Source organism: Notolepis coatsorum (genome assembly GCF_963971535.1).
Source record: "Notolepis coatsorum genome assembly, chromosome: 15".
Lineage (NCBI taxonomy): Eukaryota > Metazoa > Chordata > Actinopteri > Aulopiformes > Paralepididae > Notolepis > Notolepis coatsorum.
This window is the reverse complement of record NC_140179.1, coordinates 45,473,048-45,545,136: the sequence shown is the minus strand read 5'-3', so window position 1 is coordinate 45,545,136 and position 72,089 is coordinate 45,473,048. Positions and strand designations below refer to the sequence as shown.

The following is a 72,089-nucleotide window of genomic DNA, read 5'->3' as shown; positions in this document are numbered from 1 at the left end:
CTCCTTTAGGATAAAGAAGTCCAGAAAAATTAAAAGCCCTCCCCCGCTGGGCGGCTGGGTGGCACAGTGGACTAAGCGATCATCACCAATGTGAGAGACACTGGTATCGAATCCGGCTGTCAGCGTTGCCTCCGGCTTGGCCGGCCGTCATACTGGCTCAATTGGCAGAGTCAGCGGGAGGGAAGCCGGTGGGTGGTAATCTGGTCGTTGTAAACAGCGACTCCTACAGGTCGCTCAGGGCGCCTGCACAGCGAGGAAGGGAGATGGTGAGGGTAGTGTGAGCCTCCCACACGTTACACCTCACCAATGAGAGTCTGCGCTGGCAGGTGAAAAGAAGTGGCTGGCTGACTCCGCATGTATCGGAGGGGACATGTGATAGTATCGATCAACCCTCCATAGACCGACCAGTGGGGGGCACATGCGAGCAATGACCAGGAAGGGGAGGGGGGGAATTGGCACAACTAAATTGGGATGGGAGAAAACACAGAAAAACAGGAGGAGAAAAAGTGAAAAAAAAGAAAGCGCTCCCCCGCTGAGAGTGACTGAAGTCGTGTGGAAAAACACATCGACGATCCCAGTATGTTCCGAAAGCCGGTCCAAACGCTGCCTGGCATGTGATGGCTTCTCAACACTCACAGCCTTTTTGCACCGACGCCAGCGATCGATGTCGGCCTTTTCACAAAAACGGAGGCGACAAAAGTGTCGACCGGAGCATACATCAGTGTGCCCCGTCCTTTCATCCCCGGAACCCCTGGGGCTGTCCCTGCAGCGCCCTCCGGCTGCCCATGGAGAGACACTTAAAATGGACCGACAATAGAGTCCATTTAGGTCCTTTTCAGAGAGCAAAGCTCTTGTTTGCAAGCCAAACAGCAGGCAGCACTTTGCACTTTACAAAACCCAAGTGGTGCGGGCGTGCTCAGTGAGCGTTGTCGCCTTTACCCGGCGTGACCGAGACGTCAGACCAAGGCGTGTTGCGTCTGTGGTCTCCTGCAGTGGAATTCGGTTTGTCGAACAGTAGAGTTGTCTTGAGTTGTTTGAGAGGATCAAAGGGCTGCAAATCAACATGGCTGGCACGCTGCTGAGTGCTGCCTAAACAGAAGTAACATCCAATTCGAAAACAAGAGTGTTTTCACGGCGCGTCATCAAAATGGAGGTCGCCCATTTGGGCAATACTGAATGTATCCAACACAGGCGAACTAGCAACTGTTCCTGGTCATTGTTGCTCAAAATGGTCAATTATTGCTGTGTCTTTGGCTGTACTAATCGGTCGGACCGGGAAAAGCATTTGGAGTACTTCAGATTGCCAAAAGCTATTACAAATCAGGGAGAAGAGTGCAAAAAAGGAGGCGAACACCCCCTCTCCTCTCCTGTCTGAACGAACTACCAAAGTAACGATCAGCATTTTGATCCAAACATTTGTACTAGTAGACTATTAGAAAATAAATTCAAATGTAAAGATCAGTCAATCTAGTAACGTTATTGAATCGCCTACCTTGGCTTTCACTATACACATGACATGACATGTCATCGATGAGCTGATACTATGCCTCGCTCACCCATCCACACACCAGGCAATAGGGAGGTGTAGTCTGACATCACTGGTTGTTCCACCCGTATAGAGATTCATCATTGGAAAAATGGATTATCGGCTATTGTAACAATTCTGCCGCATTCGAATTTCAAAATGAGTTATACCACTAAGTATTGTTTAAGCATTTTTGGTTGAAATAAAGGTAGTTATAAGGTTTTTAATTTGTCGTAAAAAAAAAGAACTACATTTACCATTAGGCAGCCTGTTGTTCACTAGGCAGCCTGTTCAGTGCTGTCGCCTGATCCACGTCACAGCCAGCAAGCTAGCTAGCTAGCTAATGTTAACGTTACCTCGCTAAACGTACTAGACCTTAGCAATGTCTACTGTCGTTAACCATTTTAAATCGGGGCATGTAGAGGCGTTTCGGGACAGAGTAAAATGTGCAGGTCCTCTTCTCAGACCTGTGCACTGCATGCATCATGCAAGCTAGCTAACTACACGTCACGTCCGGCTGATGCCACGATAGCTAACTAACGTTACAAGCTCAAAAACCTTATAACTACTACTGTCGTGTCCATAAGTTCCCTGAGCAGAATACTTTGTCTGTGAGGACAAAAGTAAATAAGAACGATATTTATAAGGCTGTATATTCTCTAAAAAGTATACAAAGAGGAGATAACCATTTTAAATCGGGGCATGTAGGGCCCGCCGTAAAAACAATAACGTTATAAACTATACACAATATGTACAACAAAATAATGATTTACATTAGTATTTACAGTGATTTAATATGCAGTGAATACAAATAATGATAACGTGGTTGTTGCTTTTAGAAATGGTGTTTGGCTTCATCTGATAAATGGATATGATCACCAGAGAGATACTAGCCACAGATTCAGGCGGGTCAGTTATTTTCCCATTGTACGAATTGTTAAGCTTATCGAATGTAAGGGAAATCTGATCCTAGGTCTGTGACTACAGGCAGGTGTCTATGCTGTGGTGACGTCAGTCAGCAGCGCCAAATAGCAGTGTAGTTTCCCAGCGAACGAAAACATAAACGTTGTTATTTTGCTACCTTTACGATTAATTGCAAATATTTTCATGTTGAGCTATAGATTGTGGATAAATACGCACAGAAAGGTACACCATGGCAACGTTAATGCTTTATTTATCTCAAACGAGCCGATTTAGAAATGGTCAATGGGGAAATACATTAAGTGGAACAGAAAAAAACGAAAATGATGTAACCACTATTGTACACCTAGGCAATAGTAGGAATAAGCATCTAAACATTTGTAAGATTTAAGGTCTTCATCTGTGTATGGGCTTGGTGAAAAAACGAGGTAGTTCACTATGTCGGGATAGGCAATAGAAGGCAGAATTGTCGGGTCATAAGTAACTCCAAGAGGAAGGAGCCAGCTCGCACGGATCTTCACCACCTATTAGTCTGAGTTTATGAGAATATCGCACCCTTTCCTGCCGACTAAGTCCTTCTCTGTATGTTCTAGCAGCTTCCACACGCTTTCCTGAACTTTTCTGTAGTTTAGACATCCTAAAATCCTAAAAAGTTAACTTAAATCAAACATTCAGCATGCAATCCAGTCTGATGTTTAAATCCCATTATCGCCATAATGTAACGACTGTAAGAACCTTGGTGTTGTCCTCGACGACCAGTTGAACTTCTCTGCTCACATCGCAGCGACAACCAGAACCTGCAGACGTCAGAAGGATCCGCCCCTTCCTGACAAAAGAAGCCACCCAACTCCTTGTCCAATCAACAGTCATCTCCCGCCTCAACTACTGCAACGCACTGCTCGCTGGCCTCCCGGCCACTGCCACCAAGCCTCTTCAACTCATTCAGAATGCAGCGGCCCGCCTGACCTCGACCTAGCATACCGTGCGGCAAAGGGAACCGCTCCCGCCTACCTCCGGTCAATGATCTCTAACTACACACCCTCAAGACCCCTACGCTCTGCATCTTCTGGCCGCCTCAGACCTACTCCTATCCAAGCCCCGAGAGGGTCATCAAAGAGATGCCGCCTATTCTCAGTCCTTGCCCCACAATGGTGGAATTAATTCACCCCAGTTAGGACAGCCGAAACACGTCCAATCTTCCGCCGTCGACTTAAGACGCACTTCTTCAACCATTATCTGAAATAATAATAAAACATTAAAAAAAAAAACTCTAACCCTAGCTAACCTTACTGTCATGCACTTGTCCTAATAAACTAACCTACACTGTAACACGCAACACTTTGATGAACATTGTTACTCAGCTGATTGTTGTACCCTTCCTGATGACTTGTCGTACAGAACTTGTAAGTCGCTTTGGATAAAAGCGTCAGCTAAATGACTAAATGTAAATGTAAATGAACTGTCCGCGCATCCGGGTTACTGACCAAATCGTGACGTCGGTGCAAACACTCTATAAGGAAACAAAACTTGTAAGTCGCTTTGGATACAAGTGTCAGCTAAATGACTAAATGTAAATGTAAAACTAAATACTATACGTAGAGATAGATAAACAACTCGGCAAAAGGAGCCTCAAGGGGCCAATTAATATAAAAAAAATTTATTAACAGAGCTTTCCTTGTGATAATATGCAATAAAGCTTTTACTGAATAAGGTACAAGAGTCTCCACTATGGGGCGCAGTTAATAGAATGCCATGTTATGCATACAGGTGAAGAGCAGAAGAAGAGTACACGATGCTGTATGATGATAGACCATGCTTGTACCCAGGGCCGCCTCAGGGGGTGTGCGAGCAGTGCGGTCGCACAGGGCCTCGCGGGAAGGGGGGCCTCGCACACAAAAAATTAAAAAAATGTTTAAATTTTTTTTTTTTTTTTTTTTTTTTTTTTGCGAGGCCCCCCTTCCCGCGAGGCCCTTTTTCATCACAGACCTAAAATCTAGTTTTGCTTATATGCTTATATATTTCACATTAGACACATTTGTAGAATGTGTCTGACTTGTTCCTGGGTCTGCAGACATACTCACTATTGGAGCTCTGGGGCTCTGCAGCAGACATACTATTGGTTTCAACGAAGGGAGTGGTTACATCATGTGTACCGTACGCCGGCGTGCGTCAGCTGCGTTTGACTATTTCGCGCGTGCAGCTTTGGAGGTTATGCTTAGTTATGCCAGCCAAGACGAAGAGGTCGGTCATTATCAGTCGGTCGGTCACCAAGGAACGTTGACGAAAGGCCTCTCGCTGGCGGGACAAAAAGAAGCTATGGTGGAGCCTTGTCATGGTGCAGTCGGGATATAGCCATGATGATGTCGGCTAGTAGCTAGCTTAGCTAAAGGCTAACTAGCGTTAGCTAACCTAGAGACAGCGCATGCAGCCAAGATGAAGAGGATGGTCATTTGGCAGATGAACTTCGTCAACTCCACACGGTTGTCTCCATCCTCTTGGACGTTTGGTGAGTTTTTAACCTATTCTATTAACTATATTCTATTCCCGCCGTGGATCTCTCTCTCTCTCTCTCTCTCTCTGGAGCCAAACTGGCCGACTAGCTGTTGTAGTACTAAGTACTAGTAGCTAACGGTGTGTGGCCTGGTGTCAGCACCTGTATTGCTTTTCTCACGTTGTACAGTTGTTCAGTGGTAGCCGCATAGCTTGCTTCTGCGTTAGCTAATGGTTAGCGATAGCCGGGTTGAGCTAACTGTTAGCCAGTTAGCTGTTTAGCTACGACGTTAGCTGCCGGCTGCGCTCGGCTGGGAACGTTAGCTTGATGCTATCAGTTAGCCTAGAGTTAGCTGTTAGCTTGTGCTACGACCATTGACATTAGCCGTGAGAATAGCAGGGGGTTCTGGCACTCTGACTACGACATCATCTTTGACAGAAGATGTAGTCGGGCCTGCACCATGACAAGGCTCCGGCCATAGCTTATTTTTGTCCCGCCAGCGAGAGGCCTTTCGTCAACGTGGAGACCTGTGTTGCGGCCTTTCGCCCTGCGTTCCTTGGTGCAGGTAAGATGAATGAAAATGTCATGACATTACCCCACTCTTCCTTCCTTCCCCTCCCGAATGTTTTGTTAATAACGATGTTTTTTTCCAGGCAAAACATGTTACTTCACAACATTTGGAGATACGACATGTGCTGTGTGTGAATGAATTGTCTTAGTCGTTTGTGTAGCTTGGGTAGCGTTGGGCCGTTGGCCAAAGCTGTGTGTGGCCTGGTGTCAGTAGCCTACCTGGCTAGCCTATTTAGCTGATGTCGGCCATTGGCTCCTTGCTGCTTTGTTTTCTCTGGTATAGACCCTCTTCTCTTTGGATTTAAGTGTTGATCTTTGTCCTTTTGGATCTATGTATATTCATGTTGCCTTTGTGAAGTTATCTTTTCCTTCTGTTTTGTTCTTTCATTAAAAGTTGAATATCCTTTAGGGGGTCATCTTTGCTTATCTCTCTCATACATGCTCTCTCTCTCACACACACACACGACAAACACACATGCTCTCTCTCTCTCTCTCTTTCTAACACACACAGTCTGCCTATGGCGGCCTTTCTCGATGGCTAGGCTGTGCTCGCTGAGTCTGTACCTAGTCAAGGATCTTCAGTCACAGTGCTCAGGTATTCTGCCACTGTGTACTCTCTGTTTAGGGCCAAATAGCATTTCAATTTCTTTCCAATGTGTGTCTCTCTCTCTCTCTCTCTCTCTCTCTCTCTCTCTGTACACTGTATATTGACTGTAGAACGGGAGCTCTCTCTCGCTCTCTCTCTTGCTATATGTTGACTGTATCATGCCCAGCCTCGGGCAGCGCTATTATTTAAGAATATGTTGACTGTATGAAAAAATAAAAATAAAAATTATATATATTTTTTTTACCTTTGGGGGGGGGGGGGGGGGGGGGGGCCTCGCGTTTAAATCTCGCACAGGGCCTCGCATTTCTCCCAGGCAGCCCTGCTTGTACCCTGCTATGCTTGACTAAATATGCTAAAGGCTAAAGAGTAATCCTGTATCCGGAGTCTTATTACTACACCTCTACACCATTACAAAATACTACGTACGTACATCATAACACAGACAGTGCTACAATTTCACATGTAAAATTCAAGGCTAAGGAAACACACAACCAGAGCTCCTCAGGCTGTAGGCCTACTCAATATATCATTAAGGGTTCTATCTTTTATCACTAGTAAGGAGTCTGTCTTTTATCAGTAAGGGTTCTGTCTTTTATCATTAAGGATTCTGACTTGAAGGACTTTCATTTCTCAGCAGAGCACCATTCTATCCGCGTATTTCTATATTGAGTAAAGGTTGTGGGTATTTCTTCCACCATTGGTGTTGGGTACTCTTTACCACTTCACCTGAGGCAATCGCCCCATCTACTGGCCACATAAGGGATTACAATTACAATTATCTTTCTAATAGAATTGATGAATGAATGATTGAAGAATGACTGCATTTCTATACTGCTCTTCTGGTATTAGAACACAAAGAAATGTGTGCAAGTGTAGTATACAGAGCAGTGTAATGTTAATGGTACTCAACCTTGGTGCAGATAAATGGTACAACCCGTTTCTAGGGAGTTCGCTGTAGTGTGTTAAACACATCTTGGAGCAGATAGTGTATTGTCATGCATTTATGTTTGTAATAATAAATACCAGTTCTTCTGTAAAGTACTAAACTCTCCATTGACAATATTATATATATACAGTATATATATTCTCGTCCACGTCAGACTCAAAAAGGCCAACAGGAACATAATCCTAGTCAGAACAATGGGGCAGACGGGATCATCCCTATGTTCCCCGGGTTCTATGTTCCCCGCTTTGATTGATTAATAGATTGAAAATTGTATAAATTTTTATTATTTTATTTAAGCATTACATCATGCGCAGGAGTGGTTTGTGAACAATAAACCATGCCTAGGGGTGGTCGTTAGGCCCGAGGCGCAGCCGAGGGTCGTTAGACCCCCTAGGCATGGTTTATTGTTCACAAATCATGACTGCAAGTGGTGTAATGCTTTTATACAACTGCCATATTCATCCAACCTTATTGCTATACAATAAACACACATTAATCGAAGATTTATTGAAAAAACCATCCGCCAGAAAAAGTAGTTCCCACAACTACAAAAAAGACAAGTTGCCTCCATGTGGAAGCAGCTTGAAGTGCATCCAACCAACTAACACATCCAACTGTGTATTATTGGAATGCTTGAGAGAAGTTGCCTCATGTGGAAGCAGCTTGAAGTGCATCCAACCAACTAACACATCCAACTGTGTATTATTGGAATGATTGATTGAACATTTTATTACCAGATGCAGAATGGGTACAATACAGTACGGCTCAATACACACAATTGTTAACACTTTCAGCGCCACGCCTGGTTTTCCGTTTTACCGATTGAATGCCACCATCGGCGCCAATGTTAACGTTAATATCGCCTAATCTATGTATTAAATTATGGCTATGTGTCTAATCTGCCCATCGCATTATCAAAGACTATTTTCCAGTCAGTGCTGTGAAGGCAGATTGTTTTTTTATCGCGTCATTGCCGTTTCAGAGCAGTTAGAAAAGCCACCGTTTTGATATAAAAAACAGCTCATTCTGGAGCATTCTATGAAAATCGTCTTTTAGTGGAATATTCCACAACGTTGATATTCGTCGGCCTTTTTATGAATCGTTTTCAAATAAACGCTAGATGATCAATATTATACGTGCACGCACGCACATTACGGCCGCGCACTGATAATCGCTCCGTTGATTTCCTCACGGACTTTTACAGTGAAACCGAAAGAAGACATTTCACAAAACAGCTTATAACTTCATCAAACTTACTCTGATTATCCTACCACTGATAACATAGAGTCCTTACCTGACATCAGATGGTATCCAACTGGTATATTCCAATTCCTGATCACCATTCGAAAAAATCGATACGTGTATGGATCCAACGCGATACAGTAGAACTCCATGATCCACGGGGATCTGAGGCTCCAGAATGAACTCTAGTAACCCCGGCTGGATCAGTGAACTGGAAAATGTGGAGTACCGGATTTTTTTCCCCATTCATTTTCATTGAGTCCATTCCAAAATCACTTATGTCATCTGGGAGACGACAGGGGGCGCTTTTTTCCACAGTGATCGCCGGCGCCCCTCGGCTATACTCGGGTAGGCTCGGGTGATGCAATAATTTTTCAGATCGCAAAAAAAAAAATAAAAATCAGAGAAATCTCGTGAGTGGCATGCAACCACCTATAAAAAAAAACGAGAAATCTCGTGAGTGGCACTGAAAGTGTTAAGGGGATGCAGACCTACTTTCTATAGAACTTCATTCTTAGATGCTTCTATAGAAAGTAGGTAAAACAAATTAAAACGTTTTCTTTGCCCTATAGGAAAAAAAAGTTTTCTTCGCCCTATTTTTTTATTTATTTTTTTAAACCTACTGTAGAGGGCCTAAACTTAACCAGTTGGAAACCAAGCGTAAAGTAATAAAATTAGCAATCAATCAATCAATCAATCAACTCAATAGGCCATGCTCACTTAGAACAGCGCAGCACCCAGCTCTCTCTCAGTCTGACTATCCCCCGCGTAACGTTGCAGACAGGAAGGAGTGTGTGTGTGTGTGTGCGTGTGTGTGTGTGTGTGTGTGTGTGTGTGTGTGTGTGTGCATGTGCGTGTGTGTGTGCATGTGTGTGTGTGTGTGCTTGGGGTGGGTGGAGACTGAGCCAGCGTCGGACAGTGTGAGAGTGAGGGCTGCAGAAAAAGAAATTGAAAAAAATATTGCAAATTAATCAATCAATCAATCCGCGATTTTTCTTTTGTTACACAATGATTCAAGACCCATCAATTACATCATCCAACATTGTTTAAAGGACTAAGCCATTCGCTGTGACAGAATCGCTTGATATTTAGTCGTTTAGTCGTTATCAACATATCCATTTGTTAAATTATTGTCCGGCATCTTGTGATCCGGCGGAGTGATGTGATGTGATTCGGTTGTGGGCGGGTCCTGGGCCAGCAGCGTGGAATTGTGAAGAATAAACACGTGTAAAATGACTGTTTCAGCCAATCAGAATCGAGAAATTTGCATGCTGTTGTATAATAATTATTAATGTCCGCCTTGTTTCGAACGGTTAAGCTTAGGCCCTCGTTCGAACTGGTTAAGGTTAGAGTTTGGAATCAGGGCTGGTGGTCTAAAATTTTCAATCTATCAATCAATCAAAGCGGGGAACATAGAACCCGGGGAACATAGGACCCGGGGAACATAGACATGCTCCCGGGCAGACTACAATATATTTGCTAGCGATCTAAAAAATCAATCCAAAGCCAAAGATGTGTAAAAAGAAAGACTCACACTCACAGCCATTTTAGTTTGAAACAACATTTAGTCAGAGGAGTGCCATGGTTTCTCCATAGAGCTATATTATACTTTGTCAGGGGAGTGCCATTGTTTCTCCATAGAGCCATATTATACTTTTAGTCATGAGTGTGTCATGGTTTCTCCATAGAGCTACATTATACCTATAGTCAGGAGAGTGCCATGGTTTCTCCATAGAGCCCTGTTGTACTTTTGTACCGCAGCAGCTCATGCAGGTCAGGGGGTAACTTAATCACGTATTTCCGATTGGCTCAATGTGTTGTTTATGTTTATAAACAAGAAACTTGTCTATTCCTGAGGTGTTTCTCTGGTTCCATAGGTTATGGTATTGGCCTACTTTGGCTTGCATTTTTAATTAATTGGAAAATGCCTGCTATCAGAAATGCAAGCCGAGGCCACAATGAGACATAAGGTCTCAATCAGGCATTCCAGTCATTTAACTATACTAGTAATTAAACTAAGAAACATTTTCTCTCAGCAGATTTTCGTGATCACGGTTAAATGAGCGTATCAATGTTCCCTGCGTAAGGATTCGGGTCCTTGGCCTGCCCTCGAGCTACAACCTGTACAACGTTTCATCCAAACTGGCCCTGTGGTTTGAGAGATTAGCTGTGGACAGATTAAGGATGCAAGGATACAAGTCAAGTCAACCTCTTGCAGAGACAAGTCGCATTTCTTTCCTCTCTCCCTAGTCCTTCAAGGCCGTTCCTACCGCCGCCTCTACTGCTCCATGGAGCCCGACGCTGCTATGCTCTGATTCGTGCCGTAATCAGTGGATTGCATATTTTCTTCAAGAAGCAGAATAAGGCTAACCCTCTCTGCCTCTTGGGACATCATAATCGGGATACCAACTTGAAGACGTGGTCATTTTTGGATTATCGAAGCTTTTGGACTGCAATAAGAAGATTTTGGATCTGTTTACCGCGCACAGGATCTACCAAAATGAACTGATAAGACACTTGGACACTTGGACTAATAATGCATTCAGTCATTTGGACGGAGTTGTTAAAACTCACTCCACTCAAATCAATAGTTATATTTCACTCTATTCAAATCAAATTTAAAGTGACGTGGCTGGGATAAATGGGCCAGTCAGTCAGCCAAAACAAATTCCTGGACCAAGGTCGAAACAGGGAGCTGCTGGAGTCGAAGGCCCTCTGGGAGATAAGAGTGGCGAGCGGCTCCCCCACCCGCAATCCCTACCTCCCCCACCCAGGACTTGGCTTGTGCACTCACCCCCACCCCTTCCTCTGCATTGGCGCTGCACTGTCGGCTGCCTCGTGTGAGGGATCACTCCCCCCCCCCCCCCACAGCCCTGTAACAACCCCAACCCACTCCCCCCTCCTTCCGTAAATGGCGCTGCCTATGACGGCTGCCAGTCTGTTTGCGGTGGTGAATATGCATATGTTTGTCTCAAGGCTCTGTACCATTATTACTATCTAAAATGTAATAATTGTGGAATATTACTGTAATGAGCTGTATGTGTATGATCCAAGCGTCCTATGATCCTCATAGGAGCATAACAGAAAAAAGCATTCCATGTGAAGGTATTCTGTATCTTTGCATGTCAACTAATAAAGAAACTTGAAACTTGAAGAGTCAAGAGTTTTATTTGTCACGGCATACAAGCATACAGTGAAATGCGGGGGGTCTTGCCCGCAACGATTGTGCAATAATACAATAATAAGATTAGGATGAGAATAAGACATTGTGCAATAATACAAGTAATAAGAATAAGACATAACAGGTATATGTACATAAGTTTACAAAAAGCATGGTAAGACATGCTAAGGTCCTGCGATAGTGCAATACACTGTTAGCTACGGATGAGGCACTGGGTCTTATACACTATGCTATACTATACAATCTACAGTTATACTATGCGTCCTTATGCTAGCTTGCTATCCATCTGTTTACTATACAAGAACCACTCCCGTTCTTGTTTTTAAAGTGACCTTTCATTGTGTAAAGTGACCGTTGAGTGTGAGCGTGTGCAGCATGTGTGTGTGTTCATGCTAAAGTGACTGCTAGTGTGTGAGCGTATACAGTGTGTGTGTTGTGTGTGTGCTCATGTGTGGAGAGTTCAGTGTTCAAGACTGATGGCCTGGGGGAAGAAGCTGAGCTGAAGTCTCTCTGTCCTAGTTGCTGGTGTTCGCAGGCGTTTGCCTGACCGCAGCAGCTTGAACAGGCTGTTGTTGGGGTGGTGAGGGTCTTTCATTATTCTGCAGGCTCTGGATTTGCACCTCCTGTTATATAAGACCTGCAGGGGTGGTGGTGCAATACCGGTAGTACGCTCAACTGAGCGCACCACTCTCTGTTACAAAGTCATGGAAAGAATAAGATAATCTTGTGAATCCATTTTCAAACATATAATCGTGAAAAGAGAAGTAGATGTGCTCAGCTGAGTTCCAATATGTGGAGTAAGGCTTGGTTATCAAACAAGAAATGGTACACAAAAAAAATTAAAGCATCCTACTTGTCTTAAAACGACACAGTCTCATCAGAAAATGTAAATAAAGTACTAATTAACCACAGAAAAGAGCTACATAATGTATGTTATAGCCATAAGTATATTTTGTAAGTTTGTATAAGTATAAGTTTGTATAATTGTATAAGTAATATATTTACGTTTCGTATTGGCAAAAGTCTAAAACAAATCACCGCGATCATGCTTTGATTTAAATTGATTGATTGAAAACTTTATTAACAGATTGCAGAATGGGTACAGTATACAGTACAGCTCAATACACACAATTGTTAAGGGGATGAAGACCAGAGAAAGACTTTCGTCTTGTTTACATCAGGGTCCCCCATTTTCAATTCATCATAACATATATGACATACACGACTTACAGATAGACAGTACTGCTACATACATTTATGACATACCAGATTTGCAAATACAGTACTGTTTGTGATACAAAAATAGTCTAAAAAAGAGAGTATATACATTTGACGTAGAAACTGCTCGAACAGACTTACGAGAAAGTTACGAAAACATTTCTTTGTAACTCGACTTACGAACTTCTCGGGCGATTTTGGCATGATTGATTGATTGAAAACTTTATTAACAGATTGCAGAATGGGTACAATACAGTACAGCTCAATACACACAATTGTTAAGGGGATGCAGACCAGAGAAAGACTTTCGTCTTGTTTACATCAGGGTCCCCCATTTTCAATTCATCAGGACATATATGACATACATGACATACAGATATACAGTACTGCTACATCTATACATTTATGACATACCAGATTTGCAAATACAGTACCGTTTGCGATACAAAAAGAGTCCAGAAAAGAGTATATACATTTGACGTAAAAACTGTACATTGGGGGAGGTTGGGTAGCTGTACATTGGAGGTGGTTCGGTGGGTGGGGGAGGAGTTGGGCAGGAGGGGTGGGGGGGAACACTGTACAACTGTACAAGCAAAACTGTACATTGGAATATTGACAACCATACTTGGTCATTTACTGTACATTGGAGGGGGTTGGGTTAGGACATTTACATGGGCCAGTTTCGAATTGCAGTCTCCCGTAGGTGTTCTTTGAAAGTGGGTAGTGATTCACATTCCTTTACAGCTTTGGGTAGGGCGTTCCACATTGATGTGGCATAATTGCGAAACATGTTTAGTCCCTTGTTTGAGCCGAATCTGGGTTTAACATGATTTGTGGAGCTCCCTCTGGTGTTGTGATCGTGGTATTCACTGACCTTTGGGAAGTATTTTGACATGTACATGGGTACCTTGGTCGTGTAGTGTATCTTGTAGACCAGGCCCATTGCAAGTTGCTGTACTCTGTAGTCTACTCTAAGCCATCCTAGGTTGTCAAAGTGGGCAGGGGTGAGGTGGGTTCTAGGAGTAAGGTCAAGCAGTAGTATGACCAGTTTGTTTTGAGATGTTTGTCATTTTGTTTTTAGCGCCTTTGAGGTGCTTTGGTACCATGAGGTGCAAGCATAGTCGTAGTACCCTTGTATGAGTGCTTCTGCCAGAGTCTTCAGGGTGTTCTTGTTTACCAGAGAGGAGATCCGGTACAAGAATAGAGTTCGTTGGTTGACTTTTTTTATTACATTGGATGCCATTTTGTCACAGGAAAGATTAGCCTCTAGGATGGAGCCCAGGTAGCGTGTTGCTTTGTAACAGCGGAGGAGTGCAAGAATGTGACAATTTGACCATGTGACCGCGGCAGCGCGAGAGAGCGGCAATGCGGAAATAGGCTGTCTATTGCCATTCTCTAAGACAAACGCTAACCTTAACCAGCTCCTTAACAGCGCCTAAACTTGACCGTTCTAACCTTAACCAACTCCGAAACAATGCCTAACCTTAACCTTAACCATGCCTAACCTTAACCGGCGAAAGAATACGCGTTAAAAAAAAAATATTATGGGATTCGAACTTGTCATATTAACAGATTTCAGAATGCATGGGTACAGTACAGCTCAATACACACAATTGTTAAGGGGATGCAGACCCTTACAAGACTTTTGTCTTGTTTACATCAGGGTCCCCCATTTTCAATTCATCATAAATACAGCTATAGTGGAATAGACTATTAATATTCCATATAGTCTTGTTCTCTATTGTTATTATTGGTTTTATTTTATTTCTTACATTGCTTAGTGCGCACATCATAACAGCCAGTGGAGAAACATTCCACTGCTCATCTTACTGTTCACGAGTTGAACCCACACAAATGACAACAGACACAAAGGATAAGTTTAACGAATTCCATATAAATCTATAGCTTATTAACATTACGATGGAGCAGCCTTGGTGAGGATAACTCACCGGATAATTCAAGGACTCACCTTTCCAAGCACTATTTTTCATTTTCAAGGATGTCACTCGAAGGATACAATTCACTTTTAAATGCAGTTTTTTTATTGAAAAAAATATCTCATCCAATATTCATGGCTTAAAACCCATTTATGACAATTAGTTACACTTTAGATTAAGAACATTAGCTTAAGCAGGTGCTTCGTTGATGTAGGCTAGGTCTAGAGATTCTATTAAAAAAACTCAGCATCTGAAATGTACCTGCTGCTCTGGTGAGAGGAGAACCTGGAACCTTTACGACATTAACAGTAAACAGTGCAGCTTGAATAATTACACTTCTGTTCTGTGCACTCTCACCGTCCTGTTTTCTCTTCATAATGGTGCCTGGCTGCTCTGCATGAGGAAAGTTATCTTTTTCAACCGCACCTACATTTACCACAGCATCACAAATTACTCTTTGAGCTGTATATGTATCCTCTTTCTTATTCTAATCTCCACAGTAATTGCCTTATTTACAGAAAATCCCTGTTCCACAGTGGCCTGACCATGAGACAGAACAAGAACGATCTTTACCACTTCCCACACATGCTTGTATTGTAACGCCAACTGCTACAACAGAACTATCCTCTAACCCCAACTGCTACAACAGAACTATCCTCTAACCCCAACTGCTACAAACAACTCTCGAGGAAAGACTGAACTTGCTGCTCAGTTCAAATAGTGTTGAAAAACAAACTGGAAACAGACTTGTACAGGATTTAAATACATGTGTTTATTCATCATTGTCAGTCTATCATACCGCCATGTAGAACAACAATGAACTGCTTAAAACAGCAGTATTGGGCATGAAGACTCACCCAACCCCATCCCATTCAACGGACGACAGCTGCATCTCGAAAGCTATTCATCACTTTGTTGTCATCCCTCCTTTGGTAGAGCCCGTTGAGACATACATTATGATATAGAGATATGTTTCTACTTTCTAGGCAAGGAAGCTGCCAGGTCGCTGCTATTCCACTTCCTACGTGACAGTGTCTAGAAGGGGATGCATTAGCCTTGGAGATGCGTCAAGTTTGACAAAAAGAAAAAAAACAGCAACACCACTTGTCTTCTTTCTTCACAATTACATTTTGTTATGAGGAGAATGAACTAGCTGAGCAGTTTAATCCATATGGATGTATTATTCATTTAGTTATTTACAATAATGGCGTAAGATTATTTTGCCTCATCTTTAAATATATTTGATGGTATTGTACTTACTTCTTCCGCAGAAGTACACAATTGACCATATTCACACGGCGGATATTTTGCCCTCATGTCATGCTCAAGAGGATATTCCTTTCCCACCCTGTTCCAAATGGCCATGGTATGAATACGATCAATTAATTTGAAAGAAAAATGCTAAAATCACAACATGCATGCTCCCCGTCACTCAAGGGTGTTTTTTCCTCTTTTAAATTGGTGCTTAAAATTCCCCTGCCTTATCAAGAGAGAGAAACGTATATTAGAAGGCTTTGTTCACAGGACCACAGCTGCATGAACCACAGATGAAGCTTAGAGTGCTGTTAATAGTCCATTCATTTTCCTAGAGATGCAGCAAAGAGTCTCGGGTCTATTACTGTTTTTGAAGGATTAGCTCATTATTATGTGTCTGGACTTGGGAGAAGATTCACAAGAGTCTTCCTCCAGTCTCATACCTGACTTTAAATACATCTTCAGTTAGCCGTGGTCTTCGCTGGGACTTGACTAGTCCTGGCCCCTATCTTGATCTGTCTGGAGCTCGACAGGGATGGTCTCGACTACAGTCCTGATTTGGAAGTAGGGCTGGGCGACAGGAAAGAAATCAATATCACGATAATCACAAGGACTTTTTCTGGATATCGATATAGGTCTATATATAGAGAAGATGATCAGTTTAGCATACATTACCAGTAGCTTGTTATATATATCACACTTAATCACTTGTACATTGTTAATGCACTTTACTGTTACATTTTCACTCTGGTTAGATGCCAACTTCTTTTCATTATACTGTACTTGTGGTGTATAATGACTATCAATTTTAATCAAATCTAATATCATGATATCTGCTCACGTATGTGAAATCATAGGTTATGTAATCTGGTTAATCTCACTTGAACCATGCGGGAATGTAAAGTACGACATAAAACCAAAACTGCAATTTTCAAACGACATTCCCTCAAATATTTCAGATCAAATGTTTAGAGATGTTTGAGTTCATATGCGCTTGTTAATACCAATTTAGACAATATAATCGGGCATCTCAATACGATCCTGTTGAAAGACGATAAAATATCATACTGAATTATCGCCCAGCCCTCATTTTTAGTGTTCTGGCATATAGTTCAAACTCTCACACATACACGTATCAAAACATTTTGAAAAGTAGGGCCTCATAGGCAATAGGGATGGGCAAAACTCACAAAATAAATTTATAGTCACTGGGAACTATTCGAATACTAATCGAACCTCCCCACGTTAACATGTGATATTGTTTTTACTTAATAGCGAACGTGAGATCCAACACAAGCAAGTTAGCTGGCTGATGATATTGCTAACACCTAACGCTAGTGGAGCAGGCGAACGTAGAGCATCCATTCTGAAGGTTACATCACAGATACTTGAAATGTGTGAACATAGTGAAACAACATGGCAAACGTACAAAACGTTGCTACCATGTAACATCTCCAGTTTCTCTTTCTTCATCTTTCTTTTCTGTTCTCCCAGCTGTTAACATACTGTTAAGCTACCTGGCTAACTAGCGAGCCCAGCATGCCGTTCAGCAGTGCAACAGTTAATAGGGTAGGGACGGGTCCCCTCTCTATACACTACACCGTGTAGGTGCCAGTAAAAACAAGGAAACATATATTTGTTTAGACAAATGATATTTGTGTAAACTATATAAAAAAATATATAATAATAATAATAATTGAACGACTTTTTGAATGTTCAAAAATCGATGCCCATCCCTAACAGGCAATGCATAGTTACTCTATTTGAATGACATCACGATTGGCGCGCTACCCAAGTCGTCTGCCTCTCCCTCATCTCAAAGTCTGTGGTTGGAAAAGGTCTATAAGCATCGAGACACAGCAAGTCAACAGAACCTGTGCTTTAAGGGGGGTTTTTGCGTTAGTATTTCAGGGTTGTATATTAATGTAGTATCGTCCGTGGCCTTTGTGGTCCAGTATGATGCATTGGATTGGGTCGGGCACAGAGAGATTAACACGTCACACAGGGGGCCAGAAGAGATTAATGAAAAGAGAGACAGAGATATACACACACAAACACACACGGGTCGCAGCTCTTTGACGTTCAGCCCTACTTCTTACAGCATGACTCATCTCCCGGTGGTGAAGGGGACGCCATTTTAAAACGGTTCTATGATGTCACTGACCCATCCTGGTTCTATTATTAAAGTCTCTCTCTCTCTCTCTCTCTCTCTCCCTCTCTCCCTCTCTCCCTCTCTCCCTCTCTCTCCCTCTCTCTCTCTCTCTCTCTCTCCCTCTCTCTCTCTCTCCCTCTCTCTCTCCCTCTCTCTCTCTCTCTCTCCCTCTCTCTCTCTCTCCCTCTCTCTCCCTCTCCCTCTCTCTCTCCCTCTCCCTCCCTATCTCTCTCCCTCTCTCTCTCCCTCCCTCTCTCTCTCCCTCTCTCCCTCTCTCAGATAATTACTGTCAAGTTCATCCTATACACACACACTCCTCTCATTGGCCGGGCCATGATGCCCTGAGGTTTAGTAATATGAGAACATCTGAGGGAGCCAGGCGGTACACCCCCAACTCGTTCAGTGCCGACTGCGGTGAGGGGCTCTCCTCTCCTCCTCTCTCCTCCCGTTCGTCCTCCTCCCAACTTAGCACATCCTCCACAGTCTCCCTGAGGAGGTCTCTCAGCAAGAGAGCAGAACCCACATTCAGATTCAGGATGATACAGGCCTCTTTGACACTGAAAGAGTGATGGAGGGAGAGGGAGACAAGAGAGAGAGGGATGAAAGGAGGGAGAGGAGAGAGATAGGGAGGAGAGAGAGGGAGGAGAGAGATAGAGGGGATAGAGGAGAGAGGGGGGAGAGAGAAGAGAGAGGTGGAAGATAGAGGGGGAAGAGAGATGGGAGAGAGAAGAGAGAGGGGATAAGGGAGAGAGAAGAGAGATAGAGAAGAGGGGAGAGAGGAGATGGAGGGGAGAGAGAGGAGAAGAGAGATGGGAGCGATAGAAGAGGGGATAGGGGAGAGAGAGAGGAGCGAGAAGAGAGATAGAGGGGAGAGAGAGGGGATATGGGATAGAGGGGATATGGGAGAGAGAAAGAGAGAGAGAGAAGAGGGAGAGAGGGAAAGATAAAGTTAATTCATTCACAATTTAAAGACAGTACTCAGTCCTTGAAAATAGTTATTATCTCTGTTAGAATATTTGGGCTTGAAACTCTTCAAAAGATATTCTAAAGATAGTGAATATTGACACAAACCATGGCTACTGGCAGCTTCCCCCCCGGAAATATAGGTATCGATGTGTTTAAAAACCAGAAAATAATTCATATGTATTCTTGTCATATCATGCATTCCCTACCTGTATATGGCACAATGCCACCAACAGAGCTCATTGGCCCCAGTTTACATTCAATGATGACCTGTTATTTGATTACAATGACCAGTTATTTGATTACAATGACCGGTTATTTGATTACAATGACCGGTTGTTTGATTACAATCACGTGTTTGATTACAATCACCTGTTTGATTACAATCACATGTTGTTTGATTACAATCACCTGTTTGATTACAATCACCTGTTTGCCTAGCAAGATGTCTGTGATGATGTAATTGAATGATGTGAATTGGTTGAACTGTACTCTCTTCTATTGCTTTATTTATGTCTCAACTCTTTCTGACACACACACACACACGCACACACACACTTACTGTTTAAAAAAGTTTTCTGGTCGCTTGCAGTAATGTCCAAATAGAGGAAACAGATTTCTGGTCATATCAAACTGCAGTTGGGAGGCCCCGCCCTCGTTGAAATGGTTGTACAGGATTACCTGACAGACACAGACACAGAGAGACACACAGACACAAGGTTTCTTGTCAAGTGAATGCCATGGAGGATCTACAATGGCAGGATTCAGAGTAATTTATAAAAAAAAATTGTATAGGGTTTTATACGATCACATTACTAGGTTGATGACAGTACCAGTATCACTACTATGATTCCCTCTTAACCTTTTGGTACAGGAGGTGGTTTAGCCGGTCGGCCAGGCTCTCTCTCTATACTAACCTCTTGGTACAGGAGGTGGTTTAGCCGGTCAGCCAGGCTCTCTCTCTATACTACTAACCTCTTGGTACAGGAGGTGGTTTAGCCGGTCAGCCAGGCTCTCTCTCATACTAACCTCTTGGTACAGGAGGTGGTTTAGCTGGTCAGCCAGGCTCTCTCTCTATACTAACCTCTTGGTACAGGAGGTGGTTTAGCTGGTCAGCCAGGCTCTCTTTTCTATACTAACCTCTTGGTACAGGAGGTGGTTTAGCCGGTCAGCCAGGCTCTCTCTCATACTAACCTCTTGGTACAGGAGGTGGTTTAGCCGGTCAGCCAGGCTCTCTCTCATACTAACCTCTTGGTACAGGAGGTGGTTTAGCCGGTCGGCCAGGCTCTCTCTCATACTAACCTCTTGGTACAGGAGGTGGTTTAGCCGGTCGGCCAGGCTCTCTCTCTATACTAACCTCTTGGTACAGGAGGTGGTTTAGCCGGTCAGCCAGGCTCTCTCTCATACTAACCTCTTGGTACAGGAGGTGGTTTAGCCGGTCGGCCAGGCTCTCTCTCATACTAACCTCTTGGTACAGGAGGTGGTTTAGCCGGTCGGCCAGGCTCTCTCTCTATACTAACCTCTTGGTACAGGAGGTGGTTTAGCCGGTCAGCCAGGCTCTCTCTCATACTAACCTCTTGGTACAGGAGGTGGTTTAGCCGGTCGGCAGGCTCTCTCTCATACTTTTTTTTTTTTTTTGGTCTTTTTCCCCCTCCATTTTCCTCCGATTTTCTCCCATCCCAATGTTAGTCGTATGCCAATTCCCAGTCCCTTCCTGGTCGCTGCGCACTTACCCCCCACAGTCAGATCATCTGGGAGAGTGGAGGCTACCACATGCTTCCTCCGACACACGTCCAGCCAATCACCGCTTCTTTTCACCTGGCAGCGCGGATTCTCATCGAGAGGGCGTAGCGTGTGGGAGGACCACACTATCCCCCTCGAGTCCTATCCGCGCTTAGCAGGCGCCCCGACCGAACTGTAGGAGTCGCTGTTTACAACGACCCGGACCCACCCCGCCAGCTTCTCCCACCCTCTAATACAGCCAATTGTATTAGTGCAGACGGCCAGCCAAGCTGGTGACAACCCCGGAGCTGTGAGCTGGATTCGAACAGGCGAATCCAGCTCACAGCTCCGGGGCTGGTGACGAACGCAATCTCCGCTCGGCCACCTAACCGCCTTGGCTCTCTCTCATACTAACCTCTTGGTACAGGAGGTGGTTTAGCCGGTCGGCCAGGCTCTCTCTCTATACTAACCTCTTGGTACAGGAGGTGGTTTAGCCGGTCAGCCAGGCTCTCTCTCTATACTAACCTCTTGGTACAGGAGGTGGTTTAGCCGGTCAGCCAGGTTCTCTCTCTATACTAACCTCTTGGTACAGGAGGTGGTCCAGCCGGTCGGCCAGGCCCTGCCATGTGGTCTGGAACAGTGGGAGACAGAGGAGCTGCTGGAGCCTCAGCAGGTGGTCCCTCAGGCAAAGCATCATGGGACACGCTGAGCTGGACAGAGACAGGGTGGTCTGCTCACACTGGGAGGGCAGTGACAGCCACCTGGTTGGTTGGTAGGGGGGGGGGGGGGGGGGGGGAGAGAGAGAGAGAGAGAGAGAGAGAGAGAGAGAGAGAGAGAGAGGAGATAATATAATACAATATGATATAATATAATGTTTAACACATTGACTCCCAGCCATTGTACCCGTCAAAGTACCCAGTCTGCCACCGTTGAAAGCCTATGGAGATGTTTACCTTCTTTGCAGGGCTATAACTTTTTAAATTGTATTGCTATATTGACATTACTATGGCCCATTCAACATCGATTATCTATCGTTCCGGATGTGGGAACGTTATATTTTTTCATTCATACATTGTTGTGTTAATACCGTCTTGAATATAAGTATGTTTATAAGCTTTTCTGCTGTAATTCCAAAAACGCTAGTTATAGGCCCAAACACATATGATATATTATTGATTGCTGCTTCTTTCCTATACACGCTATATTAAAAAATTCAAATGTATATGATCGGTATACATTATGCTTCATCATGCGTGGAGGAAACGGGGGGCGGGGGTCATCTATAATTCCTTTATCGTCAGTAACGGCTTTATGTAGTATGGGTTGATATATTGATCAGACTGTTTGCAAACAAAGAAACGCACAATCGGGCTGAAAATAACGCTACTGTCCTCTTACCTTTCGCCGATGAGACTGGAGGAAAAAGATCCCCAATTATTTGACGCCGATGGCCTAGATCCATTTCCCGATTTTCATATCGATTATTGCGTTATGGAAGCGATCCAAATGCGCTCGAGTGTTTGTCTGTAGTCCCGTAGCAAGATATTACTGCCGGAGGGATTTCCTCGATGCACAGATCACAACTTCCGGTTTTGAGAGTGTAACTCGCCCAACCATCCACCAGGCGGCGGTATTGAGGCGTTGCAATCTCATTCAGGGTCCCGCTGCAGGGTCGGAGGTTGGCTGGATGAATTATGAATGCCATGGTGAAAAAATTAAATATTGATTTCAAAAACGGCTTTCGCCGTTCTTGGTGTTCAACGCATGGCAGGCAAACACGTCGTAAGCCGTTTTTGGCGACCAATGTGTTAATGCAAAGTCATGTACCGGTAGTCCTGCCTGTTCTGAAAAAGGTGCAACACATCAATATCTTGGATGGAATACGCCTGAATCTCCTGAACACGGCGCGACTAATCCAAAGTCGATCGGCACTTTCTCGGCCAAGCTATAGTCGCCTTTTCGCACCAACTCCCGAACTACGCATGCGCAGATTGCAATGTCAACAGAGGACGAGGGGACACCTAACGCGTCAACACACTCGCAGAGCATTTTGGGATTTGTAGTATTAACGGCATATAATGTGCTATAATACCGCCGTTTTATTTTTTTTATCTGCATTTGATATCATCTCGCGGGCCAAATATAATTACACCGCGGGCCGGTTAATTCTCATTTTGGCGTATTGCTCTAATTCAGTTGAGACAATCTCCTCCCCCAGTGAACTAGGTCATTCTGATTTGACTCGCTTGGCTACGTAGCACTGATCTGCAGTAACGCCCCCTCTAAGGTTGTAGCGCAACTAGGGCTGACCTTCGAAGCTTTTTTTGGCAATCGAAGCTTCGGGGCCGAGCTTCGATTTTAATTCGAAGCTTCAAAAAAAATTTACTATTTTTTTTTATTATTTTTTTTATCTTATGTTGTGGGACTTGTACAGCACTTTCGTAAACTTTGTTGTTTTTAAATGTGCTCTATAAATAAAGTGGGTTGGATTAATTAATTAAGTAGCCCCTTTCGTGACTGTGACGCATCCAACAAGGTTTCACTCGGCTTTTTTGCATGTTCTTGGTATCTGAATCTAGGGACATATACCTGTATGGATCAGTGTCAGAAATAGTGTGTCTGTTACTAGGCTTGAGTAAATTGTAATGAACCAAAGGAGAATATCAATTCTATTTAAAAAAAAAATTATCTTTGACTGTAAATAACACCATGCTAAAATTGACCAGACCTGAAAAATCTAAGCAAATGAATAAAGGGAAGATGATTAAACAGAAGGTTTTGTAGATACAGTACTGAATTCTGCCATCTTTTTTATAATGTAAATTTCTCCACCATTCTTCATCATATTGCAACACCGTTTTTTGCAAGACGTTCACAGAAAGGTAGAGAAACTAACTGCGTTCTGTTTTATGGCAATAACGTTCAGGTTTGTGGGAGATAATCCCAAAAAATAAGAGAAATTAAAAAGTAAATCCAGAAGTCAGATGATTGACAGGGGCTGGTGTGAGCTGGGTAGGGTAGTTTTTCTAAATTTGAAAGCCCTGAGTCTCTTCCTTCAAAAGACTACACTCACTTTTGGCTGTGCCACTTCCTCCTGTCAATATGCGCCGGTTTCTGACTCAATGCCCTGAGATTTCTATAATCTTATATTTCACTAATAACAGTTAAAATAATTGGTAAACAAACATAATGCTGAAAATATACACTTTTACTGTATATCTCGGGCTTAAGAGGTTAACCCTGTGAGGCCCAAATTAAAAAGAAATTAGCAACTTCAGAGGCCAGAGGGTGGGACATATAAACACATTTACTATCAAATAGCATTGTGAGGCTGAACAACAGGACCAATTGACTATACATGTGCTTAAAGGGGAACTATCTTATAAATGGCTTTTTTCAGTGTTTACCATTGTTTCTTAGCTATGTGGACTTATATTAATAGGATATATCTCTAATTCTCATATTGGCGAATTCTTCCAATTCTCCTCTCACAATATTCACCCTCACTGAACTGAGTCATCTGAAAATGTGCATATCTGTGATGTCAGAGATTTCTCAGCTGCATAATAATGTGGCAGTTGATGTGGCAGTTGGCACCAGGCCACACAGTGGTTGGAGCCCAGCCTCAAAACGGCTTAAGATCTTGAGGTAGAAAAATGTGGTTTTTAGTACTTGATTAGAAATACAAAACAATGCATTTAAAAAAGAAAAAACCTAGGTGTTCCATAGACTCACAGGAATTGTGTAAAAGTGCCCAAATAGTGAAAGAAATAGTAAAATAGTTCCCCTTTAACATTTTTTAAATAAACATTATTTTTTTAAATGGCTAAAAGTGATTTTGTAATTTTGCAACCGTGGGTCTCACAGGGTACTTTTAACCCTGTGAGGCCCAAATAAAAAAGACATTAGCAACTTCAGAGGCCAGAGGGTGAGACCTATAAACACATGAAGGGTGCCGTGACTGAAAAAAAAGGTTGAGAAACGCTGGTATATGGTGTGGCTCTTTGTGGTACCACAGTAATTTTTTTGTGGCTCTTAGTCTCTGACTGGTTGGCCACCCCTGGTCTACAAGGTCCGGATTCTACATGGTCCGGCAATGTAGACCTTGTAGACTCCACTACAGACCAATTATCAGTGAATGTTCATGCATTTTTAAGAAGGGCAACTTCCACAAAAAAACAAAGAACTCACCAAAACATCTCAGTAGCACCTTATCTAAATGTTATATTTCATATATGGAGATTCATATTTATTTATGTATTGCATGCATTTCTACATTTTATTTCCTATTTTGTTTATTCATCCCAGTATCTTTCTTTCTTATGTGTGGAATTCTACAAGGCGCGCCCACACACACACACACACACACACACACACACACACACACACACACACACACCTACACACACACACACACACACACTTACATTTAGTCATTTAGCTGACGCTTTTATCCAAAGCGACTTACAAGTTCTGTACGACAAGACAGCAAGAAGGGTACAACTCTATCAGCTGAGTAACAATGTTCATCTAGTGTTGCGTGTTACAGTGTAGGTTAGTTTATTAGGACAAGTGCATGACAGTAAGGTTAGTCGCGGTTCGATTTTTTTTTTTTTTATCATTTCAGATAATGGTTGAAGAAGTGAGTCTTTAGTCGACGGCGAAAGATTGGACGGGATTCGGCTGTCCTAACTGGGATGGGTAGTTCACACACACACACACACACACAAATCGAAGTAAAAAAAAAAAAAAAAAAAAAAAAAATTTGAAAAGAAAGTTTATATTAATTTTTTATTTTTTTTTTAACTTCGATTTTTTTTTTTATGTTCGAAGCTTGTGCCATCGAACGAAGCTTCGAAGCTTCGAAGTATTTAAGACAGCCCTAAGCGCAACCATTCGCTCAACAACAGAGCGAGTGGAAATACCCTACACTTCCTCAAACGGGTTTCGACAGAGAACGAGCGAGCGATAGATAGAGGGACAGGAGCTTCTATCGGGGAAACACACGCATTTACACACACACAACCTCCCGACCGGCGGGCGGGGATGGGAGGTTGTGTGTGTAAATGCGTGTTTCCGATCCGTGCAATAATATTCACAGGGGTATATATCGTCATTTGAAACAAGTTGCCAATGCATTGTCCCCGTGGGATTATGCCGCCCGCGGCAAAATTAATTATTATCCCCCTCAATCTCTCTATAGCTCTCTCTCTCTCTCTCTCTCTGCCAGTGCAGACTGTGGGTGACTGTCACTCAAAGGGCTTATGGGCGGAGCCCAGCCCAAAAACAGCTTGAAATCTTGAAGTGGAAAAATGCTGCTTTTGAGTTCTTGATTAGAAATACAAAACAATGATTTTTTTTGATTTTTTTTTTACAGATGCGTTCCATAGACTCACAGGAATTGTGTAAAGTTGCCCAAAATAGTGAAAGGAATAGCAAGACATGTCCCCTTTAAGAGAAACTCCCAGATACCGATATTATATTTTAGCCTGTACCAGAACATCCCTAACTATCACCCACCGGTCCTGGCGGTACGGCTGGGACTTGTCCTTCACGTCTCTCATCACGGCGTCCAGCAGCCGTCCGGTCATGTCTCCCCTCAGCCTCTCCAGCAGAGCTAGGAGACCCTCGAACAGAGAGCCCTCCAGGGAGGCCAAGCGGCCCACCTCGGTCACCCCCAGACCCTCCAGGACACCCCCCTCCTCCTCCCCCAGGGAGACCGCTGCCTGCTGCAGCTGTAGGAAGAACTGGAAGAGAGAGAGAAAGAGTTATGGGTAAAAAAAAAAAAAAAAACAAGGACACGGATGTTATAGATGCTAGCTCTAAGTCATTTCACACAGAGTTGGCACCGTTAAAGGTGGAATCTGTAATGTTGTCAAACAGCGACCTCTAGTTAAAATACTTCCTCTTCGTGCTAAGAGTAAAAACCTACCAGTTTGTATTCAATGTCTCTTTCAACCAAGAGAAGGAAAGTATAATTTAAGAGGGTTGTGTATTCTTAAAACATGTAAAAAGGTAAGAACTAATGTAAAAGCTAGATGCGTTTCAATTTTGAGAGTTAAATTGTGGAATAGCCTTAATGACGGGTTGAAGTTGTGTACTTCTCAGGGGAGATTTAAAAAGGCCCTAAAAGGATCAAATAATTCAGGAGTACAGTTGAGTAAAACATCAAAAAAAAAATATATATATATCTTGCAGCATATTTTAAGTTTTTCTTTCTTATATTAAAGTATATTTAGTTTTTAAGAATTGTAAAGGCTAGGCAAAAATAAGCATGTGCTTCAGCCTATTGCTTTTTTCGGTCATTGAGTTTGGATTTTGTGTGTGAGCTTACTTTGAATATGTACATTTGTGATATTTCTTTTTTCTTTTTTTTTTGAAAGTCCACACAAGTGTGTTTTTGATTGATCTGTAAACAAAGACCGAAAATAAACGATTCATCATCTTGGTACTACACTCTGTTTACATTATATGTTTTGGTCTGAAGTGTGTGGTTGGAGGTGAGTGGAGTGAGAGAAATCGGTGGTTTTTCAATGTATGTGAATGATGTATAGATTGGGGGGAGATGATAGCATCTAAAGGGGCCAGGTCAGAGAGGTCGGAATGTGCATGGTTTAGGAGACGGTGGTGGAAGCAGGAGACGGTGGTTCAGAGCGAGCAGGGTGTTAGTGTGAGCACCACACTGAGCAGGGCAGAATGTTTACATTCCGATCTAGAACACAACAAGCTGATACAGCGGCAGGGCACAGGAGCAGAGCGATGGAGGTTTTGACAGTAATGAAACGTTTTGATGTGTGTAAAGGTTAAAGCAGTTGTCATGGCAGCGGCACCTAGTAACCAGGAGAGGGGCGGGGCCATCGTTGCTATGACGAAGATCATATAAATCTAACAGTGGTTCCGGGTAAGGGCAGACTACAACCTGACAGACTAAGAACAGAGGAGAGAGGAACCATCAGAGACTTGGAAGCGATTCCCCCTCCCCCTCCCCTCGCGGGGAGAGATGGGGAGGACTGACGTGGCACGACCACAACGACAGGCTTCTGGAATAACCACCAGGCCGCGAGGATCCCCGAGCGGGGTTAAAGGAGAGATCATTAGAATAGACTTTTCAAGGACAATACAATGTGATACCATCTGAGCTGAGGCTTCCTGTTTATGGAATAAACAACGCTTTTCCTTGTAAGGTAGTACAGTGTCGAATTCTTACGAAGGTGATGAAACATTATGGTGGCGGATTGCACTAACGGGGAATGATAAGGTTTATCAGCCAGTATGAGGAGACGTCGGGGGACTAAAATACACAACGCAGAGTTAGTGGATGGAAATGAGAACACAATGCCAAACAGATGAAGACGTGATACCGGCTGATTGATCAGAATCTAACAGTGGGGATATGGGAGGGGTTGCTACTAGGGGTGGGAATCGCCAGAGACCTCACGATACGATACTATCGCGATTAGGGATGCTCGATATTGGCTTTTTTACCGATACCGATATTCCGATATTGTCCAACTCTTAATTTCCGATACCGATATCAACCGATATCAACCGATACCGATATATGCAGGGTTTCCCCGTCCAAAAAACTGAATAATTTCAGGTAACTAATAATTTCACTGGATATATATATAACAAATATTGTTATTGTTTTTTTTTGTTTTTAAACAGATACCGATATTTTCCGATATCACATTTTACTGGCGATATCGGACATCCCTAATCGCGATACTTGCGTCACGATACGATAGTATCGCGATACTAAATATATCGCGATATGCTGAGTATTGCGATTTTTTTAAATTTTTTTATACAATTTAATTTATTACCTTTTTTCAACTGCAAAGTAAAACTTTGTCAACATGTTTTATCTAATAAAATAAAGTTCAGTCTGTTCATCTCACTTCAATAATTTTTATTGCAGAACATGGTATTTTCTCAAGCAGACAGATGTAAACACTGTAATCTGTGTTGCATGTACCTGACAAACTGAACTGTTTGTATTACAGTCATATTCCAACTTAACTGAATGCACACGTGTGTGTGTGTGTGTGTGTGGACTACTGTACTTCCTTATACAAAAAAAAATAAAAATTATGAATAATTAAATATCGATACTTGCCGTCCCTGTATCGCCACGCAAAGTATCGCGATACTACTACGTATCGATTCGTTTCCCCACCCCTAGTTGCTACTGCTGTTAGCTATAATAAATACAGCTATAGAGTAACTTATTATACTGTGAAGTTCTCCAGACCTCTCTTGGCAGAACCTGAGGTGTGCACACTACTACCGTCTACACCAGGGGTGGCCAACCCGCGGCTCGCGAGCCGCATGCGGCTCTTTGCCCGTCAATGTGCGGCTCTTCCATCCATAAAAAATGCGGTTTTTAGTACTTGATTAGAAATACAAAACAATGCATTTTTTTGGAAAAAAACCTAGGTGTTCCATAGACTCACAGGAATTGTGTAAAAGTGCCCAAATAGTGAAAGAAATAGTAAAAATAGTTCCCCTTTAACATTTTTTAAATAAACATTATTTTTTTAAATGGCTAAAAGTGATTTTGTAATTTTGCAACCGTGGGTCTCACAGGGTACTTTTAACCCTGTGAGGCCCAAATAAAAAAGACATTAGCAACTTCAGAGGCCAGAGGGTGAGACCTATAAACACATGAAGGGTGCCGTGACTGAAAAAAAAGGTTGAGAAACGCTGGTATATGGTGTGGCTCTTTGTGGTACCACAGTAATTTTTTTGTGGCTCTTAGTCTCTGACTGGTTGGCCACCCCTGGTCTACACCAACGACTTCCACTATCGGTCAGAGTCCTGCCACCTTCAGAAGTTTTCTGATGACTCTGCGATAGTGGGATGTATAAAGGACGGTGACGAGAGGGAATACCGGGAACTGGTAGTGGACTTCGTCACATGGTGCGATAAAAACCACCTGCAGCTAAATGTGGCGAAGACCAGGGAACTGGTGGTGGAGCTGGGGAGGAGGAGGATTGCACCTGTGACCCCCGTTTCCATCAGGGGAGTCAATGTGGACATGGTTGAGGAGTACAAATACCTCTGTGTGCACATCGACAACAAACTGAACAGGTCAAAATACGCAGTAGGGCTGTCTTAAATACTTCGAAGCTTCGTTCGATGGCACAAGCTTCGAACATTCAAAAGAAATTGTAGTTTAAAAAAAATATATATATATATATTTACTTCGGTGTGTGTGTGTGTGTGTGTGTGTGTGTGTGTGTGTGTGTGTGTGTGTGTGTGTGTGTGTGTGTGTGTGTGTGTGTGTGTGTGTGTGTGTGTGTGTGTGTGTGTGTGTGTGTGTGTGCGCGCGCATGGGGCCATTGGGTGGGGCCGGGGGACAAATACACTGGAGGAAAGTAACCCAGCTCAGCACTGCCCAAATTATATCATCACTATTGCCTGTTTGAAGGATATCATCCTCAAACACATATACACCACCTACACGCCTATTCTCAGTCCTTGCCCCACAATGGTGGAATGAACTACCCACCCCAGTTAGGACAGCCGAATCCCGTCCAATCTTTCGCCGTCGACTAAAGACGCACTTCTTCAACCATTATCTGAAATAAAATTAAAAAAATAAAAATAAAATAAATCTAACCCTAACTAACCTTACTGTCATGCACTTGTCCTAATAAACTAACCTACACTGTAACACGCAACACTTTGATGAATATTGTTACTCAGCTGATAGAGTTGTATCCTTCCTGATGACCTGTCGTACAGAACTTGTAAGTCGCTTTGGATAAAAGCGTCAGCTAAATGACTAAATGTAAATGTGTGAATGTAAATGCCTTGTAGAATTCCACACATAAGAAAGAAAGATACTGGGATGAATAAACAAAATAGGAAATAAAATTTAGAAATGCATGCAATACATAAATAAATATGAATCTCCATATATGAAATAGAACATTTAGATAAGGTGCTACTGAGATGTTTTGGTGAGTTATTTGTTTTTTTGTGGAAGTAGCCCTTCTTAAAAATGCATGAACATTCACTGATAATTGGTCTGTAGTGGAGTCTACAAGGTCTACATTGCCGGACCATGTAGAATCCGGACCTTGTAGACTGACATAATTCTGTGCATAGTTTAGTCTACACAGGCCATATTTCAAATAATCAAAATCTTACTTCATTCATCTTAAACATTCTTGATTTGGGGGATTGGTAGTTCCCATGAAATCTGAAGTTGTTCAAACGACAACAGCGATCCACCTTGAATTAAATCACACAGCCGTGTTGGCTGCGTCACAGTCACGAAAGGGGCTACTTAATTCATTAATCCAATCCACTTTATTTATAGAGCACATTTAAAAACAACAAAGTTTACCAAAGTGCTGTACAAGTCCCACAACATAAGATAAAAAAAAAAAAGAAAAAAAAATTTAACAAAAAAAGAAAATGTACAAGGATGTTGAGGATGTTCTATGAGTCGGTGGTGGCGGGCGCCTTCTTGTACGCTGTGACCTGCTGGGGCAGCGGACTGAGAACAGGAGACACAAACAGGCTGGATAAGCTGGTCAGGAAGGCCAGTAGCGTGGTTGGGGTGGAGCTGGACTCCCTAGCGAGAGTGGTGGAGAGGAGGAGCCTTGCTAAGCTCCAGGCCATCAGGGAAAACCCCTCCCACCCACTATACACAGACTTGGCTGACATGAGGAGCATGTTCAGTGCTCACACTACCTAAATGCAGCACTGAACGGCACAGGAAGTCCTTCATTCCAACAGCCATCAGACTATACAATGCATCACTGTGCCTCACTGCATCACTGAGCACAGAGTGACAGTTACCATCTTCCTGGACTCTTACTTTTGAAACAGCACTGTGCAATATTACACCTACTGTAGACTTCAGTATATTTTTTACTGTATTTATTTACTGTATATTTTATTCCATTTTTATTCTAATTTATTCTATTCTTAGGCAATTTGATTTGTTTTGTTATTCTTATTCGTGACCTGTTCTGTCTAAATGTTTAATGTTGAGCGATTTGCAGTGTCAAATTTCCCTCAGGATAATAAAAGTATTTCTATTCTATTCTCTATCCCCCCCTCCCTCCTCCTCCTATCTCTTTATCTCTCCTCCTTCCCTCCCCCTCCCATCTCTTTATCACTCTCCTCCTTCCCTCCCCCCTCCCATCTCTTTATCACTCTCCTCCTCCTATCTCTTTAGCTCTCTCTTCCTATGTCTCTATCACTCTTCTCTCTCCTCCCTCCTCCTATCTCTTTATCACTCCCCTCCTCCCTCCTCTTCCTATGTCTCCATCACTCTCCTCCCTCCTATCTCTTTATCACTCCCCTCCTCCCTCCTATGTCTCTATCACTCTCCTCCTCCTATCTCTTTATCACTCCCCTCCTCCCTCCTCCCTCCTCCCCCTATGTCTCCATCACTCTCCTCCTCCTCCTCCTCCTCCTATCTCTTTATCACTTCCCTCCTCCCTCCTATCTCTTTATCACTCCCATCCTCCCTCATATGTCTCTATCACTCTCCTCCTCCTCCTATCTCTTTATCACTCCCCTCCTCCCTCCTATGTCTCTATCACTTTCCTCCTCCTCCTATCTCTTTATCACTCCCCTCCTCCCTCCTCCTCCTATGTCTCCATCACTCTCCTCCTCCTCCTCCTCCTCCTCCTCCTATCTTTATCACTTCCCTCCTATGTCTCCATCACTCTCCTCCTCCTCCTCCTCCTCCTATCTCTTTATCACTTCCCTCCTCCCTCCTATGTCTCCATCACTCTCCTCCTCCTCCTATCTCTTTATCACTCCCCTCCTCCCTCCTATGTCTCTATCACTCTCCTCCTCCTCCTATCTCTTTATCACTCCCCTCCTCCCTCCTATGTCTCTATCACTCCTCCTCCTCCTATCTCTTTATCACTCCCCTCCTCCCTCCTCCTCCTATGTCTCCATCACTCTCCTCCTCCTCCTCCTATCTCTTTATCACTTCCCTCCTACCTCCTATGTCTCCATCACTCTCCTCCCTCCTCCTCCTATCTCTTTAATCCCTCCCCTCCTACCTCCAATCTATTCATCTATCCTCCTTTTATCTCTTTATCTCTCTCCTCCTCCCCCTTCCTCCACCCATCTCTTTATCACTCCCCTCCTCCTCTTATCTATGTATCTCTCTCCTCCTATTGTTCTCTCTCTCCTTCTCCCTCCTCCCATCTCTTTCTCTCTCCTCCTCCCTCCCTTTACTTACTACGTTGTCTCCCCAGTCTCCTAGCACGGTGGAGATGTAGTTGGCAGCATTCAGGATGGCACAGTAACGAGCCCCCAGTGGGCACCGAGACTCCTCCTTCATCACCTGGGGGACAGCAGGAGAAGGAGAATGTTAGCTAGCTCTCTGACAGCACTAGCAGTAGAAGAAAAATGTTAGCTAGCTCTCACAGCACTAGCAGTAGAAGAAGAATGTTAGCTAGGTCTCTCAGCACTAACAGTAGTAGAAGAATGTTAGCTAGCTCTCTGACAGCACTAGCAGTAGAAGAATGTTAGCTACATGTAGCTCTCTGACATCACTACCAGTAGAAGGTTAGCTAGCTCTCTGACAGCACTAGCAGTAGAATAATAATGTTAGCTAGCTCTCTCAGCACTAGCAGTAGAATAATAATGTTAGCTAGCTCTCTCAGCACTAGCAGTAAAAGAAGAATGTTAGCTAGCTCTCTGACAGCACTAGCAGTAGAAGAATGTTAGCTAGCTCTCCGACGGCACTAGCACTTTATTTTACAAAAAGTGATGTTTGGTGAAAGTTAGATTTGCACTTTATTAATCCCAATAGGGAAATTCATTCTTGTTTGATGATCAAGAGGCACCTTTTATTTGTTTTAACTGAAGTTTGGTGAAAAAGCAAGTTATTGCACTATTAACACTTTCAGTGCCACCAGGTGGCGCCAGACTTAGTGCTTGAATGCCATCATCCACTTCAATGTTAACGTTAATATCGCCTAATCTATGTTTTAAATTATGGCTATGTGTCTAATCTGCCCGTCGCTAATCAAAGAATAATTTTCCAGTCAGTGCTGTCAAGGCAGATTGGTTTTTTTATCACTTCATTTCCGTTTGAGAGCATTTTGAAAAGCACCCGTTTTGAGGTAAAAAACAGCCCATTCTGGGCCATTCTGTGATAATCGTCTTTTACTGGAATATTCGTTTTCAAATAAACGCTAGATGATCAATATTATACGTACACGCACGCCCGTTCGAGCCGCGCGCTGATAATAGCCGTTTTCATTTTCTCATGGATTTTACAGTGAAACCGATAGAGCACATTTCACAAAACAGCTTATATCTTCATCAAAACAAGTCTGATTATCCTAACACTGATAACATAGATTCCTTACCCGACATCAGATGGTATCCAACTGGTATATTCCAATTCCTGATCACCATTCGAAAAAAATCGATAAGTGTATAGATCTAACGTGTATACAGTAGAACTCATGATCCGCGGCGCTCAGAGGATCCATAATGAACTCTGGTAACCCCGGCTGCATCAGTGGACTGGAAAATGTGGAGTACAGGATTTTTTTCCCCATCCATTTTCATTGAGTCCATTCCAAAATCCCTGATGTCATCTGGGAGACGATAGGGGGCGCTTTTTTCCACATCTAATCGCCGGCGGCTCTTGGGTAGGCTAGGGTAGGCTCGCGTGATGCAATATGATTTCAGATCGCTAATAAAAAAAAATCCAAGAAATCTTGTGAGTGGCTTTCAACGTAACTATTATAAATCCGAGAAAACTCGTGAGTGGCAATCAAAGTGTTAAAGGGACAGTCATCTTTGTCTGATCAAGAGTAACCTTTTATATATATAATTTGTGAAGATTGGTGAAAATTAGGTTTGCACTTCAATCCAAATAGGGACATTCATCTTGGTTTGATAATTTTTTTTTGTCAAATAAAAACAAAGCTTATTTGAATGATTTCCTTGGTGTTTCTAGTTTTTAAGAGAGAAAAAAATCGTAAATCGGATGCGGTGTGAAAGAATCTGAGATTTTATTTTTAGGCCACATCGCCCAGCCCTGCCCTCCGTCACCTGGGTGAGACGGATGCGGAAGTCATCCACCAGTTCTCTCTGGAGTTCAAGGAACTGTAGCTGAGCCCGAGGACACGGCAGTGACCGGTACCTGTCTGAGAGATAATAATGATAGGTTAGTGATGATGATGACAATGGTTAGTGATCAATTTATTTTATGTAAACTTGAAAAGCAACTGAGGTTGCGTTGAGTGTACAATACATACAGAAATAAGCAGAGAAGGCATATCAAATCACACAGCATATAGAATCATAATAACATCACAAGACGAGGCTAAAAGAAAGGTTAAAATTACAACTTGATTGACAAAGGTTGGAGATCAAGGTTTTAAACTCTGCAATCTCCAGCTTTAAGGACTGTTGAAGTTCATTCCATGAGATGGGGACATCATAGAAAAATGCATATTTACCCTGTTCCGAGCAAACTCTGGGGATCTTAACACTTTGAGTGCCACTCACGAGATTTCTCTGGTTTTTTTATAGGTGGTTGCTAGCCACTCACGAGATTTCTCTGATTTTTTTTTTTTTTTTTTTTTTTTGCGATCTGAAAAATTATTGCATCACCCGAGCCTACCCGAGTATAGCCGAGCGGAAAAAAGCACCCCCTGTCGTCTCCCAGATGACATAAGTGATTTTGGAATGGACTCAATGAAAATGATGGGGAAAAAAATCCGGTACTCCACATTTTCCAGTTCACTGATCCAGCCGGGGTTACCACAGTTCATTCTGGAACCTCAGATCCCCGCTGATCATGGAGATCTACAGTATCGCGTTGGATCCATACACATATCGATTTTTTCGAATGGTGATCAGGAATTGGAATATACCAGTTGGATACCATCTGATGTCAGGTAAGGACTCTATGTTATCAGTGTTAGGATAATCAGAGTAAGTTTGATGAAGTTATAAGCTGTTTTGTGAAATGTCTTCTTTCGGTTTCACTGTAAAAGTCTGTGAGGAAATCAACGGAGCGATTATCCGTGCGCGGCCGTAATGTGCTTGCGTGCACGTATAATATTGATCATCTAGCGTTTATTTGAAAACGATTCATAAAAAGGCCGACGAATATCAACGTTGTGGAATATTCCACTAAAAGACGATTTTCATAGAATGCTCCAGAATGAGCTGTTTTTTATATCAAAACGGGGGCTTTTCTAACTGCTCTGAAACGGAAACGACGTGATAAAAAAACAATCTGCCTTGACAGCACTGACTGGAAAATAGTCTTTGATAATGCGATGGGCAGATTAGACACATAGCCATAATTTAAAACATAGATTAGGCGATATTAACGTTAACATTGGCGCCGATGGTGGCATTCAGCCGGTAAAACGGAAAACCAGGCGTGGCGCTCAAAGTGTTAAGGACCAGCCAGTCACTAGAACGGGTTCCATAGGTTCCAAAATGATGATGAATAATGTTGAATAATGATGATGATAATAATAATAATGATGGTTTAGTGATAGTGATGATAATTATTATGATAATAATGATGAGTTAGTGATGATGATAATGATAATTATTATGATAATAATGATGAGTTAGTGATGATGATGATAATGATAATTATTATGATAATAATGATGAGTTAGTGATGATGATAATGATAATTATTATGATAATAATGATGAGTTAGTGATGATGATAATGATAATTATTATGATAATAATGATGAGTTAGTGATGATGATAATGATAATTATTATGATAATAATGATGAGTTAGTGATGATGATAATAATGATGATTCTATTGGATCATCTACTTCCGTTACGTTTAATAGGTGTTGCTAACCTGATGTGTCTCCTATTAGATCATCTACTTCTGTTACGTTTAATAGGTGCTGCTACCCTGATGTATCTTCCATTGGATCATCTACTTCTCTCGTCAAAGAATGATGTTGGTAGAGCGGGGTTGATTAGCATACCAGAAGTTGTGCTTGTTAAAGCTGCAATCTGTGATTTTTACCCATATCAATATTGAGTATATTGTATATCCATATACATTATTAAAAAAAATTATCTGTAACTGGAAAATATGTTATTTGACACTTTTATTGTAAATCAGAATATAGATCAGTTTTACATTACCAACATAAACAAATGAAAACAGCAAATACAATTAAAAACTCATATGTACCTGTTGTTTAGTGTTATTCCTTGTATCAAGAGCTCAGCTAAGTAAGTAAGTAAGTAAGTAAGTAAGTAAGTAAGTAAGTAAGTAAGTAAGTAAGTAAGTAAGTAAGTAAGTAAGTAAGTAAGTAAGTAAGTGTTTTTACCAGTAATGACAAGCAACAGCGTCATGAAGGTCTCAGCACAGTCCGGAGCCTTCAGCTCATCCACATCACTGATATCTCTATACTGAGAGCTCCACGCTCCCTCTACTGACAACATGGCATCTACCTTCTCTACTGCCACTAGAGAGAGAGAGAGAGAGAGGGGGGGGGGGGGGGGGGAGAGAGAGGGGGGAGAGGGAGAGACAGCACACAGACAGAGGGAGAAAGGGAGAGAGAGAGACAGAGAGGGGGAGAGGAGCGAGACAGAGAGGGGGAGAGAGACAGAGAGAAAGAGAGAAAGAGGGAGGGAGAGAGAGGAAGAGAGAAAGAGAAAGAAATGGACAGAGAGAAACATAGAGAGAGAGAGAGAGATAGATAGGGGGAAAAAGAGAGAAACTTTGCTTAAATAGATCTGCAAAAGGAGGGTGGGTATACACACACATAACTTACTAAACTTCACTTACTAAACCCTCACGCACGCACAAACACACACACGAACACACAGGCACACATACTCTTCTTCTCCACAGTGAGCCACTTCTGCAGCGTAGCGTCCTCCAGCAGGATGTGCAGCACTCCGGGCAGAGCAGCAGGGTAGGAGTGAGTGGTCCTCAGCTCCTTCTCGAACTGCAGCAGCTCATCCACCAGGTGGCAGAAGAGAGCATCGTCGTAGAGGAGACGAGGAGTGTCACTGGCCAGCTTCTCCTGAGCTAGAGACAGCAGGCCCCGGCAGAGCTCCATCTAGAATATATCAGAACAGGATAGAACAGTTAGTTCCACTTCTCACACACCGAATAAGATATTATGTAATACAACAGCACAGAATATAATAGAACAGGATAGAACAGTTAGTTCCACTTGTCACACACAGAATAAGATATTATGTAATACAACAGCACAGAATATAATAGAACAGGATAGAACAGTTAGTTCCACTTGTCACACACAGAATAAGATTATGTTAATAAAATATATTAAAAAGTTAACTTTTTATTTTATTGTATTTTTCTTTGTATCTTCAATGTTGAATATCCATTTTTGATTTCCTTTATGCTTTTTATTAGGGATGTTCGATATTGGCTTTTTTACCGATATCCGATATACCGATATTGTCCAACTCTTAATTTCCGATAACGAAATCAACCTATACCGAAATATGCAGGGTTTACCCCCCCCCCCCCCGACCCCCAAAAAAAACACAACATTATGCATACTTTTCACAATAAATAAAATAAGAATTTGTTCTTACTTGCTTGCCTGGGTAAATAAAGGTTGAATAAATGTAAACGTATTTATAAATATATAAAATGTATTTTTAAACCGATACCGATCATTTCCAATATTACATTTGAACACATTCAGGGCCATTGGGATCCGTCTAATCCCACTCTATACGGCCAGCATATCAAAACAAACTTTCATTGTGCGTGAGGCTGTTTTGTAGAGCTAAATCTATACTTTATATTATTGCTATCTGTCCATTCTCATTGTCAATTGACACTATAAACTGTCCCTTCAATATGCCTTATACAAATAATTTTTTCATCAATACGTTCCCATTTTATAGCGTTGTGAATATGAACGTTATAGCAGAATGTTCTGGGGTATTTCCTGGAACGCGAGTTATAGGGCGCTAAGCTAATAACGTTAAATCAAATGGCGTTTCGGCTATAGACCAGCTAGAGCTAAAACTCAAAATGCATATTGTCGGGCGGCTAGGTGGTGTAGTGGGCAAGGCGCTCGCCACCAATGCAGGAGACGCTGGGTTCGAGCCCAGCTCTCGGCATTGCTATCAGCTTGGCTGGTCGTTCATACTAACACAATTGGCAGTGTTAGGGGTGGGAAAGCTGGTGGGTGGGTCCTGGTCGTTGTAAACAGCGACTCCTACAGTTCGGTCGGGGCGCCTGCTCAGCGAGGATAGGATCTAAGGGGGGTAGTGTGATCCTTCCACACGTTACACCCTCTCAGTGAGAGTCCACGCTGCCAGGTGAAAATAAGCGGTTGATTGGCTACACGTGTGTCGGAGGAAGCATGTGATAGCCTCCACTCTCCAAGACCGGCTGTGGGGGGTAGGTGCGAAGCGACCAGGAAGGGGATTGGGAATTGGCATAACGACTAACATTGGGATGGGATAAAAACGGAGGAAAAAGATCAAAAAAATTTAAATAAAAAAAATGCATATTGTCGGTATCATGGTCCACCATGAATGCATGAAAGGGGGGGGGGGGGGGGGGGGGGGGGGGGGACGACGTAATTTCTGATTATTGATTACCAATAACGGCATTAGCCTCAGTAGCCTTATTCGCTGACCGGGTGGATGGCTATGAGAGCAAGGCCCGATCGGGCTGTAATTGACGTCAAATCGCTCTTACCTGTGGCCGGTTGGATCCCAAAAAGGATTTCCCAGTTATCGATCGCCATCTGGTAGATCCATGGAATGTCCTTCAACTCACGCTGAAATTGGAGGTTCTCCCTTCCCTTGGAATGTTTAAACGTATAATGATTTCAGACCATTGTGTAACTGTAACCTGTAACTGTTTTAGTTGATCTTTTTTAATTATTTTGAAACGTTTTACATTTTTTACTCTGGTGTTTAAATTTCTGTGAATATTGTTTTTATTATGTACTGTACAATCGTCGTTTCTGTAAATGAGGGAAACCTCAGATGCTTACGATTTTAAATAAGGGTTGAAATTAAATGAAAAATGTCCATTGGCTGATGATATATTCTTTTACTGCATACTGAATTCAGCGTCCCAAAAACTATTCCAGGCGATCGGCTACACGCATAGCTTTAGGCTAACAGAAAAGCTCATTCATAATAAAAAATAAGAAAACACCGGTCTGTAACAGGGAACACTGCATTATCGAGACAGCGCCCCTGTGAGGATCTGGTCAGTAATGCACTTTTCCGAATTCCAAGAGTAGGGTAAATCTGCAGTGCCGCAGGGTGACATTGAGTAGGATATTACAATGGAATAAAAGCCAAAACAACCTTGCCACGTATATATACGTGGTTGGCCGTCAAGCGTTGGATCCGAAACACGTATATATACGTGGTTGGCCCCGAATGTGTTAATGCCAATATCGGTAGTCCCCTCAGATTATATATATAAAAAATTAAAATAAAATATTATTATATATATATATATATATATATATATATATTTATTCCGACCAACTAGGCTAGATGTTAGCTATAATGTCCAAATAGAGAAACTACCACCACCTAAAGAATGCTTATTATACTTTGTTTTATATTAGACATCCCTACTTTTTATTCTAATTGTATTACTAATTACATTCTGTATTTGTATTGTTATATAATTTTTGTGTGAGGACCCCAGGAAGACTAGTGGTCATTAATGTGACAGCTAACGGGGATCCTAATAAAACATAAACATAAAACATGTCATGTATAGAATACAGCAGCACAGAATACAATAAAATAAGACAGACAGACAGACAGACAGACAGACAGACAGACAGACAGACAGACAGACAGACAGACAGACAGACAGACAGACAGACAGACAGACAGACAGACAGACAGACACAGACACACACACACACACACACACACACACACACACACACACACACACACACACACACACACACAGGAATTCAACAGCACAGAACAAAATAAAATGTGATAGCATAGAATAAGATCAATAGAATACAATACAACACAGCACACAATACAACCAAATAGAAAATAACAGAGTAGAGCAGAGAAGAACAGACTAGAGTAGAGCAGAGAAGAACAGACTAGAGTAGAGCAGAGAAGAACAGACTAGAGTAGAACAGAGTAGAGTAGAACAGAGAATAACTGAGTAGAGTAGAACAGAGTAGAGTAGAGCAGAGAATAACTGAGTAGAGTAGAGTAGAACAGAGTAGAGTAGAACAGAGTAGAGTAGAGCATAGAATAACTGAGTAGAGTAGAGTAGAACAGAGTAGAGTAGAACAGAGTAGAGTAGAGCAGAGAATAACTGAGTAGAGTAGAACAGAGTAGAGTAGAACAGAGTAGAGTAGAGCAGATAATAACTGAGTAGAGTAGAGTAGAACAGAGTAGAGTAGAACAGAGTAGAGTAGAACAGAGTAGAGTAGAACAGAGTAGAGCAGAGAAGAACAGAGTAGAGTAGAACAGAGTAGAGTAGAGCAGAGAATAACTGGGTAGAGTAGAGTAGAGTAGAACAGAGTAGAGTAGAACAGAGTAGAGCAGGGAAGAACAGAGTAGAGTAGAGTAGAGCAGAGAAGAACAGAGCAGAGAAGAACAGAGTAGAGTAGAACAGAGTAGAGTAGAACAGAGTAGAGTAGAACAGAGTAGAGCAGAGAAGAACAGAGTAGAGTAGAACAGAGTAGAGTAGAACAGAGTAGAGCAGAGAAGAACAGAGTAGAGTAGAGCAGAGAAGAACAGAGCAGAGAAGAACAGAGTAGAGTAGAACAGAGTAGAGTAGAACAGAGTAGAGTAGAACAGAGTAGAGTAGAACAGAGTAGAGTAGAGCAGAGAATAACTGAGTAGAGTAGAGTAGAACAGAGTAGAGTAGAGAAGAACAGAGTAGAATAGAGACCAGATTAACTCCTGGTTTGGGAATAGCACTGCACAAGACCGTAGCAGACTACAAAGAGTGACACGTTCAGCCGAACGCACAATTGGAGGGGGGCTTCCCACCCTCCAGAACATTTACAACAAGCGGTGCAGGGGGAAGGCTAAGAGAATCATCAAGGACTCCAGCCACCCGAACAACTGCCTCTTTGAACTGCTGCGGTCAGGCAAGCGATACCGGAGTCTTAAGGCGAGCACAGAAAGACTCAGAAGAAGCTTCTATCCCCAGGCCATCAGGCTGCTCAACGAACAATAAACACTATGCAACAACCACCAAATGCACACAGCACACACATCCACACACACACACTCACTTTAAACAAACAACTCACTGCAGCACCCACTTTACACACTTTAGAACACCTAAACACACTTTACACTTTATATTTATTGGTAAAGGATTTGCACTACAACTCGTACACCTTACTGTAAATTGTACCTAAATTGTACCTCATCCCATTTCTGCTCTGCACTATATAGTATTGTATATTAGTACATTGCATAGTATATTGTATATTGTATGGTAACTCAGTTACTTCTATTCTGCATCGAACATTGTACATATGTCTATACTGAACACTGTGACCTCTATTTTTACTTCTATTTTACATGCTATACTATTTTATTTCATACTTATCTTGTCTAACACAGTCTCTGGAGCGTAACAGTAAGAAGCATTTTGTATAAAAGTATTCTGTACTTCTGTATGACAACTATTAAAGAAACTTGAAACTTGAACTTGAGACGAGTAGAGCAGAGAAGAACAGAGCAGAGAAGAACAGAGCAGAGAAGAACAGAGTAGAGTAGAGCAGAGGAGAACAGAGTAGAGTAGAACAGAGTAGATTAGAACAGAGTAGAGTAGAGCAGAGAATAACTGAGTAGAGTAGAGTAGAACAGAGTAGAGTAGAACAGAGTAGAGTAGAGAATAACTGAGTAGAGTAGAGTAGAACAGAGTAGAGTAGAGCAGAGAATAACTGAGTAGAGTAGAGTAGAACAGAGTAGAGTAGAACAGAGTAGAGAAGAACAGAGTAGAGTAGAACAGAGTAGAGTAGAACAGAGTAGAGTAGAACAGAGTAGAGTAGAGAAGAACAGAGTAGAGTAGAGTAGAACAGAGTAGAGTAGAGCAGAGAAGAACAGAGTAGAGTAGAGCAGAGACGAGTAGAGCAGAGAAGAACAGAGCAGAGAAGAACAGAGTAGAGTAGAACAGAGTAGAGTAGAGTAGAACAGACCTTAGCGTTGATATTGGCTCCGGCTCGGTCCACGATAGGTTGGATCTTCTCATCCATGAAGGCTGAGCTGTTTCCCATCCACATCAACACCTGGGTCAGGAACCACTCTGGCTGCACACACACACAAATATATACACATATATATATACACACACACACATATATATATATACGCATACATATATATATACACACACACATGTATATATACATACACATAAACACACATATATACATACATATATATATACACACATAATATACATAAATACACATATATATATACACATACACGCATACACACACACACACACGGATGAGTACATGGTACATGGAATGTGTGCATCCTGTGACTTGAGTGAGTTGATCTGCTCTATATCTATTGCCGTGCTGTGGTCTTGCCTCCACTAGCCAGGGTTTAGCCGTGCTGTGGCCTCGTCTCTGCTAGCCAGGGTTTAGCAGTGCTGTGGCCTTGTCTCCACTAGCCAGGGTTTAGCCATGCTGTGGCCTTGTCTCCGCTAGCCAGGCTTTAGCCGTGCTGTGGCCTTGTCTCCACTAGCCAGGGTTTAGCCGTGCTGTGGCCTTGCCTCCACTAGCCAGGGTTTAGCTGTGATGTGGCCTTGCCTCCACTAGCCAGGGTTTAGCAGTGCTGTGGCCTTGCCTCCACTAGCCAGGGTTTAGCCGTGCTGTGGTCTTGTCTCCAATAGCCAGGGTTTAGCACCTGCTGTGGCCTTGTCTCCACTAGCCAGGGTTTAGCCATGCTGTGGCCTTGTCTCCACTAGCTAGGGTTTAGCCGTGCTGTGGCCTTGTCTCCACTAGCCAGGGTTTAGCCGTGCTGTGGCCTTGTCTCCACTAGCCAGGGTTTAGCCGTGCTGTGGCCTTGTCTCCACTAGCTAGGGTTTAGCCGTGCTATGGCCTTGTCTTCACTAGCCAGGGTTTAGCAGTGCTGTGGCCTTGTCTACACTAGCCAGGGTTTAGCCGTGCTGTGGCCTCGTCTCCACTAGCCAGGGTTTAGCAGTGCTGTGGCCTCGTCTCCACTAGCCAGGGTTTAGCAGTGCTGTGGTCTTGCCTCCACTAGCCAGGATTTAGCAGTGTTGTGGCCTTGTCTCCACTAGCCAGGGTTTAGCCATGCTGTGGCCTTGCCTCCACTAGCTAGGGTTTAGCAGTGCTGGCTGTGGCCTTGTCTCCACTAGCCAGGGTTTAGCAGTGCTGTGGCCTTGTCTCCGCTAGCCAGGCTTTAGCCGTGCTGTGGCCTTGTCTCCACTACCCAGGGTTTAGCCGTGCTGTGGCCTTGTCCCCACTAGCCAGGGTTTAGCCGTGCTGTGGCCTTGCCTCCACTAGCTAGGGTTTAGCAGTGCTGTGGCCTTGCCTCCACTAGCCAGGGTTTAGCAGTGCTGTGGCCTTGTCCCCACTAGCCAGGGTTTAGCAGTGCTGTGGCCTTGTCCCCACTAGCCAGGGTTTAGCAGTGCTGTGGCCTCGTCTCCACTAGCCAGGGTTTAGCCGTGCTGTGGCCTTGTCTCCACTAATCAGGGTTTAGCCGTGCTGTGGCCTTGTCTCCACTAGCCAGGGTTTAGCAGTGCTATGGCCTCGTCTCCACTAGCCAGGGTTTAGCCGTGCTGTGGCCTTGTCTCCACTAATCAGGGTTTAGCCGTGCTGTGGCCTTGTCTCCACTAGCCAGGGTTTAGCAGTGCTGTGGCCTTGCCTCCACTAGCCAGGGTTTAGCCATGCTGTAGCCTTGTCTCCACTAGCCAGGGTTTAGCCGTGCTGTGGCCTTGTCTCCACTAGCCAGGGTTTAGCCGTGCTGTGGCCTTGTCTCCACTAGCCAGGGTTTAACAGTGCTGTGGCCTTGTCTCCACTAGCCAGGGTTTAGCAGTGCTATGGCCTCGTCTCCACTAGCCAGGGTTTAGCCGTGCTGTGGTCTTGTCTCCAATAGCCAGGGTTTAGCACCTGCTGTGGCCTTGTCTTCACTAGCCAGGGTTTAGCACCTGCTGTGGCCTTGTCTTCACTAGCAAGGGTTTAGCAGTGCTGTGGCCTTGTCTCCACTAGCCAGGGTTTAGCCGTGGTGGTGTGAATTTTAAAAGGTTGCCTAGCAACCGGAGAGTTTACAAGAAATGAAATGGAGACATGAACCTAACCATATCATACCATGCTTGACCATGACTAGCCCCGTCAGGCTGAACATAGCTAATTGAGACAAGGCATATATTGCTGTATGTGTGTGTGTGTGTGTGTGTGTGTGTGTGTGTGTGTGTGTGTGTGTGTGTGTGTGTGTGTGTGTGTGTGTGTGTGTGTGTGTGTGTGTGGTTCTATCTCTGTTGTAACAGGTAGCCAGAGAAGATGCTTTTTGCATCCATAGATATTGAACATCTGTAATATTTTAATCCTATGTACATGTGATTTGATCTGCATATTAAAATAAAGCATTTAAGTGTGTGTGTGTGTAATGTGTATATATTAGGGGTGTAACGGTACACAGAAGCCACGGTTCGGTACGTACCTCGGTATTGGGGTCGCCTAAATTCTTATCCTAACCCATGTTTGCATGTTTGCGATCTGATTGGCCACTGACGTTTCTGGTCATGTGACATGTGCACCAATCGTGTGACGGCAAGCTCTTTCGACGGTTAAGCTTAGGCACTCTTTCGAAGTTGGTTAAGGTTAGAGTTTGTCTTAGAGCATGGCGATAGAATGCCAGCCCTGATTCCAAACTCTAACCTTAACCAACTTCGAAAGAGTCGCCTAAGCTTAACCAGTGATAAACTAGGCGGTAGGTCGTTTGCAGGCTGTTCGAGGCGGAAATGGGCAAAGACACAGCTTGTCACGCGATTGGGCGCACATGTCACATGACCAGAAACGTCAGTGGCCAATCAGATCGCAAACATGGGTTAGGATAAGAATAGACGCATTGGGGTCACGGTTCGGTATGATTTCGGTACAAAAAGGGCTGGACCTCTGGACTTGAACTATGCTGCACTGTTTCCATGTCCCCTACAACTGCACTTTTTACAGTCTTATTGTTGTCTCGCTGTTCAGTCCTGTCTTGCACTTTACTTATAATTATTTATTTACTGTTGTATTGTTCTAAATTGTGAAACGCATGCACTGTAAAGGTCAAATCACGTTCCATTTGTACTGCAATATGGTGAATAAATTCATCTGAATCTGAATCTGAACAGAAAAAAATATATTTATAATTTAATTTATAATTTTTTTTTTTTTTTTTATAATTTATAATTATTATTATATATTTATGATAATTATTATAATTATTATTATTAAATAGAATAATTTTCTATAGACTTGCCGTGGTAGTCAGTGATACTGGTGTCATTCTGTGTTCAGGCATCCACTGAATAAATGAATTGCCTACTGTCCCTTTAACAACTTATCCTTGCTAAATTTCAGTTTCACTTCTAGAGAGAATTTTATTTCACGAGACTGAATACTAGAGAACAGATGACATAGAAAGATAGATAGAAACTTTATTGCCATTTCAACACGGTTGATTGGGATTTGTCTTGGTGCCACATACAGTACAGACAATGTTAAAAACATACAATATAAAAACACAAGAATACAATCCCCACAATAAAAAGTTTTACACAAACAATTAAAAAGAAAGAAATGCTACAGTACCTAAAATAAATTGCTCAGTGTTCCAGTTTTAAAGTGCATATTGGCTGGTGCTAGCCCTTGTTGTGCAAAGTGCCTGTACATTTGCACTTGAGTTCAGGTGACGGACAGCCTCGGGATATGTACTGTTTTTAAAACGGGATGTCCTGCACCTGAGACTTTGGAGTCTTCTGCCAGAGGGAAGGGGGTTAAAGAGGTCGTAAGCAGGGTGAGAAGGGTCCCTGATCACCTTTTCCCCTTTCCGCCGGATTTGTGTGGCATAAATGGAGGCCACAGAGGGGAGCTCACAGCCGATGATTTTTGACGCTGTGCGTACAGTTCGTTCTAAATGTCCCCTATCATGGACGGTGGTGTTTCCGCACCACACAGTCATTGAGAAGGTAAGGACACTCTCCACAGTGGCTCTATAAAAACTGAGCATCGCCTCCCTGGACACACCAAACTTTTTAAGCTGGCGCAGCATGTTACAACAATGGGAGAGGATTATTTGGATTTAAACACATGCATGCATGTATGTGTGTGTGTGTGTGTGTGTGTGTGTGTGTGTGTGTGTGTGTGTGTAATATATATATATAAGTGTGTGTATGTGTGTGTGTGTGTGTGTGTGTCCAGTACCTTGTTGAGTGCGTTGGTCTGTCTGTTACCAGTGAAGTGGTATCTAAACCTCTTATTGAGCGGCAGCAGCATGATCTGCATGGGAAGGGAGAGGGGCGGGGCCAGGGGCGAGGCCGAGGGCAGGCCTGGATGAGAGACCAGTCCCTTCTCTGATATGAGGTCATCACTGGGGCAGGAAGTTAAACACACTAACTTGAGACCATAGAGGTGTATAGAGTGAACCATAGATATATATATAATTATAAATACTAGATGGCTCAAGGCGGAGTCTCCCGCGTAGTTCACCGGTGGCCATCTTGCTTGAGTGGACTATTGCTTTAACACTTTGAATGCCACTCACGGCTTAACACTTTGAATGCCACTCGCGGCTTTTCTCGGGTTATTACCCCCCGGGTTGAATGCCCACCTCACGAGAATATTCGTTTTATTCGTTTTCTTTTTTTATTAGCGATCTGAAATCATATTGCATCAAGCGAGCCTACCGTTGGAGATCCAGTCACCCCAGGCGCTCAGATGTGAAAAAAGCGCCCCCTATCGTCTCCCAGATGGTAAATCACCCTTTTGGATTGGACTCAATGAAAGTGAATGGGAGAAAGGATTTCTGACTCCACATTTTACGTCTCACTCACGCAGCCGGCATCGACCGGCATCACTCCGGAGCCTAAAGAGCAGCAGGGATTATGTGTTCTACTGTATACACGGTTGATCAATACAATGATCGATTTTTTCAAATGGTGATCAGGAATTGGAATAATCCATTTGGATACCATCTGATCTCAAGTAAGGAATCTATGTTATCAGTCTTAGGATAATCAGACTCGTTTTCACGGATATATAAGCGTTTCCCCTATATGTGATATAGCTGTTTTGACAGTAAAAGCCATCAGGAAATAAGAGCAGCGATTATCAGCACGCGGCACGAGCACACATATACTATCGATTATCTAGCGTTTATTTGAAAACGATTCATAAATTGGCCGATAAATGACAACGTTCTGGAATATTCCAGTAAAAGGTGATTATCATAGAATGGGTTGTTTTTTCCGCGAAAACGAGTGATTTTCAAAATGCTATCAAACGGAAATGAAGCGATAAAAACTATCTGCTTTGACAATGTTGACTGGAAAATGAGTCTTTGATAAGCGACGGGCAGATTAGACACATAGCCATAATTTAAAACATAAATTAGGCGATATTAACGTTAACATTGGAGTGGATTTGGGCATTCAAGGGGGTAAAAAGGAAAACACGGACTGGCTCTCAAAGTGTTAAGGTGATGATCTGCACAAACAAAAATACTCTTAACGCGCTGTAGTCTTGACGGATTTACAAACGTTATTAACACATTGGTTGCCAGCCGGATATGACGATTTATCGCTAGGATGCCAGCACGTTACAATGGCACGTTACATTTGCGAGCGATTAAACTATATCTTAAATTATGGCTATGTGTCTAATACACCCGTCGCTTATCAATGACTTGCAGTCAACATGTACGAAACGGATTGTTTTTTCATCAGTACATTTCCGTTTTATACCGTTTTGAATAAGAGTATAGTTTTGGAGATTTCTAGAAAGAAAAAAAGATTCCGTGAAAATAGCCATTTACTGGAATACACAAAACACGTTGTAATTTTCCGGCTGATTTATGAATCGTTTTCAAATAAACGCTAGATAATCGAGAGTATTTGTGTTCTTATGCACGATACAAAAGCGGGCTGAAAAATCATTTATTCGTGCCGCGCTCAGCGCCTAACGCCACACACGTTGTGAACGCTGTGAAAAACAACTCTGATTAACCCAAAACAGGTAACATAGATTCCTTACCTCAGATCAGATGTTCTGCAAAAAGATGAATCCAATTCCTGATCGCCATTCCAAATATTGATCGTGTTTATTGATCCAACGTTATAGTCCGAAACGCATAATCGAAAGCTGCTCCGAGCCTCGCCAGTGAATCTGGTAACAGACACTGATTGCCAGAGATGGGGAAACCCTGGACCGGAGTTTTTCTCTGATGCCCTTTTTCACTCAATCTAATCATGTGCATTACCATCCGGGAGACGATAGGGGGCGGTATTTGCCCTTTTGAGCCCAGAGCCATTCCCAATGATAACGTCAGGCTGGACGGATGAAAAATTAATGGATATCGCTAATAGAAGAAATAACGATTAAATAACGAGAAATCTCGTTATTGGCAACCAACGCATGGCGGCCAATAACGAGAAATCTCGTTGTTGGCAACCAATGTGTTAACGTGGCTATGATTCTTGCTTGGAAGAATTATTATAATTTTTTTTCCATATGAAAGTTCATTTTAAGTATGCAGTATGCTAACTACATCTCTGACGTTTTTAACAAACCAAACAGTTGAACATTTTGCAAGCCATGGTTATTTCTATAGTACATGCACCATAGACATGCATGTTATGAGTGGGCGTGCTCCACCCACGCAAGATGGCCGCCATGTAGCAACGTTGGTCTCCGTTGGCCAGCAGCGCGGGTAAGTCATCTAATGATATATATCTATGGAGTGAACACTGCCATGTGAGTCAGATGATCTTCTTCTACAGTAGGGAAAACTGAATGTTCTCATGTGTATACCGCCACCTAGAGGCTCTGATTTACAGCACTCTTTTGGACATAATCATAGCTCAAGTTGTCTCGCTTGGAGCTAAACTTTGAGTTTTTTTTTACCAGTCATGTTCTGGCATTTATCGTCAAGCGCTTTGAATGGACTGTTTCAAAACTCCACACAAAAGGTATGTAACAACATTGTGATTGGCCCAGTTCTGTTCACCTTATATGCCCCACCCACTTCTGCCATTGTCCAGATTTATTTCCTGTAGCTAATCTTCATGATAGCTAAAGATGTTTGCCTCTTTTTAAACTGACTGGGCATCAAACAGGAAGAAAGACCGTCAGGTTTTAAACTGTGTGGGTATCAAGCAGGAAGAAAGACTGTCAGGTTTTAAACTGTGTGGGTATTAATACCGTTATTATCTGCATTGCTTTTACCCTTTTTCCTATTCTCTGCATTGCTTTTATTCTGTCTATTTTATACTCATTGTGTGTCTATTTTTACTGCTGTGAAGCACTTTAGGCTGCAATTATTTTATGAATGGTGCTATACAAATCTATTTTATTACATTATTTATAGGGATGCTCGATATTGGCTTTTTTACCGATACCGATATACCGATATTGTCCAACTCTTAATTTCCCGATACCGATATCAACCGATACCGATATATGCAGGGTTTCCCCCCCAAAAAACTGAATAATTTCAGGTAATTAACATTACATATCTCTTGTTGTGGAATTAACATTATGCATACTTTTGACAATAAATAAAATCAGAATTTGTTCTTACTTGCTTGCCTGGGTAAATAAAGGTTCTAGAAATGTGTAAAAAAAAATAATAATAATAATATGAAAACCGATACCGATATTTTCCAATATCACATTTTAATGCCGATATCGGCCGATAATATCGGTAGGCCGATAATATCGGACATCCCTAATTATTTATGACTATTGTGTGGATATTCCCAAACCAAATAAATTACGCATCCCTTTCTAGATACAGTGTCAGACAGCTCATAGGAAACCGAAAGTCAAAAATATCGTCAAGCTGACAGGTGTCCTTGTTGCCTGGAAACACCAGGTGAATACAGTGAAGGATACGAGGTCTGCAGGGAGAGCAGCTGTGTGGCCAGGAGGTCCAGCTGACTGCTGATCTCCTGTGCGTTGGCAGGGGGTGCCAGAGACTGCGTAGGAGGAGAGATGAAAGGCCAGTGCAGCTGAGAGAGCACCTCCTCAAAATCACTGGGAGGAGAGACAAGCAGGAATGTTACCATTAAGGAGTGTTTGTGTGCGTGTGAGTGTACAGTTATTTTGCTATACTTGTGAGAACCGACTCTTGACAAACCGCCTTTAATGGGAGGACATTTTGGCAGAAAATAATTGGTTAGGGGTTAAGATTTATGGTTAGGGTGAAAATTAGAGGTTATAGTAAGAGGTGAGGGTTGGTTATATGGCGTGTATGGTTATGGTCAGGGTAATAGGCTAGGGAATTAATGTAGGTCAATACAATGTCCTCACAAGTATAGTGAAATGCAGCCACAAAAAAAAAAAAAAAACACATCTGCGTGTGTGTGTGTTGGGTTGAAACTATGGGTGTGAATCACTAGAAGCCCCACGATACAATATTATCATGATACTAGAGTCACGATATTGAAATGTCACCATATTGTAATATATTGCGATTTTATTAACTTTTTTCAACTGCAAATGATGTCCCCAATGGAAAACTTTAACATTTGCAATACAATATACATCATCTGTTTTATCTAATTAATAAGATACTGTGTTCAGTCTGTTCACCTCATTCCAATAAAATGGAATTGTCAAGTCGAAGGGTGGTAATCTGGACGTTGTAAACAGCGACTCCTACAGGTCGGTTGGGGCGCCTGCACAGCAGAGACAGGAAAATGGCGGGGCCAGTGTGAGCCTCCTACACGTTACTCCTCGCCAAATGAGAGTCCGCGCTGGCAGGTGAAAAGATGTGACTGGCTGCCTGCACATGTATCGGAGGGGACATGTGATGGGCTTCTATCCTCCCTACAACCGGCAAGTGGGGGGCACATGCAAGCAACGTTCAAGACAGGGGAGGGGAGAATTGGCATGGCTAAATTGGGATGGGAGAAAAATAGGAAAAAGGAGGCGAAAAAGTGGATAAAAAAAATTTAATAAAAAAATTAAAAAGGATCGGGAGCTGTAATCCAGTGTACAGATATTCTCTCCCTTCAGTCTCCGTTCATATCCAAACCAGGACATTCCTATCCTGTCCGTTCCACACCTGGCCAGTCGGTCTTTGATGATCTTGTGCCAGAAGCGCAGGGTGTCTCTGATGAAGGTCTGGAGGTGAGAACAGCCCGACTCCTGGAGACCAACATCTAGACTGGCCATGGTGCCCACGGACGCTATCGCCTCCCACACACTGTTGGTCATCAGACACTGCTGAATGCTATCACTGGGGGGAAGGGATGGAGAAGACAAAGAGAGTTAGAAAATGTTCTACTGACTATATTTAATTTTCTACTGGCTATATTCTATTTTATACTGGCTATATTCTATTTTATACTGACTTTATTACATGGCGTTTTAACATTCGCCAAAATGCTTGATTGTGATTGGTCAATAGCGCTCGGTTGCCCCTAACAGCGGTCAATTATTTCTCGATAATTCACCGCTGCTATGGGCAACGCGCAATAATGACCGCTGTTAGGGGCAACAGAGCGCTATTGACCAATCACAATCAAGCATTTTGATCGCACTCACGAAAGCTAAGCTTTACCATTATGCACAGCTGCACTACATCAGGTGGAATCAAGTCCACACACCTGCCGGCGATGACAGAGGAGCAACAGAACAACTGCGTCTGCATTTGATCTCGTCTCGTCGATGGTGTAAAATGAATTACGTATATTGTTAGTAAGTTAGCCCTGTAATAAGCGGGATAATGTATAGCTATACTCGGTCATTGTCGCAAAATAATTGACACTGTGTCAATCAATTATTTTGCGACAATGACCTCGTAGCTATACATTATCCCTTACATATTTTATTTTATACTGACTAAATGGAAAATGGTGCATTTATATAGCGCTTTTATCCAAGGTACAATTTTGTCCCTCACATTCACCCATTCACACACCGATGGCGGCGGCAACAATGCAAGGTGCTAACATGCTCATCGGGAGCAATTAGGGGTTAAGTGTCTTGCTCAAAGAAGCTGCCTGGGAGGAGCGGGAATCTAACTGGGATACCAGATGACTGCTCTACCTCCTGAGTCACTGTCGCCCTGACTATATTTTATACTAAATATATTTTATTTTATACAGACTATAATACATTTTATACAGACGGACTATATTTTATACAGACTATAATTTATTTTAAACAGACTATATTTTATTTTATACAGACTATATTTTATATATAGTAGTATAGTAATATAGGGTAATCCCTATAGTTTGTGAATAGTACTCTTATGCTCACTGATGCATTGTTTTATTTTATACAGACTACCGGTATATAAGTGAATGGCCAGTATGCTTTCTTTTCAGCAGTAAGTGAAAACCCCTAGGTGGTGGTAGTAAGACCTTCTCAATGCCACAAAAACAGAAGTGAGGGTGTGTCGTGTTTCCCATCATTAAAACGCACGTCTATGGGGTAATACCCATCGTTTCTGTGAATAGTACTGTTATGCTACTTTACTAATACATCTTTTCCGTTTCTTGGTGGTCTTGCCTACAGGCAGCGTATCATAAAAAGCACATGGACATAGACGTGTGATTACATTCTTGATAGAGAATGTCCTCCCTGTTGGCAAAAGGAAGTGGTTTGAGTGGCGTCGTGGCACTGAGCGCAACTTCCACAGTGGAATATCACCCATTATAGGGCTGTCTCTGGACATCACAAACCAAACAGAGAGAATGTATACTGTATACACAAAGATAAAATGACAGTTCTCCTTCTAACTAAGATACCTGTAAAAAAATCAATAATAATAACATTTTAATAATAAATATACATTAGGGGAGCTAGCTCACTAAATAATTTCAAAAGTAAGCCAATCTCTTCACCTTAGCCTTGTATTGTAAACAAGATTTTACTATTTTATGCACATTTATATAGTAGTAGTATATAGTACCGTATATTTGTATGTCTATTTTACTGCTGTGAAGCACTTTGGGCTGCAATTCTTGTATGAAAGGTGATATGCATGACACACACCCCTAGAAGACAGAGACTACCATGCTCCCTACCTGAGCTCCTCTATGCGTTCCAGACACTGCAAGTATTTCATGTGTCTCTCCACGGTGTCCACGTGGCCCATGGTCTGGCCCAGACTGTCCACCCAAGACTGAGCGCTCTGGAGATGCTAGAAGACACAGCAACATGGTGCCATTGCATTATGATTGAAAGACGGCTACAACTGAACTCTTCAGACGACAAGCCATATAACTCTGTTTTGAAATATTTTGGACAGCCCATGTATGTGCAGTTGTAAAGTCAATCCAAATTACTTGGGGTGTGAATGTGATATCACACAAGAAAGTAATCAACCTCTACTGCATTTAATTATGAATGAACACAACACTCTAACTGACCATCTTTAGATAATAAAGTAGCTAGATAGAAAACTTTATTGCCATTTCAACACATGGTTGATTGGGATTTGTCGTGGTGCCAGCACATACAGTACATACAGTATAAAAACATACAATATAAAAACACAAGAATACATGCAATACAATCCCCACAATAAAAGTTGTACACAAACAATAAAAAAAAAAAAAAAAAAAATGCTACAGTACCTAAAATAAATAGCTCAATGTTCCAGTTTAATGCAGATTTACCCTGTTCCAAGCAAACTCGAGGGACCTTAAGGACTAGCCAGCCACTCCTTTCACCAAAGTACAAACAGAGAATCAAAAGCACTCCCGTAGTCTCGCGAGAGGTGCAGAAATGGGATTTGACGTCAGAGGAGACGCTCCAGGCTGCGTTTGACTGCACAGACTGGAGCGTGTTCCGCGACACAGATAACATTCATGTCTACACGGAGACAGTGCTGGACTATGTTCGTACTTTGGTGGAAGAAACAATCCCCACTACCACAATGAGAGTTTACCCAAATCAAAAACCCTGGGTAGACAAATCCGTCCGTGAAGCTCTGAGAGCGCGCACCAAAGCATACAACGACGGCCTAGTGGCAGGCAACATGAATGACCACAAGGTGGCGCGATACAACATAAGGAGGACAGTGACAGAGGCCAAACGGCGCTACAAGGATAAAATTGAACTCCAGTTTGAACAGGCTGACTCTAGAGCTATGTGGCAGGGGCTCAAAACGATGACAGACTACAAAGGCGCCTCCCTCAAACTGAACAGTGACATCTCCTTAGCAAATGACCTCAATACCTTCTATGCGAGGTTTGATGCTGGTAATAACAACACCAGCCCACAAGCCACGGCAATGGGGGGGGGGGGGGTCTGCTGCTGATGGAGACTCAGTGTTCAGGGTAACAGAGCATGAGGTGAGGCGGACCTTTAAAAAAGTGAATATCAGGAAGGCAGCAGGTCCGGACGGCATCCCCGGCCGCGTCCTAAAAGTCTGTGCCGACCAACTGGCCCCGGTATTCACTGACATATTTAACCTGTCCTTAGAACAGGCTGTCATCCCCACCTGCCTGAAGAAGTCCACTATTATCCCTGTACCCAAAAAATCCAAGCCTGCTTGCCTCAACGACTACCGCCCTGTAGCTCTCACCTCCATAGCCATGAAGTGCTTTGAGAAGCTAGTAAAGGGCTACATCTGCTCCTCCCTCCCCATCAACATGGACCCCCTGCAATTTGCATACCGCCCCAACAGGTCCACGGAGGACGCCATAGCCCATGTGCTGCACACAGCAGCATCACACCTGGACAAGAGGCAGGGGAACTATGTGAGAATGCTATTCATCGACTACAGCTCGGCATTCAATACCATAGTCCCCTCCATACTCATAGCCAAGCTCAGGGACCTGGGCTTGAACTATGACCTCTGCCAGTGGGTCTTGGACTTCCTGACGGGCAGACCCCAGGTGGTGAGAGCAGGCAACTGCACCTCCTCATCCATCACCCTCAACATAGGGGCCCCCCAGGGCTGTGTTCTGAGTCCCCTCCTCTACTCCCTGTACACACACGACTGTGTGGCTCAGCGGAGTAGCAATACAATCATCAAATTTGCTGACGACACAGTGGTGGTGGGCCTGATCTCTGCCAACGACGAGAGGGCCTACCTGGAAGAGGTCAAGGTCCTGGCGGGATGGTGCCAGGAAAACAGCCTCTCCCTGAACGTCAGCAAAACAAAGGAGATGATTGTGGACTTCAGGAGGTCGGGGGTCAAGGACTACAGCCCCCTCAGCATCGACGGGGCACCGGTTGAGAGAGTCAACAGCTTTAAGTACCTCGGAGCCTACATATCCGAGGACTTGACATGGACCACACACATTGACAGTGTTGTGAAGAAGGCACGACAACGCCTCTACTTCCTCAGGCGCCTAAGGAAGTTCCAAGTCAGTCAGAAGATCCTTAAGAACTTCTACTCATGTACAATAGAGAGCATCTTGACTGGCAACATCACCTCCTGGTTTGGGAATAGCACTGCACAAGACCGAAGCAGACTACAAAGAGTGACACGTTCAGCCGAACGCACAATTGGAGGGGGGCTCCCCACCCTCCAGAACATTTACAACAAGCGTTGCAGGGGCAAGGCTAAGAGAATCATTAAAGACTCCAGTCACCCGAACAACTGCCTCTTTGAACTGCTGCGGTCAGGCAAGCGATACCGGAGTCTCAAGGCGAGCACAGAAAGACTCAGAAGAAGCTTCTATCCCCAGGCCATCAGGCTGCTAAACGAACAATGAACACTACACAACAACAACCATCAAACGCACATAGCACACACATCCACATGCACACACTCACTTTAAACAAACACACTGTAGCACCCACTCCACACACTTTATAGCACACACCCACTTTAAACAAACACACTGTAGCACCCACTCCCCACACTTTATATTTATTGATGAAGGATTGCACTACAACTCGTACACCTTACTGTAAATTGTACCTAAATTGTACCTCATCCCATTTCTGCTTTGCACTATATAGTACTGTACATTAGTACACTGCATAGTATTGTATATTATATGGTAACTCAGTTACGTCTATTCTGCATCGAACATTGTACATATGTCTATACTGAACACTGTGACCTCATTTTCTACTTCTAAATTACATGCTATACTATGTTATTTGATACTATCTTGTCTAGCACAGTCTCTGGAGCGTAACAGTAAGAAGCATTTTGTATGAAAGTATTCTGTACTTCTGTATGACAACTATTAAAGAAACTTGAAACTAGACCGGGTGCCATAAGGTTCCAAAATTCCTTTCTAATAATGATGTAGTACAAGGAGGTAGCTTACCAATAAGGGCCTTAGAAACAAGTGTTTGTTGCACCTCTCCGTCAGAGAGGGCCAACCAACCTTCTCATGAAGGACACAGTGATGAGTGTCATATGAACCTGAGGGCAGAGTGATAGACAGAGTCCATGGATTTAATCTGATCTGGTACCTGTTGTAGGGTGTTGGAGAGGACTCTCTCCCTCTGTAGCAGGGTCTCCAGGGACTCCTTGGCCTCCTCAGCAGCTGCCAAGGCTGCAGCCACTTTCAGAGGCACTGAGCTGGACACGGTCAGCACCTGGAAGCGGTACATGATAGCATCATAAATTACAAAACATTCAATAATTTTAAGTAAACAGTAAAAAATACAAAAAACATATTATATGTCCTAGTGAGAAAAAGTTATATATTTTAGGTCAGTTTGCAAAAGATTCCATGACACAGCTGCATCAACGGAAAAAAAAATTCTTTCCAAGTTAAGTCCTGGCATAGGGTGCCTGAAGAACCAGACATTAGAGCATATCACACATGGACCAGTATTCCATTGCAACATAGCTGGGATTTAAGGTGGTCATTTGCAGAGTAGGGCTTTATAAATATACAGGTACCAATGGTTATCCAATACAACACATAGATTCAGTGGTTCACATTACAAACTGTATAGCAGTGGTTCTCAACCTTTTTACATAAAGTACCACCTGAGAACGTAGCTGGCTCTCCAAGTACCACCATATGACCGACGTTAAAATACAGTCTATGCAGCTATGCACACTTCATGCAGGAGGCAAATGTATTCCTAATAACATTATTTATTGTTAACTTTTGTCAGACACAGCCACAATGTACAAAGGGGTAGCACTAGAACTAGCAAACTCTTCCACACAATTATCATACAATGCAAGAGGCATTGAGAACATAATAACTAACATTCTCACATAGCAAGTGAGAAAATTAAGAACAACTGTATTTCAGCAAATTACTTAATTCAAACACACACTTTTTCATGTAATCCTCGACCGCGAGGATTCCGGTTACAACATCTGTACCAAATGACATAATTTTGACCCAGAAATCAAGAGAGTCAGTGAAAACGTAACTTTTGAACGGCAAGGTAAGATATATTTCAGTTTGTCTATAAAAGATGCTTTACTTGTTAATCTCTCTCTCTCTCGTGTTCTCAATAGTGACTCAGTATTAGCAGAGTTTATAGCAAAAGGGAAGTTTTGTCTGGGCTCTGCTGAGAAGTCATGGGTCAAATAGAAAGTGCGGGGGTGAAGATGGGGGAGAAGATGGGGAAGTTGGTGAGTGGTGACTACTCCCATTCTCAGAATTTGAGGGTTCATTGGAACCTGATGATTCAGAGTTCAATGAGGCAGAGAATGTTCTGATTCAGACTGACATCATATCTATATTCTGTACGTGCTGTTCCAACTCTTTGTTGAGGCTTTATTGATCTCTGACACACACACACACACACACACACACACACACACACACACACACACACACACACACACACACACACACACACACACACACACACACACACACACACACACACACACACACACACACACACACACACACACACACACACACACACACACACACACACACACACACACACACACACACACACACACACACACGCCCCCTCTCAGTCATGTACCAGCCAGGCCCCTCTCAGTCATGTATACCAGCCCCCCTCTCAGTCCTGTATACCAGCCCCCTCTCAGTCCTGTACCAGCCCCCTCTCAGTCATGTACCAGCCCCCTCTCAGTCATGTACCAGCCCCCTCTCAGTCATGTACCAGCCCCCTCTCAGTCATGTACCACAGCCCCCTCTCAGTCATGTACCACAGCCCCCTCTCAGTCATGTACCACAGCCCCCTCTCAGTCATGTACCACAGCCCCCTCTCAGTCATGTACCACAGCCCCCTCTCAGTCATGTACCACAGCCCCCTCTCAGTCATGTACCAGCCCCCTCTCAGTCATGTACCACAGCCCCCTCTCAGTCATGTACCATCCCCCTCTCAGTCATGTACCACAGCCCCCTCTCAGTCATGTACTGTAGCGGTGTCCACTTATAGTGCCTATAACCTTTACCGTTGGGCGCCAGACAGGTCTAACCCCTGCCAATGAAGATAAAAATACCTTTTTGATTTGGTTAATTAGGCCTATAGCTCCGGCATAAGACTGTACCACATAAGACAAATAATAATAATAATTTATTAGACAAATAATATAATAATTTGATTTATAGGTCTGGACTAATGGCCAAGGTAATTACTAGGTGAGTTTGATAACAAAGAAACACTCAGGAGTCATGCCCAATTCAGTCAAAATGTCCATGTATTGGATATTAGTCAAAATCATAAGAAAAACTCTTAGAACACAAAACAATTCATTTACAGACCAGTTCGTTCACGCAGTTCAGTGCATTGGGTGAACAGGTATAGGCATTTGCCAATAGTTCCAAATGTCAAAGAGTTCGTGATGACCGCCACGCAACTGTGTGAATGAACGAAAAAATAGAAAGTCTCTAACGAAAATATGTGGGTGTGTGTGTGTGTGTGTGTGTGTGTGTGTGTGTGCGTGTGTGTGTGTGTGGGTGTGTGATACGAGAGTAGGGGGAAAAGAGGGGCGTTGGACTTGGGCTGGAGGGGTAGAGAGAGATGTTTGGCTGGGGCTGAAGGGGTAGAGAGAGAGAGATAGAGGCGCGTTTGGCCTCGGCTATGTGTCGCCGTCGTTAGGAAGCTTGGAGAGGGGAATGTTTGAGTCGGAGACGCTTGCGTCACAGCCTCGGAACAGGAGCGCAACCAACAGTGCAGCGTGTACTTTACCGCACCGAAGTCCGCGTTGGGTGAAGATGACCAGGTCGTAGACGTCCGGAGACTCCGGACTATCCCCGTTTCTCATCCATCCCGTGTTAGGTACTGTTTACTGGCGCGTTTTCAACTTCTCTAACTCCGGTTCACTTCTCCTGCTCCTCACATCGGCTGCACGTCTTCTTTCAGGTAAACAACATTCAAACTCGCCGCTCTCACTCCCGCGTCATGACTTCGCACGTCTCCTGTCTCACGTCTCACCAGGCCAACCCCCCACCGTCTGACGTCTCACCTCTTATCCGCTATCAGATCCCAGATGAGCGCATCCGTAATTGACAGACATAAAGGGACAGGCGCACTTTTACCAGGCAGGTTAAAGCCGCTCTGTTACACTCTCCCCCCATTGTGAAAGACCACCTTTGGTGGTGAATACCAGTCACTCGAAACCCAGGAACTCGTCCTCTGAGCTATCTTCATTTAATATCTCCAGGACCTCCTTCCTTTCCTGTTCGTCCAAATCCTCCGCTGTAGGGTAGAAAGGTTTGAGGTTACAGACATGTACTGTTCTCACATCTCCACCAGTGTCCTCTCGTACAACTTGGTAGTTGACGGGACCAGTTTGTTTCATTACACGATAGGGTCCTTTCCACTTGCTGGCCAGTTTGGCAGTAAAGTTCTTGGCTGCACTGGACTGTGGAAAGTTCCTTACCCACACCCTTTCTTGGAACTTGAAACTGACATCCCTCCTGTTCTTGTTATAGTTTCGTAGCTGTCTCACACGAGCCTTCTTACTACTTTCCTCGGCTTTGGCGTGGAGAGTCTTCAGCTGATGAACCACATCATACGCCTGAGCATCAGGAGGAAGAGACTTGCCTCTCAGGACTTTGTCCATTGGACTGTTCAGTTTCCTTCCAAGCTGTAACTCTGCAGGGGTAACTCCTGTGGTTTCTTGAACTGCCGAATTCAAGGCAAATCTGAACTCTGGTAAGTACTGATCCCACTTCCGGTGGTTGTCTTCCACGTAGGAGGAGATCATACACTTCAGAGTGCGATTCACCCGTTCTGTCATGTTCGTCTGTGGGTGATAGGCTGTCGTAAGCTTGGGTGTCACTGTCCATTTCTCGCAGAGCTCTTTGAATAAAGACGACACAAACTGTGATCCTCTGTCTGACAATATAAAATCTGGCACACCCCATCTCGTAAAGATTTCTTTCTTCAGTATGCGGGCGATTGTCTGCGAGTTTGCTTGTCGCATGGGGAAGAATTCCACCCATTTTGTGAAATAGTCCACTAGGACAAGAAGATACTCATTTCGTTCTGGACTGCGTGGAAGGGGTCCCATTATATCTACTCCTAGCAACTCATTTGGTCCCTTTACTGAATGTTGCTGAATCATTCCTGCAGGCTTCCTGTTGTCGGACTTCAGGCTCTGACACTTCACACAGCATTTGACATGTGCCTTGACATCGGTCCACATTCCTGGCCAGAATGCCACTTCCTGAAGCCTCTTGTAGGTTTTGAAGATACCCCCATGTCCACATAGCGGGTTCTCATGATAAGCCTGGAGGACTTGCGGAATCAGGGTTGCTGGGACATAGACCCGATAATGACACTGTCCATCTTGTCCTTGTGTTTTTCGGTACACCTTATCCTCCAGGACTGAGTAGTCATTTTTCACAGAACTTCCTTCCTCTGCCAGAGCCTTAAAGATGGTCTCAATTTTGGCATCCTTGTGTTGTTCCTCCCATATCTGTGCAAGGGATATCGGAAGTGTTCCAGAATCCTTCTTGCCGGAATACAGGTTGCATCCAGCACCTGTTGGAATCCTGGAAAGTGCGTCTGGAGCACTATTCAGTTTTCCTTTTCGATATTCAATGATGAAGTCGAATCGCTGAAGTCGCAGAGCCCACCTGATCAGACGACTTGTAGTCTTCGTGGATCTCAGGACCCACTGTAAGGCAGAGTGATCAGTGATGACAGTGAAGAGTCGTGGTTCCAGATAGTGCTGCCATTTCTCCAGAGCCCAAATGATTGCAAGACACTCTTTCTCTGTTGCAGAATAGTTGCTTTCTGCTCGGTTTAATGTCCGACTTGCGTACGCCAGCACTTCTTCAGTACCACCTTCTTTCTTCTGTGTCAGTATGGCTCCAAGACCAGTATCACTTGCATCAGTGTACACAAGAAAAGGATGATCTGGGTTGGGATGACCCAAGATAGGAGGAGATGACAAACATTCCCTCAGTCTGTTGAATGCATTCTGGCACTCAGGACTCCATATGAATGGTCGTCCTTTCTTTTTTAGGTCATTGATCGGCTCAGCAATCTTTGAGAATCCTGGAACGAATCTGTGGTACCATCCGGCAAACCCCAGGAACCGCTGAACCTCTTTGATATTCTTCGGAACTGGATAGGTTCGGATGGCCTCAACCTTGTCAGGGTCTGCACAAACTCCTTTGGCACTGACGATGTGTCCAAGAAACTTTATTTCCTGGAGGCAGAACTTGGACTTCTTCAGGTTGATGGTCAGATTTGCTTTTGCAAGCCTCTCTATGACTTGCTGTAGATGCTGGAAATGTTCGGTCACAGACGTAGAATAAACAATGATATCATCGAGGTAGACGAGACAGATATGACCACGGAGATCTCTCAAGACAGTCTCCATTAGTCTTTGGAATGTCGCAGGAGCATTTTTCAGTCCAAAAGGCATTACGTTGAAGTGGTACAACCCACGAGATGTGATGAATGCAGTTTTTGACTTACTCTCTGGATCCATGGGCACTTGCCAATAGCCACTGTTGAGATCAATCGTAGAGAAGATCACTGATCCAGAGAGTGATTCCAGGATCTCGTTGATGTTGGGTAGCGGATACGCATCAGTTTCGGTCACCGCATTGACCCGTCTGAAGTCCACACAAAAACGGTGACCTCCATCCTTCTTTGGAGGCAGCACCACTGGGGAGGCCCATCCTGAGTATGATGGTTCGATGATCCCCGCACTTAGCATATCTTTCAGTTGCTCCTCCACAATGGCTTGCTTTCCCGGAGCCATCCTGTATGGCCTTTGTTTGATCGGCACATTGGTGGTGGGGTATATCTTGTGAAGTAGCACATCAGTTCTCCCCGCCTCATTTGTGCACACTTTGGGGTACGACTCAAGAATTCCTCTTAACTGCTCCTTTTCATCATCTTGCAGTTGCGCTTGTGTGACAGCATTGTGGATATACTCCTTCGCATCCAGGCGTACAGGTTCCAGCGTCAACACAGGAGGAGGAAGAGCACTTATCAGGCATAATTTCCTGGGATAGTGTCGTTTCTCCTTCCTAGGACCATTTGCACTACCTGGTTGAAATGGAAATACTTCGGCAGGGTTAGATTTGAAACTATACTCCCCGTCTGCCACGTTGATTTGTAGCCCACTGAGAGAAATGAAGTCCAACCCCAGGACAACTCCAAAAGCCAGGCCTCTCTGATCCAGCACGACTACTGGTAAGGTGAAGAGTTTCCCGTGAAGGTCGATTTCCAGCTTCCCCCAACCAAGAGGAACTTGTGCCTGTCCATTAGCAAGATACAAAGGTCCATCTTCCCAGGGAGTAAGCTCTTCTTTGGTTCTGTTGAGCTCCGCCCATAGATACTCATGGAGAAGGGTGTAACTTGCACCTGTATCCAAGACAGCCTTTCCCCGCCAGGCTCCCAGAGTGATGGGTACCACCAATAGGGTAGGTGGGCCACAAGGAGAACTTTGTTTTGAAGTACTCGGAGAGAGGTTCTCCACGGAAGGTTGTGCTGACTTGTCACGTCGTTTTGAGGTGACAGCTGTGGACACCAAGCTGTTACTTGGGTGTTGACCTTTCGGCGCAGAATAGGGTTTCTGTTGTCGATTGAAAGATTTAGAGTGGTCAGGAGGTGTATATTGGGGACAAGATCCAGGAGGATGTTGTCCCTTACATCTCCAACACATCACAGGCGGTCCATCCTGGACTCGATTTGGAACGCTGGGCGTCCTATTCTGAGTTTGAGGAGCTCTTAAGTTGGTCCTCTTGTCATACTCAAGTTGGAGCTCGTGATCCCTTTCAAGTTGGATTCCCAGACGCACCAACTCCTCGGTGGTCTGAACTCGCCCTCGGAGTTGACTTGCAAGATACGGTTTGATGTTTTTCAAAATCATTTTTACTATGAGCTCTTCAGTGAGAGAGGGTTTCCACTTTTTACAAAGAGCCCTATAAGAGAAAGCGAAGTCTCTTATAGTTTCCTTCTCTCCTTGGATTTTTGTTCTGATTCGGTCTGCTAACTCGTCTTCATAATCATCAGTTAGATAAGCAGACATAAAAGCAGTTTCAAATTGGCTCCATGTAGTTACAGAGGATCTGGCAATCTCCCACCAGTCACGAGCTGTACCATGCAGCACGGTTCTGAACGTTGCCAGGAGGTCCCAGTCGGATAAGGGCTGTAGCGCCAGAAAATCATGGCATTTGGTCAGATAATTCAGTGGATCAGGGTCATCATCCAGCTTTCCATAGGTTGGAAAAGTCAGCTTGATACTCTTGGTGATGACTGATCTTGTAGATAATGTGGTTGGAGCAGTGGTTGGTACAGTTCTTGAGCTGGCCGTTGCCAGCGGAGAACCTGTACTGAATGTTGAAGGTTGTGTGAAAATAGAGCCTATAGGCAAAGTTGCGGGATGAAACAGTGAGGTGGGAGGAATGTTAGTGAGTTTTAGATCGAGAGCATCCAGTTTCTTTTCCATAGAGATAACTTTATTCTCGTGGTTATCCGATTGCTCCTTCATCTTTACTTTCATCTCCTCCAGTTGGCTGTTTACCCGAGTCACCTGTGTAATACAGTATTCCACTCCTTTGGATATCATATCCACTCCTTCCTGGGTGACTTGTTTCACCTCTTTGATTTCCTTCTGAACTTCTACTTGGGACTGTACCACCATGAAATTAATCTGCTGGGTAAGAGTTTGTTCAGATGCTTGATTCTCATCAGCCATTATGATTTTGGTGGTTTTGGCCAGATTATCCATTTCTTTTAACACATTATCTTGGAGGGTGACGATGCATGTCTTGAGATGAGTGTAGTTGGCCACCGACTGATTTCCAATAGCTTGGATTCTTAGGTCAGAGCGGGTATTGAAGTCCTGCACATATTTGGTCAATTGTTGCATTCTCAATTTCTGCTGATCCATTGTCTGACACAACTGTAACCAATTTCCCTGAGTTTGGTAAGCCAGTTGGTTCAAATCCCTTGCCGGGGTAGCCATGACTACTGGTAAGTCAATTGGGGACAAGGTGTCGGAGGTTGGGGAAGATATGGAGTCTGAAGAGGCAGCCTTGTGTTCTCCAGAGTCAATTGAGATTTTTCCAAGTTGCAGAAGAACATTGGTTTCCTCTGTTAGCAAAACAGGGTCCGTTTGGAGGTCGATTAGTGGTTCCTGAAAATGCACACCTTCTTTAGGCTTTGTCGCCGGGAAATGCATTGGAGACTCCTCCCCCTTTCGACGCTGAAATTTCTCCAATCTCATTTGTATAATACCCCTTTGGTCAGGTCTCTCCGTATCAGACCTTAAGGGGGTATCAACATCAGGAGGGTCTGGTCCCTTTAGATCCCACCCTAGACCCTCTGTTTTTGTGTCTAGGTCTGGTGGGTTTGGAGGCGGGCTGCTTGGTGCAGGTGCAGCCTCTGCGCCCTTAGACATTGTGAAATCAGTGGGTGGAATGTGTTTTATGTAAGGCTATAAACCCAAAATCAATTATTTAGAGCAGCACACAGCACATTAATGAACCCACATAGTCGAGCAATGCTTCAAACCTTCACAATATAATTTGTTTCACCTTTCAAAAGTTGTCAACTGTACCTTTAAACAAAAAAACATAATGCCCCTTTAAAGGAAATAGTGCCATGCACCTTTAAACAAAACAGCGTAATGCACCTTCAAGGGAGATAGTGCCATGCACCTTTAAACGAAAATAGGGCAATGTACCTTTAAAGAAAATAGTGCCATGCACCTATAACCAAAATAGCATAATGCACCTTTAAAGAAGATAGTGCCATGCACCTTTAAACAAAATAGCATAATGAACCTTTAAAGAAAATAGTGCCATGCACCTATAACCAAAATAGCATAATGCACCTTTAAAGAAGATAAGAAGATAGTGCCATGCACCTTTAAACAAAAATAGGATAATGTACCTTCAAAGAAAATAGTGCCATGCACCTATAACCAAAATAGCAGAATGCACCTTTAAAGAAAACAACAAGTAACATATATGTATATTTTTTCTTTAACACAGTACCTTTAAACCTTGGTTCAGTTAGGCCCTTGCCCCACGTTGGGCGCCATTTTATGTAGCGGTGTCCACTTATAGTGCCTATAACCTTTACCGTTGGGCGCCAGACAGGTCTAACCCCTGCCAATGAAGATAAAAATACCTTTTTGATTTGGTTAATTAGGCCTATAGCTCCGGCATAAGACTGTACCACATAAGACAAATAATAATAATAATTTATTAGACAAATAATATAATAATTTGATTTATAGGTCTGGACTAATGGCCAAGGTAATTACTAGGTGAGTTTGATAACAAAGAAACACTCAGGAGTCATGCCCAATTCAGTCAAAATGTCCATGTATTGGATATTAGTCAAAATCATAAGAAAAACTCTTAGAACACAAAACAATTCATTTACAGACCAGTTCGTTCACGCAGTTCAGTGCATTGGGTGAACAGGTATAGGCATTTGCCAATAGTTCCAAATGTCAAAGAGTTCGTGATGACCGCCACGCAACTGTGTGAATGAACGAAAAAATAGAAAGTCTCTAACGAAAATATGTGGGTGTGTGTGTGTGTGTGTGTGTGTGTGTGTGTGTGCGTGTGTGTGTGTGTGGGTGTGTGATACGAGAGTAGGGGGAAAAGAGGGGCGTTGGACTTGGGCTGGAGGGGTAGAGAGAGATGTTTGGCTGGGGCTGAAGGGGTAGAGAGAGAGAGATAGAGGCGCGTTTGGCCTCGGCTATGTGTCGCCGTCGTTAGGAAGCTTGGAGAGGGGAATGTTTGAGTCGGAGACGCTTGCGTCACAGCCTCGGAACAGGAGCGCAACCAACAGTGCAGCGTGTACTTTACCGCACCGAAGTCCGCGTTGGGTGAAGATGACCAGGTCGTAGACGTCCGGAGACTCCGGACTATCCCCGTTTCTCATCCATCCCGTGTTAGGTACTGTTTACTGGCGCGTTTTCAACTTCTCTAACTCCGGTTCACTTCTCCTGCTCCTCACATCGGCTGCACGTCTTCTTTCAGGTAAACAACATTCAAACTCGCCGCTCTCACTCCCGCGTCATGACTTCGCACGTCTCCTGTCTCACGTCTCACCAGGCCAACCCCCCACCGTCTGACGTCTCACCTCTTATCCGCTATCAGATCCCAGATGAGCGCATCCGTAATTGACAGACATAAAGGGACAGGCGCACTTTTACCAGGCAGGTTAAAGCCGCTCTGTTACAGTACCAGCCCCCTCTCAGTCATGTACCACAGCCCCCTCTCAGTCATGTACCACAGCCCCATCTCAGTCATGTACCATAGCCCCATCTCAGTCATGTACCACAGCCCCATCTCAGTCATGTACCAGCCCCCCTCTCAGTCATGTACCAGGCCAGCCCCCTCTCAGTCATGTACCACAGCCCCCTCTCAGTCATGTACCAGCCCCCTCTCAGTCATGTACCAGCCCCCTCTCAGTCATGTACCACATTCCCATCTCAGTCATGTACCAGCCAGCCCCCTCTCAGTCATGTACCACAGCCCCATCTCAGTCATGTACCAGCCCCCCTCTCAGTCATGTACCTGCACGACTGGCGGGGGGGGTGCTTAGTAAGATATATATGATTGGGCCAGCCCAGTGTCATTTTTTTCTTCTTCTTTTTAATCATACCGGCCCACATATGCGTCGGCCCACCGGGCAAATGCCCAGTATGCCAGATGGCTACTCCAGGCATGCCTGCTTCTAAGTTCAGTGACCTGACTGCAGACAAAAAAGAAAAAAAATTAAGAAAAAAATTATAATATCTTTTTTTTTCAAGTACCACCAGCAGGGGGCCCAAGTACCACCCGTGGTACACGTACCACAGGTTGAGAACCACTGCTGTATAGGGCTCAGGGAGGGGTGGGAGGGTTAGATAGTTGCTAACTTGCTATGGATGCCAGTCTCCATCTCTGTGGATTAGTCACGAATGTGCAATGTGCATTGAGAAATCACTACAACAGTTGGTTTAGCGGTGTTGCATGCATTGCTGTGCCCACCCAATGCAATGCAGAGGAACATTTAGTCGACTTCTGTTACATGCAGACTGGCGATTGAGCTGTGTGGAGGTAAACGGTACCCTATCCCCCGCCCCCTCCCAGTGAGCTGTGGTGTTCCACAAGGAAGCATACTAGGACCGCTACTGTTCCTAAATTATGCAAATGACATGTCGTCAGCTTGTGACTGCAACTTGTTCCTGTTTGCGGACGACTCAGCCCTGCTGGTCTCTGACAAGAACAAGTTACAGGTTGAAAAAACCCTCAGCTCGGAACTAGGCAAAATCTGCGCTGACAACAAACTATCATTACACCTGGGTAAAACACAGTCCATTCTCTTCGGTTCAAATAACAAACTCAGCAAGGCCGACGGCTTCGCAGTTACAGTGGGTGACAATATTGTCACAAGGAAAGATGAAATTACATACCTAGGTTCCATCCTAGAGAAAAATCTTTCCTGTGACAAAATGGCATCCAATGTAATCAAAAAAGTCAACCAACGAACTAGATTCTTGTACCGGATCTCCTCTCTGGTAAACAAGAATACCCTGAAGACTCTTCACTCTGGCAGGAGCACTCATTCAAGGGTACTACAACTATGCTTGCACCTCATGGTACCAAAGCACCTCAAAGGTGCTAAAATCAAAATTACAAACATCACAAAACAAACTGGTCAGACTACTGCTTGACCTTACTCCTAGAACCCACCTCACCCCTGCCCACTTTGACAACCTAGGATGGCTTAGAGTAGACGACAGAGTACAGCAACTTGCAATGGGCCTGGTCTACAAGATACACTACACCACTAAGGTACCCATGTACATGTCAAAATACTTCCCAAAGGTCAGTGAATACCACGACCACAACACCAGAGGGAGCTCCACAAATCATGTTAAACCCAGATTCGGCTCAAACAAGGGACTAACACGTTTCGCAATTATGCCACATCAATGTGGAACGCCCTACCCACAGCTGTAAAGGAATGTGAATCACTACCCGATTTCAAAACCACTCTCAAGGAGCACCTACGGGAGACTGCAATTCAAAACTGGCCCCTGTAAATGTCCTAACCCAACCCCCTCCAATGTACAGTAAATGTCCTAACTAGGGATGTCCGATATTATCGGCCTACCGATATTATCGGCCGATATCGGCATTAAAATGTGATATCGGAAAATATCGGTATCAAAAAATAAAATAAAAAATTAAATCTATTTTTTTTACATTTCTATAACCTTTATTTACCCAGGCAAGCAAGTAAGAACAAATTCTGATTTTATTTATTGTCAAAAGTATGCATAATGTTGTGTTAATTCCACAACAAGAGATATGTAATGTTAATTACCTGAAATTATTCCGTTTTTTTGGGGGGGGGGGGTATATATATCGGTATCGGTTGATATCGGTATCGGAAATTAAGAGTTGGACAATATCGGTATAGGTAAAAAAGCCAATATCGAGCATCCCTAGTCATAACCCAGTAATACGTCGAGACCCTCTTCTTGGGACCAAGTAAGGTTTCGTCGATAATCCAATGTACAGTTACCCTCCCCACCCCGCCCGTATTTTGACATGTACATGGGTACCTTGGTCGTGTAGTGTATCTTGTAGACCAGGCCCATTGCAAGTTGCTGTACTCTGTCGTCTACTCTAAGCCATCCTAGGTTGTCAAATTGGGCAGGGGTGAGGTGGGTTCTAGGAGTAAGGTCAAGCAGTAGTCTGACCAGTTTGTTTTGAGATGTTTGTAATTTTGTTTTTAGCGCCTTTGAGGTGCTTTGGTACCATGAGGTGCAAGCATAGTCGTAGTACCCTTGAATGAGTGCTCCTGCCAGAGTCTTCAGGGTATTCTTGTTTACCAGAGAGGAGATCCGGTACAAGAATCGAGTTCGTTGGTTGACTTTTTTTATTACATTGGATGCCATTTTGTCACAGGAGAGATTAGCCTCTAGGATGGAACCCAGGTAGGTAATTTCATCTTTCCTTGTGACAATATTGTCACCCACTGTAACTGAGAAGCCGTCGGTCTTGCTGAGTTTGTTATTTGAACCGAAGAGAATGGACTCTGTTTTGCCCATGTGTAATGATAGTTTGTTATCAGCGAGCCATATGCAGATTCTGCCTAGTTCCGAGCTGAGGGTTTTTTCAACCTGTAACTTGTTCTTGTCAGAGACCAGCAGGGCTGAGTCGTCCACAAACAGGAACAAGTTGCAGTCACAAGCTGACGACATGTCATTTGCATAAATTAGGAACAGTAGCGGTCCTAGTATGCTTCCTTGTGGAACACCACAGCTCACTGTGAGGGGGGGGGGGATAGGGTACCGTTTACCTCCACCATCTGTTCCCTCCCCTCAAGGTAGGATTGCATCCAGCTCACTGATAGACTATCAAAACCGATTGCTTTCAGCTTGTCAATCAGAATGGAGTGATTGACAGTGTCGAAGGCCTTTTGTAGGTCCAGCATGACCATGCCGCAGTATTTGCCCTTACTACTGACTTACTACCATAGTGTCTTTATACCAATGTAGATTATGCTAAAACACTATACATATGACTAGCACTAGTATTATTCAGTAGTACTAATTTATGTTGTATATCCAGTTTAATCACCGGTACATTGTATATTACTAGTTACAGCTTCAATGTACAGTTTCTACGTCAAATGTATATACACTCTTTTCTGGACACTTTTTGTATCACAAGCAGTACTGTATTTGCAACTCCTGTATGTCATAAATGTATAGATGTAGCAGTACTGTCTATCTGTATGTCATATATGATGAATTGAAAATGGGGGAACCTGATGTAAACTTGAACTGTACTGTACCCATTCTGCAATCTGTTAATAAAAGTTTTCAACCAATCAATCAACTGCACTTTACTGTTACATAATGCACTCTGGTTAGATGCCTAACTTATTTTCGTTGTACTGTATTTGTGCTATATTTGAATCTATTCTATGATCTATTCCTACCTGCTCTTCCAGAAACTTGTTCTCGGCTGTCAGTTTATCCATGACGGCGGCGACGTTCCTCAGTGACTTCACGTCGCTGCCGATCTCTCTCTCTATGTAGTCAACAACGAAGCGGTCTACCGTCTCCTCGTCGTCTCCGGACCCCGAGCCGGAATCTTCGTAGTTCGCTGCGGACACAGAACCTGATAGATCATCGCTCAACTTGCTCATCGTCTCGTCTTCAGGTGTGGGCGCCGCCATCTTTCCTCGAATACTTTACCACGTCAACAACGTCGCGGATGTAAACAAGCTCGGCTGTCGAGAGCACAGTGCCACCTCTTCGCCGTGTGGTCAGAGTCGGCATTACAATAACGTGGTAACATGTAAACATTATAATAAGGATGGCAAAAGAGCTCTCTCCTTGCCCCTGTTTATCCAAGACATCTCTTTGGTATAGTACATATAAAGGCCCTTTATATAAATAAAATAGTTCCCACATTTGAACTACTACGAAATAAATAAATACTAGACTAGACTAGTTTGTCTCTAGTTATCGGATTTGCTAATAGTGGCCAATATAATGATGACTTGTGAATAGGTTTAAATATGAATTATTTTGGAGCTGGAGATTAACTGGTTAATATTTCAAATTGTATCTCCCAGCTGTATTCTAGGGGTAAACTAGAAAGTGCAAAACAGCTCAAGAAAACACTAAATAAATAAAGGTTTCTCTCACTGTTTTAGTTTAAAACCAAACTGTTTTGGAGTTTTAGGAATAGTTGAGTGTTTTTGCTCTTACATAAAGTTTTCTTCCTGGAAATGTCATGTCACAATCAAATGAATACTTCATTGTTGACACAGGGCT

The 72,089-nt window shown here is 43.4% G+C and overlaps 1 protein-coding gene across 1 annotated transcript; it reads right to left on the bottom strand.

Moving 5' to 3' along the window:
• Positions 1-18,312: 18,312 nt before the first annotated feature.
• rint1 (RAD50 interactor 1) lies at positions 18,313-71,477 on the bottom strand. The gene is made up of 15 exons (XM_084331176.1): positions 71,246-71,477; positions 57,332-57,457; positions 53,974-54,089; positions 52,002-52,175; positions 50,828-50,968; positions 47,141-47,306; positions 42,893-43,003; positions 37,570-37,795; positions 37,058-37,195; positions 34,782-34,876; positions 32,950-33,054; positions 26,250-26,476; positions 21,310-21,490; positions 19,570-19,688; positions 18,313-18,601 (listed from the first exon to the last, which is right to left on the bottom strand). The coding sequence occupies exons 1-15, from the start codon at positions 71,453-71,455 to the stop codon at positions 18,364-18,366; spliced, it is 2,373 nt and encodes a 790-aa protein (XP_084187302.1). The 5' UTR covers positions 71,456-71,477; the 3' UTR covers positions 18,313-18,363.
• Between the last annotated feature and the right edge of the window lie 612 nt (positions 71,478-72,089).

Bases quoted from the DNA above. Each gene is read 5' to 3' on its own strand.
- rint1 (XM_084331176.1), bottom strand. From the start codon at position 71,455: ATGAGCAAGTTGAGCGATGATCTATCAGGTTCTGTGTCCGCAGCGAAC. The intron at 34,877-37,057 runs GTAAAAACACTT...ATTATCTCTCAG, and splicing joins GCTGTTGCTTGTCATTACTG to ACAGGTACCGGTCACTGCCG. The intron at 26,477-32,949 runs GTAAGTAAAGGG...TCTCTCTTCCAG, and splicing joins GAGACTGGGGAGACAACGTA to TTCTTCCTACAGCTGCAGCA.